We start from the raw sequence: 72089 nt of genomic DNA on the forward strand, positions 1-72089 counted from the left end.
CAGGGAATTAAAATTTCAGCACAGTTCTGTGAAGAGTTTTGCCTGATTAAAGCTTTCATGTTTCAACCAATTTTTAACAGGAACACAGGACTGGAAGGGATCACCTGTGCTACTGAAGATAGCTTCTGCAATGGGGCACTAGATGAAAGGTCCACTGCACATTTACTGGAGTTGTCCCCACACAAAGGGTCACCAGTGCCTTTCCTACAACCTAAAATAACCTCAGGACTTGCAGTAGAAACCTGAAGGCTACAGTTACAGCATATTCCTCTGAAGGGAATTTGAAGAGACTGAGGGTGCTACCAATGTCCTACAGCACTATTGTTATTTAGCAATTATTAAATAAAGAATTACTGGGTCTCAAGCTTAATGCCTGCTGTCTACCTGCTCTCATATTAATTCATCTTGCATAAGCACAGATGAACCATATGAATTGAGAAAGCAGACTACATCCTACAATGCAGAAGAGCAGGTCAAAACTAGTACCTGCCAGTCTGAGCTGCAGATTTGGGTTGCGGTCTCTTGAGCAAGTAATGGCTCCAGGAAAACTGACCAGCTATTTCTTCTTTTGCACAGAGGTTAAGGGAAGACAACTCCCCTCACACAATCTCCAGTAGTGTCTATGCATCAGCATGGAAAAATCCATCCTCCCTCCCACAAGCAACCACAAGCTCAGAAATAAGTGATTAATATAGAGTGTGCTTAAGTTACTTACTCTTGTTTCAAAGACATCAAACATCCAAGGAATCCTATCACAAACTTAATTTCCAGCCTCCTTAAATTCCCCTATTTTGATATGCAACCCCTTTCAGTAGTTTACCAAGCATCACCTTAAAATCATTTTGATTCCTTCTCCGGTTGGCTATTTGAAAGACCATTGCAGTAATTCACTCTTTCTTTCTTTTTTCCCCCCTAAACTTGCTGAAGACCGATTTTGATCTCTTCACTTCAGAACTTTTTCTCCTGTTTGATATTTGTTCTCCAAAAGTATTTGCAGAAAGTTATCCCTTTTGACACTCAGTTGGTTAGGTTAAAAAGACAAAATCTTTTAATCTGCCAAATAAGGTTTAACCGATGTCTTTCACAATGGAAAATACCTGAAGCCAAGTCAAGTCCTTGGCAGTTCATAGCCATTTTGCTAAGGCACGATCTCTTTTTTTCTTCCAATTGAGAAATCCTGGATTTATAGAAAAAAAAAAAAAAAATACTGGTTTCTGAGTGCCCAGTATTGTAATTTGAAACTCTCAATTTTCATCTCATACTTTGCATTTCAGTTGTCAGAATCATCTGATCCCCCTTGCCTTCTTTAAATGAATGGTTCCCTCTCCAACCCCCGTTTCGGCATTACATCCCAGCTTTATGCCCAGTTCTGAATCTCAGAATCACATATTTAGTTCTCTACATATGGGTCATTAATGAATACATTAAACAGTATCTGTCACAGATTGATCCCTTAAGGATACTAGCAGTAGCCTTTCTCCATCCCAGTATCCCCTTCTACACACTTCCAGCAGCTGTTCAATCCACCCCACATCCTCTATTAATTGCCATCACCTCCACCTACAGTACCAAATTCCTATGCTGCATTGCAAAAAGTGCTTTTCTGAAATCTAAAGCAATAAATCCACTGTATTACCTTATACAAGAACAAATAAAATAAAATAAAGATTATGAGCTATTCTGACCAGAAAAATTACCTTTGATAAACCTGTCCAGTAATTTATCCAATTTTCCATTTCCCTTCATTCCTTAATTATATTTTCCTTCAATATCTCTCCTAATCTTTGTCTAGTAACAGGGCTGGGTTTAGGTATAGACTTGGGAAGCAGATGCCAAGGGTAGCCACTCTTTTGATGCCTGCTCACCTTGCCCCCACTTTATCTGTGTCTTGATTCTGCTTCCCTGACAACACTGGAAGCAGGAGCCAAGAGAATGGAGAAGAAATATGCATCATCTCCAGCCCTTTCCTTCACCATCTAACCAGCTCCTGCTCTCAGTGCCATTTGAGGGGTGGAGGTAGAGGGAAGACAGGAGAATAGGAAGACTGGGAACAGGGTGAAACCTGTGAGGGTTGCTGGGTGCCTGGTGTGCAGACTGGAGCAGATCCTCCTCCTGCCATGAGGGAAAGATCAAGAAGGTTCTCAGGAACTTCTCAGAAGAAGAGCAGGAGACTGTCCTGTGCTATTAGGGCCTGGAGAATAAGAAGCTGAGCCAGAAGAAGGGCATTATAGAAATAAATCTCACCCTAGGAAAAGGGATACATGAAGGAAGGAAGGGATGCATGAAAGGGTAGAGATACAGGAGTATGATTTTTTATGAATAGGCTCTGTGGAAAAAAAGAAGCAGCTCTGGGGAGCTGAGAAGCTTGGGAGCTATACTCCTTACCTCTCACACGCAGCAAGGTAGGCTCTCTATGTCCTGAGCACATGGTCCATGCAGAGCCTGGGCCAGCATCCTTTCCGTGGGGTGAAGGCTCTCTCTGGATGAGACCAGAGATTTAATTGGCAGCGTAGGGACAGAGGGGAAAGCATCTCAGTCCAGTCTCTTCCAGTTGTCCATATTTCATCAGGGCTTTAAAAATTTCTTCAAGCTCCTTATTGCCCACTCCGTCCTCCCAAAATCATTCTCTGCTCCATCACAAAACTGAAATGTCACCTCAGACAATGAAGACAAAATAAATATCCCTGATGCTTACCCATGCAGGGGCAAAACTCAGTTTTCCTCACACAGATAAGGAGTCCTGAGCTGGCCCTGGTGAAAAGTAAGAGAGCAGAACACTGAGGGGGAGGAGGAGGAGGACTAGCTATTTTTTAAAGTATGTTACTGGTTTTGGTATTCTCTAATCATATAATCGTACTGTAACAAAAACGTCTGTTAAAAATCCTTGCTGCTGTACTTGGTATTTCCTGCAATAGTTCCTACAGTAATCTAGAACAGAGATTATCTGGATTTTGTCATGTTTAGCAATCTAAGCTTTGCTTCTTAGAGCTATGTTTTGCTGCTTCTGCTTTGCTTAGAGCTACTGCATGTAGTGCAGTTACAATGACTGATTTATAATTGTGCCAGAGATAGCGTACAATATACAAAATGAAGGGTTAACATGCTAATCTTCTTGCATTCAAACAGAAACACCCCAGCAGAGCCAGTCACTGCGATAATGAAATTATAGCTCAACAGGAAGATCCTGAGAAAGGAGTGTAATGGTTTTCATAAACAAGGGCTGCTGATGTTGGGGAGGGAGGCTTTCTAGAGTCTTAATTAATCAAGACGGCTAGGGAACACCTAAGCAACCACTGTAAATAGTGCAAGTAATTGTTCTTTATGTGAGTACTTTACCAAGCCAGGATGTAACCTCCTAATTTAGCTGTGGAATGATATAGAGAGTGCAGACTGTATACAACATCCATACATTCATAAAATCATAGGTAAGTTTTAAATCATTTAACAGAATTATTACTCTGTTGATTGGCTAGAAAATGCATCTAGGAAAGCAGAGTCTATCATCTAAATTGAGATGTCTGTTGTATCATTTCCCTGTAAGGGACTTTACAGTAAGAAACTGTTATCTGGAGGTAGCATCCAAGGCACTTTGTAATAGCTTGGACAGTGTCTGGTATGGTGTCTTTTCTTTCAAGTTTAATAATATGTGATTGTTATATCCTACAGGAGGAAGGAGTCATTCAGGCGAATACCTGGTTCAGAGCAGCATTTCTTCCATGTAGCCATGCACTCTCCATGAGAAATGCATCACTCTAACAACGCTTTTTATGACATCCCAGCATCAGCGGAACCAGCTGTCGAGGCTAATGGAAGTACACAATCTTCCTGATGATTTCTGGAATAATCCAAAGGAGAAGATGATGACAATTACCTTTGAGACACCTGCCTCTAAAATGGCACATGCTCATTTTAAGCAGCCTGTAATCTCACCTTGAGTGACTGCCAGGCTTCATTTGGATCCTTCATGTTTAATATATTATTTAGATTGCAGGGTTTTAGGCCTGAAAGGAAGCAATTTAGATTGAAATTAGCAATAGAGTGTGGAATTATACTGACAGGCTGTGGAAGTTTAGATAGTTATTTCAAAAATATCACTCTCCACTCTACATGTGCCTCTATGGCACTAAAAATGTTTAGAGAATGTTAAGACATCATAGTTAAATGCTCAGAAATAACAATTCTTAAATTAACGTGTCAGGCTCTGGGTTTGCTTCTTTCTTTGTTTCCCCGTGCATTACCAGCACTGGAATATCCCACACACCTCTGGCTGTTGCCCATGATCAAACTGGGAGAAACGCAAGGAAGGCCTGTAAGGCTGATCAAGGGGAAGGAGAACATGCTTTGTGAGAGGTAAGGGAAGGAGGGCTTGTTGGCTCGTTTGGTCTAGTCAAACGAAACTTCAGTGGGAAGAGAAAGCTGATTAGAAATATATGTTAGAGATGAGACAAAAAAAAAAGAAAGGAAGAACTGTTTAAATCTAAAGAGTAATGTTGGTATGAGAACAAAATAATATAAATCTGCCACAAATAATTTGAGACTGGAGAATGGAAGAAATGTCCTTGTAGAACAACCTCTTGATGACAGATGTAACAGCAAAAAACTTGCTAAATTTTAACTTTCTAATTGCAGTAGTCTTAACTGTAATGGTGTGAAACACTGACTGGCTTCTCATCTTAGATCACGTGAAGTGCAGCCCTAAGTTGTTTAAACTCTTCTTGATATCAGAAGAGTTGTGATGATTATCTCCTTTTAATTTTTTTTCCTTCAGACAAATGGGTCAGGAAACTTTCAGCCAAACTGGTGAAAGTTTCTGAAAGTAGAAGGTAATATCAGGAGCACTTTGACATCCAGAAATATATCTGCTAATGGTGTTCGCTATGTGTCATGATATATGGAATTGCCATTCATCTTAAACAGCAGGCAGTTATTCAAGGAAACTACAATTTGCAGACACTGACAAGCTCTCATGCATGAGTTCCAGCTTCATTTCTTTTGCTTGCTGGGGACCACATACCAAAACTAGACCCCTATAAATCAGTTACATTAGTCTAATCTTGAGGTGACACTGGCATGGGCATGCGTAGTGAGACTTGTGTAGAAAAGAAGCAGGCAGACTTGCTAGTCAACACTGGTTTTAGCTGCTTGTCTTACTCTAGCAACCTTATGTTTGTTTTATCAAAATGCTGCCAAATGGCATTTATCATTTAACCATCCATCCATGCTTTTTAGAATGGGGCTCACATTAAAATCCATGCACCAGTCTTAGTTATACCTCCCATATGTACCTTCATATTGTATAGTTAACCTCTCCATAGATTGGAGAAAAAAATTTCACTGACCAACACCTTTTTTTTTTTTTTTTTAACATACAGCAGCTTCTACAGCTTTTTCATTTTAGACAATGTGTATTTTCTTTTCAATCCAGCCAGCTTTCAGTGGCAGTGTATATTTTTAGGAAGCTGTACAGCCATCTGGAAAGGTTTTGTTTTTTTGTTATGTTTATCCTTTGCACTTTTCAGATTTCTGTCAATGTCCGTGGTAACAGCTGCTATAATACTCTCCATTCTTGTGTGGTTTGAGAGCTGCACAATCCAATGTGGTTTGCAGTCTAGACTATAAGCAACCAGCAATTTGTAAGACCAATAGTTGGGGGCTTTTTTTGCCTTTGGAGACTATTATATAGTCATTATATAGGTGTCATAGGTGTCATTTCTGTGCCCTTTTTGCTCATGGTTTATTTCAAGGGTAGTTGATCAGAAGATTATGCATTAGTCTTTCATACACATATATGCGTACATTTAATATTTTTTTTTAAATCCTGAAAATGTTGATGCACAGACAAAACATTATTCAGCCCACAGAATAAAAAAAATAAAAAGTGTTGGTATCACCTCCAAATACAGACATGGCAACTGCCCCCAAAGGTAACAGCAGTAAATAAAGCAAAATTTTAAAAACTGCTGAACCTGAGGGAGATGTTTGTGAAGGTGAATTGTATTAATCTAAGCTGAAATTCCAAGATACCTTGACTGTTAAAAGTAACAAGTGCCAAAAATTACCTAAAGATTGCAAAATATTTTGAAACAAGGTCCGTAAACATCTATGGTAATTACTGGAAGGAAAAATATTCTGATAATTTGCTAGGCTAGATTCAGGAGTTTCATGGTATGTGATCTATATTCACAGATGAACTTACTTGCCTAACTTTTCAAAGCCTGCATCCCAGACAGCATCAGTAGCACTGAGAAGGTGTCTGCAGCAGCCAGCAAGCTGAGCAAAGAGCTACCTGCATAACCAACAGCAAATACTGAGGTGGGATTTGTGCCTGAAAACATGTCTCTGGGGGCTTAGGTATTTATACCTAAATTTCTCTCATGCATCTTTAGAGGCATGCAAGGCAGATGTCTAGTCTAACCTGGAAGTTAGGCTAGAGAGTACGCAATGGAGAGTATGCTGAGTGATTCACCCTACCCCAGGACCTGAAAAGCATTTAAGAAAACTTCACTGGCAAAAAGATGTATACTTGTGGTATTATACAGAGTTCTTAATCAGACTGTCTACTTGGAATTCAGTGTTTGATTTCGATCTCCTAAAATTCAACTTTTGCACAAAGGTCTGTGGACTGGGACATTAGTCTCAGAGCTCTATCTGTCCAGCAAGGATATCAATATGTCCCTTTCTTTCACACAGCAAGTTTAGGAGGAAAAATCTACTTCTGTGAGTTATTCGGATTTTGCAGCAATGGACCATGTATGTACCTAACAGAGATACTTTATACCAAAGACAAATGGAGATTCATACTTTGAACCTGCCTTCCAGCTAACCAGCTCTTCAGTTCAGCAGTGAGTACTATACCCTTCCTTTACACAAACTAAACAGAAAAGCCAAATTGCAGCTAGCACATTTTCATGTCCCTGTTCTACCTCCATATCACAAAATCATGACAGTGCCTCTGAAAAATAGCATGGATCTACTAAGCCAGATCCTCCTTAAAACATGTAACTTTCTGCAAAGTTTGACCAGCCTTAAGGAATAACAGAGGGAGAAAAAAAGCCTGTGAATTGCTACCCAGTACAGTGTGTTGAACTGTAGGCCCAGAAACGTCAGCATATCAAGGAAAACAGCTCTAGGGAACTCTAAACATCATCCAGCAGAGAGAAATTTTGTATACAATGTAAATATTGGACTGCCTGTCTTTCCATATTGTTATTGCTAAGCTCTTTACTGTTTAACCTGTGTGGTACAGTACCTGTCAGTCTCTGTTGTACCTGAAAGTTCCTGTAAACAAACAGCATTATGATAAATCTCTTGAGTTTCCCTGAGGCATTTTTGCTGCTGCTGGAAGCTTGAGGTCACTGTGCAGTCAGTCCTGCAAATATCCCCCTTGACTATCAAGTAAGAGGGCACAAGTCTGGATGCTGTGACGCTGGAATGCTTTAATAAAAAACTCGTAATACAGAGCTTTGGGAATCAGCATCTTTAGCAAATTTGAGAGATCTTTTCATTTCTTCTAAGGATCATGGGAAAAAATCATGTCTGTCAAACTGTCAATGTGCAGAAGGAATTGTCCCTGAGCATATGCTGTTAGTGAGCAGACAGATCTAGCAGTAAGAGCCCTGCTACTTTATCGCGATCCACTGACAATTCACATGAAGGTGCTTGCTTCCTCCAAGGCTCAAGCTACAAGGAAACTAATTACCAGTTTGATTTAAACAGATAAATGAATAAAATTGGACATCATTTTTTCACTGATAGAGGCTGGAGGTCAGACTCAACCAACCTAAGGCATGCTAACACCTAAAAATGAGATGCTTAGATTTAGTGTGATGATTCAGAAAATCTGAGTTAATCATCTTAGGCTCTTGACATAAAGCTACTTCTGAAGAGCAGCCTTTATAGCCTGCACGCTGACTATGGAGCCTTCTAGGGCTGGACAGTGACTAACTAATTGTCCTGTCTAAGAGTTATATGCTAGAGATAAGATACAACTACTGTAACTTTAGACATCTAAAAGTCAGTTTTCTGTCTCTAGGCTACCTCTGTAGTCTACACAGAAAAGCAGGATGGTTAAAACACTTTTCAGGAGACCTGCTCCATGAGATGAAGTAATTCCTTAGATATGCCTACTTGTCTTCACTGGCTTAGGCTTACGCAGATAGTATCTGAATGTGCATATTTCAGAGATGAAAGTCATTATAGCTGGCTTACCCCATTTCCCATCAAGTTACATAAGTGCATACATACACGTAGTACTGCGAGAAAGATGTTACTTATTTGCACTGAGTGGACCATTAATAGGTATTACTAGTGTTACCTATATTTATTTACTTATCTGTGTCTGATTATCTTTTTTTTTTTTTTACATGAACAAAAAAGAAACAACTCGTGGTTTGCTCAGTTGCCAATGAAGTTCTTGTTTCTCAAAGTCACCCTACGAGAAATCTTGATATTCCTGAGATCACAACTCATGACAGATTTCAGACTTGAGCAGGCAAAAAATAAGTATTTGCTTATGTGAAGCACATGAATTTATCCCAGTGACACATTCAAACCAACGCTTGAATGGCTACGCTGTGTCTCTGTTTCCTTCTTCCTCTCCAAGTCACCCAAATCAAGATCTCTACTGGAAGTCAGAACACTGACTTGAAGCTTAGTTTTCAAAACTATCTTATGTCACAGAATGACTCACTTTTCCTATTTTAAATTTATGGTTATCACAAGTAATATTATGTCATACATCACTACACATATGAAAATGTGGCATGTTCTACTTACAAATCTTAACCATGAAACGTGAAAACACCATTATCCCAGTTTTCACTTCTGAGACAAGCAATAGAGAAAACCTTATTTCATATGGCCTACTTAGACCTGTATGTAAAGAAAATAATACTGTTTTATTTGCAGAAAAAATGTGAAAAGCTCCCAAGAACCTTAAGAAAAATCTTGCTTCTAGTTGCATTACATCTTATGGGAACAGGAAGACTTTGCTTATGCCATTATGAGGACATCTGCAGGATCAGTGTAAAAATGTTCCCATTTCTTTGGATGACTTAAATCAGCCAGAATACAAATTTGATGATAAGGAAGACTCATTCAGACCATGTTTGCAGGCTAGCCTGGCATAGAATGAGATATGGAATCTGCTCTGGAACTTTGAAATCTCCCAGCGTAAATCTGGGAGGATTTGCAATACTCCGTTGTCTGTCTGTCTCTGTGTCCTTGCCCCATCAGTGCAGCCTCCTCAGGCAACCACCTGGGAAGTGATGTAGAGACCTATATAAACCGGTTATATAGCCAATATTTTTTATTATGTCTGCTAATAAAAATTAACACAGACAAAGCCCTTCTCCTGTCCTCACATTTTTCCACACCTGCACGTTGCAGACCATATGGGATGCAGTTAAGCTGAATGCTATCACAAGCTGTATGATATGCGGAAAACCTTGAGATCTGTCCCAAAACATCCACAGTGTCCTTATAAACAGTATACATTTGCAGTCACTCAGGAAGTCCAAATAGGCATCTGAAGATGTCCTAGGTGCTTGCAAGAACCCCTGGCCATCTTTGCAGCCACAAGATGGAACAACCAAAAGTTTTGTAACACACTGTAGCTACCCATGACACAGACATTTGCACAATGCAAGCATCCACCATTGTTCCCCTGCCTGCAACTACATTACCCAATGGCACTTCTATCAACAGCTGACGTGGATGGGCAACTCTTACCACCCCGAAGATGCCTGCCCAGCCAAATAGCATGCAACCAAGCACCTCTCTTCAGCCATGCTCTTTGGGGTGGTCAAGTGTTTTGCATCCTCTAAGGAAGAATGAACTCACATACAAAACACTCCCTGCATGCAGAGATGCTGCTGTTCACATCTCATGCCCTAAAAACAGGTGTATCTTGTTCTTTATGATCCAAGGAGAAAAAAAAAATGCACACAAATGAAGAATATATGTATATCTCCGCAAACATAGATCAGAATATCCCTTATGTGTGAGTCAAGTTTTGCCCTGTGACATAGGAAGTAAGAGCCTTCTCAGAAAATGGTGTCATGCAGATTTCTAATATTTATTATCTCAAGTGAGATGATGAAGTTATTTTTGTTTTCCACAAAGTGGGTGCAGTGAAAATTGTGTGTGAATTGCCAGCACATTTGTGTTTTGAAGGGTTATTGATGTGAATAGCAGGTGAAGTGTAAAGAAAGGGCTCCAGCTGTTTCTTGTTTTGAATTCTTCCTTGGTGCAAGCACCAAGAGTAAATAGTGGAATGGGAAAAGTTAAACTCGTAAGTGTCCCAGTTACACTCAAAGAGAAAAAAATTAAAACGCTTTTTTGTTAGTGTGCTATGCGGTTCTGCAACATTGATTTTATCCACACATAGTGCACAGCTGTTTATTGAGTCTGACCCTTGAGGGGACACCGAAGAAACACTGGAAATGAAACCAGTCAGAAAAAGACAGTTTTCCTTTCCTGTTTACTTGATAGATGTTTCATATTAAAAAAAAAAAAAAAATCAGAACAAGAAGGAAGCATTTCTTATATAAGTGACTTGCAAATCACTGTTTGAAATATTAGCATAATTGTTTCAATACTTCTGATGTGTTCCCCATCTTATTCTCCAGAACAGTTGCTTTCACTAAAAATGAAAATAGTGGAAAAGCAACTGTTGTTATTGTTCAGGAGCCTGTAAAATAAAAGTAAGCAATGCTGTCCTTTATTAGAATGATTTAGTAACCAGACCATCTCACTGTTTTATACCGCCTTAAACGCTACTATAACCAGCCTTAAATATGTCATTCCTATTCTGTTTGATTGTTTTGTCAGAATAAGAAATATAAAATACATAATGGATTCAAATAAAGAGAGATTGAAATGCAGTGAGCACATTCAAATCCCTGCAGATCCAATTTTGTGGGTAGGGAGGATGACTGCGAAGTTGTTGCCTGAGTACTTTTAGCTAGACTCCTGCAGAACCTCCCTTACTTAATACAATTCTTCTTGAATTGAGCAGTACCATTATTGGAATATAAAAAATTAAATAAAAATATGAGCCATCATTTTGCAACTGAAACTTTTCTTTAAATTAATAATGCTGAAGACAATAAATGTACAAAAAAAATGATGCCTTCAACCCCCTTTTCTCCTTAGGTGCCTCTAACCTGCCAGTGGCAAGGCCTGCACAGCTGAAAGCAATTTCCACAGCCACCAACTCTGTATTCAGCGCTGGGAATTCATCACAACGAGAGAAAGGTAAATTCCAGCAACTTAAAATGGCAGATGTCTATACTTTGAGACTTGGGGGGGGGGGGGGGGGGGGGGGCTGTCAGATTTAAGAATTCCTTTTCCTTTAGTTTACTTTAAATTGCTATAGACTCAGTTCTAGTACATATGTCAAAAATCAAAATTCTAAGCCTTTGAGTAAAGAGACATGACTAGGCTAGTGAATGGAAAAAAGACAAATGTTCTGAAGGACAGCATGCTAAAATCATAAACTACTGTGAGGATGCTACCAGCAAAACTGGTGTTTGAACCTCTGGCAGGTTTAAAGAGCCAGGTCAAGAGGACTTGAGAAAACACAGAATCCAAGATACAACCACATGCAGAGCTGCCAAGAGCTCTGAAGGCAGTTCTCAGTGCTGCTTCAAGGAAGAGCCAGTGGAAGATCTGAATGATGAAATGACTGACCTATCAAAAAAGCAATTTCTAGATCTTTGGATTAAGAATGAATAAATGCAAAGCATTATTACACTCCAACAGGATGGCCAGTTGGCCATCACAGGAGTGGTATAAGAAACACAGATATAATTGGCACATCCAGTTCAGAGTTAGTGAGAAATGTTTCCCAGCGTGTTAACTTTCAGATTATTGCACCAAGACAAACGGGTACAGGTTTTTCTACCTTCTTTTTAAGCCATCTAGGCTGAAGGTCAAATGTTTGGATAAAAGTAAGTCTATGCAAATCTGCCTTTTGTTGTATGTAGACTATCTTTTCCTATTATATTATTCCTGAGTTTTATGTTAAAGTTATAATGCTCTTAATCTTCTCTTCTGTGATATCTACAGGAGCAAGGACAATGGTGGAAACCTTCAGCCTGAATAGTTCAGCAGCTTAGGCCAGCACATGCATTGATCAAATGCAAATAATGTCCATGACAGTCTATGTTATTCTGATTTATTTCAACAAATCTCAAAAGCTGTATTTTAAAAAATAATCTCAATAAGGGGCTTAATATTTTGCTGCAATTAATGCTCTTTGGCTTAAGCGTACTGTCCAATCATTAAATAAGCTCTAGGAACCTCACTGCCCTTTAAAGAATCTGTTGAAAGTCTTTTACTCTGAAATACACAGAAGAAAATAGTGTAAATTAAAGAAGAAAGGTAAAGAGTAAGCTACCCATTTAAACCTGCAGATTATGTAACAGTCCCCTTTTATAAATCAAATCTCAGTATTGTAGTCAAAACCTCACCCTGACGAACCATGAATTACATCATCATAGAAGGTCTAATGTAGATAAGAGGATGAACCCTACAGATGTGAGCACAAGCTTTCCCCCACTTTGTATTTCACACTAACACCAGCACCAAATGAACCACTTTTCACATACAATAGTATGAGCCACATCAAGCAATTCTGAGATCTTATTTTAAGGGCTAGATTCTCCTCCTCCTAACCATGTTGAACTATGTTTTACTGCACAAGTGGTTCACTGTAAGATATAAGATATGGTCCACTCTAAGATATATAAGAGGTTTAGACTGGATATTAGGAAAAATGCCTTCACCAAAGGGGCTGAGTCACCATCCCTGGAGGTATTTAAAAGACGTGTAGATGTGGCACTTAGAGACATGGTTTAGTGGTGGACTTGGCAGTGCTAGGTTAACAGCTGGACTTGATCTTAAAGGTCTTTTCCAACTTAAGTGATTCTATGATTCTATGATTCCATGAGTGACAAAAAATAATAAAAGCAGGAAAACTTGCCTTTAGAGTGTTACACATCACCCATGTACAAACAGCACTAAAGCACATGGTTTTATCATTAACTATGTAGCTCTCTTTTTATTTCAAAAGTCTTTTGTTATTTTTATAATGATTCATAACTAACCCCTTAGAAAGCCAAATGGCCAAACACCAAAGATCACCAACGGCTGGAAGTTAAAAGAAGAGAGAGATTCATAATAATACTAAAGATGCACAGTTCTAATGACAAATGGTCAATTAGCCATACCGAATGATGTCATGTGATAACTTCAAATTAAGATGGAATACCTTTCCAAAATTCGCTCTGTCTCTTAAGCAAAAATCAGAAGATTGATGTCAGTAATGGAGAAAAAAGTCCTTAGCCCTGTACTGAAAACTGAAAGCCCATCCAGGCATAGCTGGCCTAAGGCACTCCAGTTCTTTTTAAGAGCATGCAACAGATGAACGTGACCTAGCATCATATTTAGATGCAATAGTAACCCCAGAAGAACTCACTGGGTACCTACTAACAGCTTTATAAGTAACTGCAATTTTCATACCAAATCTAGAGCAAATCAAAATCTGTAGCAAATTCCTTAACTGCTCAGCTACCATGCACTAGAAATCTAAGTACTTGTATAAAAGTCATTTGGGATCTCTAAAACTGATTTACTGATGTTTGTTTATTTAACTTTCATTTTCCTTCTTTTGAAACAGTGCCATTTACCATTTTTCTACCTCCCATTCTACAACCCCCTCTCACTGCTACAGACAAAGATTGTGTTTGCCCCCAGGCCCAAAGCAGATTTCACTGGCCCTGGTGTGAGCCTTAACTCCATTTATTCTTTCTTTCAAATGAACGGTTTTAAAATGTGTCTGCTGATGGGATATGCCAGAAGAAGCAATAGGGTTGGCATCCCTTCTTTTGCCCAAAGCCCTTCAAAATGAACATCAGGGAATAAACTAAGCACATTAAAGTGCAGAATACTGCTGCAATCCCCATGAGACGCCCCTGATCCCCATTCCTACCACAGCCTCATTCCTCACCTGCCTGCAGCTTTCATTGCTCTGTCACCCAATACTCTCACATGCACCCTTTTAAACTATGTCTATATGGGTATTTTTTACCTATCCAAGATTACCTCATCCTCATTTTTTCGGTTAAGCTTCTGCACAAACTAAATAATCGGATTGACAGTTTCAGCCTTTCTTTCCCTTCATTCACTTATAACTCTGCACCCACATTTAGCCACTCATCATCCCTTTCCAACTAGTCTGTAACTGAAAAGTGGTATTATTGCTGATCAGAGAGGAATGAACATGTTTATGTTTCTATCCCATTGCTGAAATCCTGTGGCCAGATCAGTTACAGGGTAATTGGTCCTCACCTGTGTCCTCTTCATTGCATAAAAATGGAAAGACACATGGTGGAGCTCCAATTTAATATTGTCCTCCCTCATATTAATAAATAGCTAGCCTGGAAAACTAATTTCCTCCATAAATTTCCAGATTGTTATAGATGATGCTACCTATTAGTATTTGCATTTAGGGACTTCCACTTACAGAAAAGCATGCAATTATGTCTTTGCTATTAACTATGCTACACAGAGATAAATGTTATTTAAACCTGCTGCAAAATCTAAACGCCAAAGCATTTTTGTAACTAGGTTATTTTTAATGACAATAATTCAAGATTGGTCAATTTCCTGCCACTTAAAAAGAAGAATCAGGCACATAGAACATACTTAACTTTAGCAAATTCCATCATTTCATGATACAATTCAGCATGATGTTGCTAAATCTTACACTGTATGATTCCCTTTTTTTCAAAGAATTAAGACCTAGCCTCCTCAGATCATCTTGGGAAACTTTTCATTGCAAGAATTATCTACAAGACGACCTGAAAAATAAATGGGATTATTTTATTTTTGTGCAAATGGCTTCTTATGCTGATACCTTCTTTTGTCTTTTGTAGCTTCGGTTTAGGAAAAGTTAATGCAAAGTCTCCACCTGGTGGCAAATCCTATTTTGGTGAAATCGAAACATTTTGCTACCTGGTCAACATATTTTAATCTCTCTCCTACTTAGTCAAGCCGTTGCTTCAAATTGGTTGTTATTGTTAAATAGGGAGAGAAATAGGTTGCAGAAACAAGGTTTGTAATTTTGCACATATTAGCACACTATTTCTGTCAGCGTCTGGTTATTCAGTTTTGTTACACACCATCCTCAAGGATCCCAAGCAAGTGGAGAACGTGGGGAAGGGTTTGCCAGGATGGCATGTAATACAAACTGGCAAACTCTACAAATATCTCCAGTCAGAAATGGAAAATTTCATAGTAGATTTGAAAATAAGGAATGGAACGCCCTCTCAGCTAAAAGCAAGCGGGGGGGGGGGGGGGGGGGGGCGGGGGGGGGATGTGTGGAGTAATTAGAGGAAGACGACAGTTTGATGAAGAACAAAGTTCATTGTGGTGGGCTGACACTGTCTGGAAACCAGGTGCCCCCCGAGGCCGCTCTGTCACTGCCCCCCTAAGCCGCCCGGGAGAGAAACAGCGACCGGCCGGTAGAGCGATCGCTCAGCAATGGCTGTCACGGGCAAAACAGACTCGACATGGGGGAATCAATTTCATTTATTACCAATCAAATCACAGTAGCATAACGAGAAATAAAAACTAAACTTTAAAACACTTTCCCCCCCCCCTCCCCGGCTGTCCCCCCGCTTCCCGGCCGCTGTCCCTGCCGCTCCTGCCCCTCCGGGGGAGGCTCCTCACACCCTGCCCTGCCCCAGCGCGGGGCCCTGCCAGGGCAGGGGGCCCTCCACGGGCTGCCCCAGCCTGGGGCCCTGCCGGGCTGCAGTTCCCCACGCCCGGCCCCGCCGGGGGTCCCCCCGCGGGGCGCAGCCCCTCAGGCCCGGCCGGCCCCGGCGCGGGTCCCCGCGGGGGCACCGGCCCTGCCCGCAGCCCGGCCCCGGCCCGGGCTCCTCTCCCCGCGGGGCCACGGGCCCTGCCCGGAGCTGCTCCAGCGCGGGCTGCCCGCGGGTCACAGCCTCCCTCGGGCACCCCCTGCCCCGGCGTGGGGCCCTGCCGGGCTGCGGGGGGGAGCTGCCCCCCGGGGGCTCCGTGGGCTGGGGGCACAGCCTGCCCCGCCGGGGGCTGCGCCGCGGGCTGGGGGGAGCCTCTGCCGCGGCGCCGGGAGCCCCCCGGCCCTGTCCTGTCCTGCCCTGGCCTGGGGGCTGCAGGGCTGCGGCTCTCACATGCTCTTACGCTCCTGTCTTATGACTACTGCTGGTGTTGCAGAGGTTTGGGGGGTTTTCCCCTTCTTAAATATGTTACCCAGAGGTGCTACCACTGTTGCTGCTGGGCGGCCTTGGCCAGTGGTAGGTCCATCTTGTAGCCGGCTGGCATTGTCTCTGTTGGACATGGTGGAAGCTTCTAGCAGCTTCTCACAGAAGCCACCTCTGTAGCCCCCCTGCTACCCAAACCTTGCCATGCAAACTCAATACACTCAGAAAATTTGCCTAGCAGTATCACTGGAAGTGGCAAAATTTAATCACAATTCTAAAGAAAGCTGTTTGTGCACTTGCCATGCGCAATGGTTGAATGGTCACTTAGCAGTGTTACAGTGGATGACAATATACCATCTGGTGATGAAGATATTTTTCTATTACAGTATTGAACTTGCATAATTACTGGCCAAAAAAAAAAAACAACCCACAAACCATTCAAAGTAAAAATCTAAAAAAAATAAGAGTAGTTGTTTAAATGTACTATAAACTACAGTTTTCTTGATGTATTGCAACTATATTCTAAGGTTAATGCAAATGCTACATAAATATATTTCAAACAACTTAATTTCCCCTCTCTCTAAATCTTCCTTGAAACATTCTAGTGCATGATCCAGCTCTTCATCATTAATCTGTTTTGAGCATCTCTGGTCAGCTAAGCTCATCACTAGTACAACTGTTTATTGGTTTTGACAGGGACAAAAATAATAGCCTGCCATAATCACCAGGACAGCTTTGGATCTAATGATCCAAAATTAAATAAATGTCTACATTCCCTTTGGCATCAGCTATCAAATCGTAACTTGTTGGAGCAGATACTGTGGATTCATATTACAGAATTGTGAATTTATAGGCCATTGGCTCTTTAGTAATTGTGAGAGTTTGCATCCTGATGAATACTTCCAAAAAAATCAAATAGAATACTATAAAGACTTGCAAGATTTTTTGTTTAATACTAAATCCTTTCTAAAGACACTGTAGAAGAAACTGTCTCCTCTCATGGAAGCAAACATTACAGATAAGGAAAGCTCAGTTCATATATGCCTTATGAGTTTACAATGGAGACTAATCTAGGAAAAAAAAAAAAAGTGTGGAAGTTTCCATGTGCATAGGACGGAGAATCAGAGAATTTCAGTGGAACTGTACAGTGCTGCTCTGTCCAGAATAGCAAGTGAGAAAACCAAACAGCCATCTCAGATACGCAGTCACTAATGTAGATGCAACCCATTCTACACCCTTTTCTTTTGGAGCTATTCCTCTTTGTATGAAGGAGCTATACAGTCACTGAGGCACAGAATAACAGTGTCAAGGAATATATCTGGACTTCTACAGAGCACTTTCAAAGATAACCTCCAGCTCCCTTGTGTACCCATCAAAACTGTGGCTCAGCCCCAAAACCAGAAAGAAAAATGAAGGCATCTGAGGGGATGCTTCTACCTTTGTCAAGTTATTCCTGATGCTGTACTAAAAAAAGCTATTATTTTTACTCACACTGTGTGATATGCATCAATGCAAAAACCTATAAACTCCTGTTACAGGAAAAAAAAAAGTTCATTTTAAAAATCACACAGAAGCATTGTAGAAAGAGGAGCACCTACAAAACATTCTCATATAAGAATGAACAACTTTCCCAGATGCACCACATCACAGAACAAAATAATTCAGAAGCAAAAAAAATACCTTTGAGGTCACCTCCTTCAGCCTTACAGGAAACAGCCCAAGTTTGCTCCCTTCAGGCACTTCATCTAATCTAGTTTTAAATAAGCCACATAATGAGGCTTCTACAGCTTCCCCTGGGAACTTATTCTACAGTCTAATAGAACTCATTTTCAGGAAGTTTAAATTATTTTTAATTTCCTCCCATTACTTCTAGTTATATATATCATATTATACTTCATACAGTAAAACTTTTTTGAAATACAGTAAATAGTAATTTTTATTTGTAAAAAAGTAACCCTTACCATCATTAATAAACTTACTAATTTCAACAAGGTTTTCTTGAATAAAGACACAGAAGACATGTAAATCTGAAAGAAATAAACTAGAAAAAGGGCTTTTGCATACTGTAGTATATTGTCTGCCATTGTTAAATCACATAATGATGGTGTCCTGTTATTGCTCGTTCTGGTAAAGAATATTTATTCCTGGAGAGTGGCATGGAGGTAATCAGGTATGCCTTCATCTATGCTATATTACTGTGTATGTATGCGTGTTGCTATAAAGTAGCTAGCCTGAATATTCATATATAACATGAATAACAGTCTGGTAGCAGTCACCTAGCTGGGACCACGCTCTTAAGTTACAGAGAAACCATCTATTTCCAAAGTGAATCATCTAAAACTAGTTCGGGTACCCGTACATAATCCAAGAAAATAACAGTTATCAGAGAGTAACTAAGGTTGGAATGGACCCCTCAAGGCCAGTTGGTCCAACACCTGCTCAAAGTCTAGGGGTAACCTGTGAGGGGCAAACTGTGCTCAAAGCAGGGGTAACAACTTCAAAGCTAGGGCAGGTTGTCAAGGGTCTTGTTCCGTCAAGGCTTGGTATCTCCAAGGAATGGAAAATCCCCAGCCTCTCCAGGCAAACTGTGCCAGTGCTTAGCTAGTCTTACTGGGATTATTATTTTTGTTCTTGTATCTGACTGGAATTTCCCTTGTTGCAACTTGTGTCCATTAATCTTCTACTTTCTATTGAAAACCCCCCGAGAAGACCGGCTCTGTTTTCTCTGTACCTCCAGTTTAGGTAGTTGAAGACAATGCTTAAATACAGCCCAATATGTGGGTAGACTTACTCATCACACAGGCATACTGCTCCGTCATGTTCAACCAGCTGTCCATCAGAAGCACAAATGTGGTATCGGATACACACCTTTTTCTGTAGAGCTGCCTTCTAGCCAGCCAGTTCCTGGTTTGTACTGTGGTATGGGGTTGTTCCACTCTAGGTTCCTCCCTCGGACTCGCATGTGTCCAGTTTGCCCAAAAGTGGTCCCTAGCTCAATCTTCCTAACCCATCCTCAAATATGAAAAAGTGTCAAATTTTGGTGGAAACAAAACAAAGCATCAGCAATAAGTTTATTTAAAAAAAAATAAATTAAAATATTTCTGAAGAAAACTAACAGCATGAATTAAGGGGCATGGACTAAATTTAACAAAACTTTACAGCAAACATTAAGCAGAATTATACCATCCAGGTTCAAACTTGTTATTTAAAACACCTTGTTCAGCAGCTGCAGTGACCTGCAGTTACTAGCTGCCTCCCTGATTTCCTGATTCCCCAGGCACTGGGAACTGTGCTTCCGAGCATGCCTAGAAATACTTCAGTCTCAGCACCTCAGTGCTCATCTCCCACAGATTCCCAGTTGGAATCCAAGTGTGGCCTCTTTTCAATGAACATTCTTTAAGGTCTAAATATCCAAAAAGCAGATGTTCTTACTTTCAAGCCCCTAGGGGTCCCCAATTATGAAAAGGCTACTCTGAGAGACCACTTTATATAAATCACGGGGCAGTGCTCTCAGCCTTTTTTTTTTTTTTTTTAAAGAGTTGCCATAGAAGACAGTAGAAAACACTCTACTAATCAACAGCTTAATGGTTAAATCATTCACCTAGAAAATGAAAGATGGTGTCAGCTTAAGACTGTCCAAAACCATTCCTTCCATCACCAAACTATAATGGCATAAGGAACCTTTTCATTCCCTCCGCTTGAAACTGTTCTACTGTGGACAAAACACTGATGAGTTCACAGAAGCAAGGCTTTAGAACACATTATCTTAATCCCTCTAGTTCCATGACCGAGCAGCTAGGCTACAAAATTGTAATACCCTTTCCTCTTTTGCACAAGGAATCCCAAATGCCTTGCTGCATGGCTTTAGAAAGAAGGGAAACTGTTATTTCTCGAAACACCATACAGTCTGTAGGCACTTTCCCTGGGTTGCAGCTCTGGGTTTAGTGCAAACTTGTTCTTGGAACTCCTAATAGCTGACCAAGTGATGTAAACAGTGCACATTGTATGGAAAATTAGCATTATCTTCTTAAACAGTAGAGGTGTTTTATGAATGACTGCTCACTGCATTGTATGAGCTATTTGTAGACATAAAACTCCGGAAAAGACTGCACAGACAAAAGTTCCCTACTTACACTCCACATAAAGCACCTCGTTCTAGAAAGGAGTAAAATTTAGAATATATTTTCAACCTCATGGTTTTCTACATCCAAGATGTGATTTTTAATCCTACATGGAGAAGTCAGACTTTTTCCCCCCACACAGTCTACAGGAAGCCCTGGCATTCCCCAAAGGTTTCTGTGCCTGGGACAGGAAACCCTAAGATTAGATGTTGCCCAAGTCCTTTACTGGATCTTGTGCTGTACACATTTTTTAAGGCATTACTTCTCATTAAGCACAAAATAAGGCATACTAAGTTTCAGTCAACGTTTTAGTCTGGCTATCAGAGCAGACTCCATAGGCCACACCACAGCACAAGGCAGATTTTTCAGGGTATGTTCCAAATAACTCATGAGCCCAAAGGGAGAAATGCCTAAACCAGCCCACCAGAAACACTGAGCGTAGGCACCTGAGATGTCCTCCTCCTTTAGCCAATTTATGCTGCATGTAGGTTCTTCCATCTGCTCACTCACAGCCCTGTAGCTCCTCATAAAATTAGAAGCCTAATTTGTCTCATACCTTATGTACTTTATCCTTTAAAACACAAGAGGAGGATACACCCTATTACGAAGTAGACTGGTGCATTCAATCCAAGTGAAAAAAATGCAAAGCTAATTACTTCAGACCAAAGTTGTTGGGGTTCTTTTTCTTTCCTTTTTTTTTTTTTTTTTTTTTTTTTTTTTTGCATTTCTTCAAGGTTTGTGCCTTAATCCCAGAGCTATTAGTCATTTAATCTCTCTTGCTGAAGGTGTCCTGCTTTGCAGAAAAGGAGCCAAGATTAATCAGGGGAAATAAAGGGTGCAAAATGCAGGGAAGTCCTAGTGCCTGCTCCCAGTTGTTTCATCAATGAGTGTTTCATATAAAAATGCCTAAGAATTCCTTTGAGGAGAAATTGGAGCACAGGTTTCCCCCTGCCCAAGAAATTGTCTAGCTCCTAGACTTGACTCCTGTGGCTACAGAAAAAGAGACATATCACAGCTCTTTAATACTTTTTGTACAGTAAAACAGCTTCAAGGGGGTGAGTAGCAAGCTTATAGCTTGAAGGTGGGAAATGAGAGATGAAGGTTTGAACCCTTGGAGGCAGAAGGGGGAAAACTGGCTTAATGCAAAAGTAAGTGAAATTCCACATTATATGGAATGTCAGATTAGAGGAGATCAATGGCTCCGTGGCTTAAAAGAAAATGAACATAATTAAAGAGCTTGATCATATATTATGTGTTAAGTTCAAACTCCTATGAAATCAGGGTGATTAAACACTAAAGAATTAATCAGAATCAAAGTCTGTCAAATAGTGTTTTCTCTCTTAACACCTTGATATTCCTTTAAAGTACAAAAAAAGAATATTAAACCCATTTAAACCCTACTTTTACTCCATTTCTTTTTATTTGCAGCAAAATAATTTCACAGAAATAGGTCTAGTTACATTTCAGGGTCACCCAGCTGGATCCCTAATGTTTACTGCTCACTAAAAATTATGCTGCAATCACAGTTTTAATTCCTTCATTATGCAGATCTAGACACGGTAGTCCTAGAAACTTTCTTATTAAATCTGCAGGAATCAAGATAGCTGTCCCTAAAGTCAGTTCAGAGCTGAACAAATATATTCATGATTTTGTTTTCACTGTGTTTATTATTATGGGGAAAAAAAAAAAGATTATTGAAGAGAAAGAAATAAAAAATGAGATTTTCAAATGTGTCTAAATAATAAAGAAATAGAATGCTACTGGGCATTAATGGGAATGTGCATTTTTAAGTGCTTTTGAATATCCAGTCTGCAAATATAATACCTATGTATCTACAGAAGTCAGGAATTTGCCATCAAACGTTTTCTTACATCAAGCCTTCCCTAAAATAGCATCTCCAACCTTGTCCTCCTGCTCTTTATTCTGAGGTTTCGGCTTTTCTCAGAACAAAAGCAGAGGGAACATCACTTAAAAGGAAATTTAAGAAAGGGGTAAATACCCTGCAAACGCCTGCCAGTGCCATGCCCATATGTAACTCCTTCAGTGCAACTCACATGGGTCATCAGAAAGAGCAGCCTGCTGCACACTTACAGGAGCTCATGCCAGTGTGTCTGGCTACAAACACCTTCTGGATGAATCCTAAGAGGAGTTAAGGTAATATTGTCAACTCCTTTCACTTCAAGTGTCTCCTGCTGCCCCACACATGCTGAATGCTAAAAAGCATTCACAGCTGTAACTGGAGCAGCTTTCCCAGTCTGCTATTCCTGCTCTCAAATCAGACAGTAAGGCTTTTAACAAAGCAGAGCTGTTAATGTTTTGGGAATCCCTGCTCCCCCAGAGTACTCAAAGGGTACTTTGGCTGTGGCAGACAGCATCGGCCTCCACGTACAAACAACTCCTTGACTTCCTGAGAAGTATTTCCTCCCCTCGTCTCGTACATCCATGTATTTCTGCAGCATATACACTCTGCAATGTCTCCATTGAACCTCATATTTTATACCAGCATATAAATTGTACAACATAGGTGACAGACCTTTAATACCTATAACATGTAGTGCAACATCAGATATAACAGTGATGGATCACATTGGGTGACAAAATATTTAAGATCACTGACCCACAGCAAACTCATTAGTAAGCATTTCTGTAAGAGCCATATAAGCAAGTATCTTAAAAATTCACTAATTACCTTATGTACATAAACTGGGATATTTGCACTCCTCTAATTGAAGTCAAAGTATTTCTTATAGAAAGTCTGCAAGTCTGGGACAATGACTAGGTGAGCATACGTATTCTCAAGAATAATCATCCATTCAGATTTATACAATTAGCCACCATATAAGCACTCTATACTGTTACAAATAGTTGGTGAAAGAGCTAAATACACTGATGAGTCTACAGCAGAGGAACGTATGAAGATGCTTTTAAACGCTTTGGAGAGGGAAGGAGGGGCAGGGAATGGAAGACATGAGACAAAATGAGGCAGTTTAAGCTTCTATTCCCTAAGTCACCCCTCAAGTATCTAAAGGGACATAAACCACCTGGCAGGCTGACAGGCTTTCTGTGTACCTCAAACTGTTAGGGGCACCTCTGTCCTAACTGTCTCTTTCTATAAACACAAGCTATTTTGCAAAGGTGGCTTTTTCCTCCGTGGAAGTTTCCTACCATGGCTGGAGAAAGCCACACAAAACACCTATGTAGTCCTCATTCATTTACCATTTACACTTAAACTGGTAGTGGAGATGGCCTGAATGAAACTGGCTAAACACGTGCTAAAATGAGATTTAGGGACTTTCATGTGCTTCATTCCAGAAGCAAGGCTTTGGAAGCTACTAAGGTATGGAAAGTAGCTGCAGCAGTAACAGGATAATTCAAGTGAAAAGGGACCTCAGAGACAACTTAGTCAACCTCCTGCTTCTGAAAGGAACCTTCTGCAGGGTCAGCTATGCGGTCAGACCAGGTTTGTTGGAACTTTTATCCAGTTGGATGTTGAAAACTACCAAGGATGGAGACTGCACAATCTCTCTGAGTAACCTTCTGCAATGCTTGACCATTCCCACTCTGAAAAGGTTTTACTTTCCAGCCTGAACCTCATTTCAATTTGTGGCTACTTGTCCCTGCCACATTTCATCACACTTCTGCTGACCTGTTCTTCCAGCCTCTCGCCTAGATTGCAGCCCATGGCCCTCAAGGCGTATTAGCTGGTCCTCCCAACTCGGTATAATGTGCAAACTTGATGAGCAATGATCCATTGCCCCTTCCAGGTCATTGATAAAGATGTTTAACAGGACAGGACCCAGGATGACCTCTGCAGTACTCCATTTAACAGCCTCCAGAGAGAGAATGTCCCATTAACCACTACTGAACCAAACTATCCAAACAGCTTTTTACCCATCTGGTTCTTGACCCATCCAGAGAGTTAACATCCTACCCCAGATACAAGAATATTGTGGTAGACTGTTCAAAACCTTGTGGAAGTCAAGGTACCTGATGTCCGCTGTTCTCCCCTCAGGTCAGCCAAGACTTGACTTACCCTTGGTAAATCTGTGCCAACTATTACCGATGACCTAGTTCTCCCTCATTTGCCCAGAAACATGTCCTAAGAAGATTTGCTCCATGCTTTTCCCACGTACTGAAGTGGGACTGACCAACCTGTCATTTCCCAATTAATTTTCAGATATCTTTTGAAGATGGGCACAACGTTAATTGTTTTCCAAACATGCAGAATCTCCCCTCATCTCTATGAAAGGACATCAGCCAAGTCTCTCAGTACCTTTGGATTTAGTGTGTCAGGTCCCACGGACTTCCACAGATTGAGTTCTCTTCTTGCAGGCTTTGACATCCCTTGCAAATCTGAACTCCAGCTCTAGTTCCTCCTGATTATACCCTAGGCTGCATACATTTGTATACACATATTTGAACTAGCCTCCCTTCCACTGTTTTAGTATTCCCAAATCTCTGTTGTCATGTGTGACGCGTCCAGTCCCTCCCCCCCACACCCTCTTATTTCCACTATTTCTTCAATTAACCGTAAGTCACACTCCCTACCCTCAGTTGCTCCTGTTTTAAGGCTTTCTGTACCACAGTGGCTAGTGTGCTGGCATAGATGCTCTTTCCTCGCTTTGTCAGGTGAAAATTGTCTCTGCGCAGCAGTTTGCAATTCTCAGAGGGTCCTGCTTTCATAAAAGCAAAATTCTCATCAATACCATCAGCTGCATAACCAGGTATTAATCCACAGGACGAACTTGCTCCTCCCCAAGCCTCTTCTCTCCACCATGAGCACCAACAGTTATCACCCAGATCGCCAGGTATGATCAGAAGGTCCTGCCAGAGCACTAAGCCTCTTAATTAGCTACGGCCTTTGATGGGAACTGGGAGGGTGGTTGTATTGGGTCAGGCTGAGCCCCATAGCAGCCTCCACAGCACTGTGCTTGTAGCAGTAGCTAGAAAGGTGTTGATAACACACTGGTGTGTGGCTACTGCCCAGCAGCGCTTGCACAGCACCAAGGCTGTCTCTCCAGCCTTCCCCCACCCTCACCCATAGGCTGGGGGTGGGCAAGGTCTTGGGAGGGGACAGAGCCAGGGCAGCTGACCCAAAGTGAATGAAGGGATATTCCATACCATACACCAGCTCAGATATAAAAGTTAAGAGGGAAGAGGCATGGGTGTGTGTATGCGTGTGTGTATGTGAATAACAAATGTTGTGTGCCGCACATTTCTCTTCCAGAGCAACTGCTATGCATACCGAAGCCCTGCTTCCCGTGAAGTGGCCAAACATCACCTGCTGACGGGAAGTAGAGAATAACATATTTTGTTTTCCTTTACTTCCACATGCATGACTTCTGCTGTTGCTCATTAAACTGCCTTCATCAAGGTTTTTTGCATCTTATTTTCTCCCACTCTGTTCTGCTGAGGAGGAGAGTGATAAGAGTGGCTTGGTGAACACCTGGTGTCCAGCCAAGGTCAACCCACCACAGTGGTAAAAACTATTCAGGGATGGAGATACCATATGAGCACAAACCAGATTACTCTATTGCTCTGCTGATGAAAAAAATGCACGTAAGAAACTGTGCTTAGTTACATCGAAGAGCACAGACCACATCAGTTAATTTTATCTAGTAAGCATATAAAATAAATGAAATTTAATCAGCATGAAGCAAATAATCAGAAGGCAGTCTTGGGGTAGCTGTATAGTAATACCACATAGGTTCCAAACTGCTTGGGTAACACGTGACAGAAATACCAAATCCATGTAAGGATGTAAGACCAATGAAGAAAAAAAACATTTGGTAAAGGTTGTTTGTTTGGGAGAAGTATAGGTAAAGACAAGGCGGCACAGGGGCAGCAAAAAGGTAGACTGGGGGGCAGGAAAGTATATTATACCTTGTTCAAGCACCATTCCTACTGTGAAAGTGTGTCTGTCTATGGACAGTGGTGAAGCTGAACTCCAGATATTGGTCTGCCCCTAACAAAGCACACCCAAGCACACACATACAATCCTCTGTGGACACTAAAGGTAATTAAAAGCAACATCAGAGGCTCTTTTGATCCTTAAGTTTGCTTTTATGGAATAGATGATAATTTTTTAATTTCTTCATGTTCTGCATTCACGTTTAATTTCCTGTCTTTTTATGGCAAACTTTAAAAATCTTCACACATTAGGTTAGCACTGAAACCTGAACTTCTGCCTGAATGCCTAAACTTCTATGCTTCCTGGCCAACAAAAACATTCAATAACGAGTCAAGTTAGTTCAAAACTCCTGATTCACCCATCTTGTATCTCCAGGCAAACCTTTTCTTTCTCTACCTCTCTTCCTACATGAATCCTTAAGGATCTCAAATCTGCTTTTCTCAGGCCCACTCTGTCTGCTGGCTGAGCTCTGAACACCTTCTGGAGGTAGTACAAGGTAATTCCTAAGCCAGCCAGAATGGATCAGCAACATCAGCAAGAGGTATTCTTCTAGCAAGTAACATTGTGTGGTAAGCTACTAGAACTCAGGCATCTTATTGTACAGTTACACTACTTAAAGCTCCCTTGGGAAAACAAAATAGAAAAAAAGTTACACACACACACACACATCCTTCCCTCCCTCCAAGTTATCATGTAAACTTTATGGAACATTATAGAACACTTAGAAACATAAAAACACCTACATAATCTTTTCCACACAGTTTAAATATTCAACAATGCACATCTTTAAATAACAGAACATGTTTCTCAAAGTAACTGCATACCAATCCAAAAAAAAAATTTTAAGTAATGGCATTGCCTATCTGGCATGTAAGGCCTGGCTACCTATAGAGAGCACGCCAGTTAACTACCTCTGACCAGCACAAGGCATGTGAAGGTCAAGCACACCGTGCATCTCATCGAGAAAGCTGTGCGGGCAGAAAGGTGGTGCTGTTTGTACAACATTCAAAAACCGACCTGGATTCAGTGCAGGAAAGATAGAACCTACTCCACAGCTGCTGGCCTAGAAGGCAAGGGTGACACCATCCCACTGAGGAACATGATTATTTAGCTTCAGATTTTTTCCAAAGCATTCACTAACCACAAAGGTCACAGAAAGGTTCAAAATTTTCGGAGTGACTTAGGCAAGAGAAGTTACACACAGAAGATAAGCATTTTATTATTCATAACAAAAAGGCAGAATACTGAATACATGAGTATACATGGGAACACTTTTAATTCCAAACAAATGCAACCAGTTCTCTTATCACTTTCATGGATTAAAAAATAAATAATCAAATAATCAATGGCACAGTATAAACAAATACAGAAATACAACCAAATGACAAACAGTAGTTCTCAATTGAATTGTACCAAATTAAAGTATGTTTTGCTCACAATTATCCTTTCCCAAAACCGCACACCTAAACTTTCAAATCCTAAATAGATGACAATTTCTTTCCACTACATTACAAGAAAAATATAATTACAGCCAAGGCTGGGCACAGTGGAAGTACACCAAAGACTACTAGGAATAAAATCCATAACCAGGCATCCCAGCAGCTTAAATCTAACAATCATAACATAACCTTGTAATGCACTTCTAAAAATCCGTATCAACAGTGCAACAAAAGACATTCTCTATACTTACAGGTGCAGCATAATCCTGAAAACACTTTCCATTATCTTGTTTTTACCTTAAGCACTTTGGGTATCAAACCATCAGAAAAGGAATTACTATCAGAAGCTAGGCTCATAATGAGTTGAAAATAAAACACACATTCATGCAAATAAGTCTAACATTTGCAATTTGCAGAACATAAAAAAGTACACACACAGCTGTTTATCTTTTCTTAATCATCTGTCATTTCTAGGCTCCATTTTGTAACATTAGGTAAGCAGTGCTCTACCACTACACACAAGTTAAAGCACAATATACCTTCAGTAGCAAAAAAAATAATTAAAATACGCAACTTCTGTATTAATATTACACCAACAGGACTAGCATTTAGGGTAGCCAGAGGATCTTTAAAAAGACAGACACCCAAGCACCGGCTGATCCAACTGAATGACAGCCAAAAGTCTGAGTCCGAGTTAGTTAACCCTTAAATGTCAGTGCCTCTACATAAAAATTAAGTATTACTTCGCACTACAATGAATGCAGCCCAGTCTTAAAGTTACCACTCAACATGAGTAATGTTGCACAGTAACAACCACTGCATGTTATCGTAACAGCAAGCAGTATGTCAAACTATTGACAAAGAACATGCCAGGTAAGCTTGTAATTTTAACTAGGAAAAACTTCAAATTCTGCAAAATAAAATGGTGCAATAAACTGTTAACATTCACAAATGTTTACAAGAAAAACTCCATTTATTCATTAATGTGTTAAGAAATTTTTATCTTCTGCATTTTCTGATTTGTTACTAATGGGCAACTTTCACTTGTACATAGAAAATATTTGCATGCTTTATGAATAATTCACTAGCAGAACTAACCTTGTACAGAACAGCTTGCATTGTCTTATCTCTTCTTTATTCAGATTTCCCGGACACGTGTGTCTCATTTACGAAAAAATAAATTCTGTTTTCCAGATAAAGCTTTCAGGTTTTCAAAGGAATTAAATATGATATGTGGGGGTGGGGGGGTGGGGGGTGGTGTTCTTGGACCTTATTTGAATACAGAGATGCATTAGATGTATTATCTATCATTAGAGTTGTATTTATTTTTTCATTTAAATTCAATCACAGGACACATAGAGAAACCCCCCCACTCACTTCAGGCTTCATCATGCTTTATCTTATGTCCAAACAACTGAGGAAGGAGGCAGGGGGGAAAGTCAGTCAGAAAAACATCTGAATGTTTCCCTTCAAGATACAAAATGCATGGAGAAAAGTTCCTTTCTTCATTTTGACAGATGGGTGGGGCGGACAGAAGAGAGAAATCATGTACACTCAACAGAGGAAAAACCCCCAATTGTGATGCAACTTGGATACAAGGATAACCTTGAGACAGGTCGCTAGCAACTTTACACCATGAGCTAACTGCAAACAACTTAGTGGCTGTCTCTCCCATAAATGCAAATTCAAGTTTTTGGCTTATTGTTAGCCAACTTCTTCCTAACAAGAGAAAAGATACACAAGAACTTTGGAATTTGAAGCACAGAGAATATGCTTGGTATCTTTGTTTTCTTAGCATCCAAACCAAGGAGGAGGCAACACCACCGTAAACCAAATGCTACTGCAAATGAAGTTTTATATAAATACATACATAAGTTATACAAGCACCCTGACAAAAAGATTTGCCAAAAACACGATTGTCTAAATAAATACAACAAGCAGTCCTGGAGGGAAAAACACTGAGAGCAGTATCTGTATGTTTGGGGTTTTTTTAATGCATTGAAGTACCTTCCTAACTGCAGTCTACTTATTACTCAAATAACTCTTCTGATAGTATCTTCATGCTGTTTAGACTATGAAACCGCAGAATCACAAGCCTGAACCAGTGCTTCTGGTAGCAGATTTACTCTGTACTAAGTAAATTTTACTTTTCTTATCATCACAATGCTGAGAAAAACGAACTTTTTCACAGAATTGTCCACCTTTTGCAGTTTTTCTTTTCTGTCACTGTTATATGAATTCAGATCCTTTGGTCAACAATATTCCAGCACCCACTTCGATAAGTCTACCCACTGGTAGACTTCCTTATTTGAAACTTTCATCACAGACAGTCCTACACTTTGGATACTTTCTTTGTTTCACTTCTGTCACCAAAATAACAAGTTTTTGTCATAATCTGGTTCACAAAAGGAACAACAGTAACTACAATTTGGACACTGAGGCTACAAATGTTTTTTCTGATTTAATTCTGTCAACTGGGATGAGGCAGAGTACTTCTAGAGTAGACTGTATGGCCAGCAGCAATTAAGGCATGAGCTAGATTGTTCTTGCACAGAACATTCACGTCTAATTTCATTTCAGGGCCATAGCATCTAAAAATGGAAGATCAGATCTGGTTTACTAAGAAGCTTCTGAAACAGAAGTTCAGCTTCATCACTCCAGTATTCCCCCTTGGCAGGAACTATTATCATGTAAAGAGCAAGAGTGTGCCAAGTGCGGTAAAACAGTCACACTTTCTGGAGTAAGTTTAAGTTTATGAATATCAAGAGTAAGGGATGCTCTTAAGAAAGTCATAATCAATAAATGCAAGAACAACAGACTGACTTGTTAATTCATTAATTTCTGCCCTGTTCCACTGTGCTTCCAGTCCAAACCTGATCAAGCAGATAGCACCAGGAGCCACAAGTTCTTTTGGCAAAGCTGCCAAGTTGTCAGGAAGGTCAGACAGCAGCAAGGACAAGTTTTGCATGCAATCAAATAAGACTTCAAACTGCATGCAGAAGTTTGAAGGATCAGTAACTGCAGTTGCAAACCCAGGATAACCTTCTGCCACTCTGCAGTGCCCATGTGATTGAATTTACCTTGAATGATATATCAGACTCCTTACAGTCTTTATTACTGCATTTTTCTGGTCCAACAATGACTTAAGAGGTGGTTAGAATACTCCTAAAGCAGAACTTTTCCTATTAAAATATCTAATTCCCAGATTTGGGAGGATTCCAAATACCTTAAAAACAAGATCCTTATTTCATGATTCAGGAGTGCATTTACTACATGGGCAAATAGAGTTTTCTTCACTTTTTTAAACCAAACACACTTACAAAACACAGCTTGTTTAGGAATACTTTTAATCTTGTCACTGAGCACCTTTGCTTTGTTTAAGGGCACCATCTCACACCTGCCATAATACATGAAAAAAACGAGCATTAACTTCTCCCTGACTAACTTCTTTATCACTTTTGATCGATACCACCTAAAAGTTCTTTTCGGATTTTGTCATGCAGTCCAATCCTTCTTCAATGTCATCCACTCTAAGCAAATCACTTCTTTGTGCTTCTTTGGCAAGCATTACATTTAACTCATGTAATATTTGCAAATTTCTAAGTAACTGCACGTGACATTCTCCACTCTCTGAAATATTAATTACTTCTACTCCTTCTACCTGTCCAGAAATTAGATCTTGAGAAAGGACATTTAAGGATGTTTTGGAAGTATTTTTCATCCTAACAGACTTAGTTTGACTTAAACCATTCCTAGCCTTTCTATCTCAAGGATTACCATTATTAACCAGAACATGTTTTGGCCTATTTTCCTGACTACGCATTCTGTTTTGCCACCTTGTACTGTCTTTTCTCTGCAGAAGGCCATTAGACAACTTCCCATCACAATTTACTTCTATTTCCCATTGCTCTCCATGTTGCTTTAAGAACTTGCAAGCAACTGGCTTGTTAGCTCTTTTCTTTACAAAATTGGTTAGTCCAGCTTTCACCAGGAACACTTTTTACTCTAAGGAAACAATGAACACTGAGCCTTGGCAAAGTTAAGAACTTTTTTCTGAATCCTGTAGATTTCTGAAGGACCTACAACTGCCACATTACCATAGTCAATAAGGTCTACCCCAAAGGAGTTTCCTGATTTCAGAGTTTTAATAACTGCTCTATAGTAAAAACAATCGGTGTCATGCTCTCCAACGAGATCTCCTACCATGAGCTCATCTAAGCAATTTTCATGACCTATATTCACCATGCTTTCACTTAATTCTTTTGCTAGTTGTATTATTAAGTTTTCATCCTCTGCAAGCTGAACATAGAAACCTGATGAACTATTCACATGAGAAATATACCCTGCTACTTCAGAATTCACCTGAATATCACGTTGAGGAAGACTGATTAATTTAGGTGTATTTTCATTACGCCTTTCCTGCTGACCCATATAATTTAGACTTTCATTATGAGATTCAGGGAGAGCATTTACAGTTACTTCCTTTGAATCTAAAGCAGGATGACAGAGTTAGTGAGAAGCAGACTCTCCACCCAGAGGTTCCTCCCTGTACTCCAGAACAGCACTGACAGCATTTCTAAAACCTGGTCCTTCACTGTCCTGTAAAGTTTCAGTGTTTCAATTAAGCTGACAATAGAATTCTGAAGGACTATATGCGAGTTATACAAACCTCCTCCTCACTTCCAATTTTAATATTAAAAGATGAGTAGCAAAAGCTGTACAGAGAACCCAAAGATGCAAGGCTTCTCAGACCAATACATTCAGACTGGGTGACACCATGTTCTCTGAGGAATTCCTCTGCACTAATCAATGGAGTCTGTAAGTCAACTATATTGCATAAACAGTTGAGGCTTACAAGAACAAGAGCATAAATTATGCAAGTCAGTGGTCCTCCAGAAGCAGAATTGAAGTCTTTAAAACGCCTACACATTTCTTCAGACCAATTAAGCGAGTCAAATCGTAAAGGTACATTTTTAAGTCTACACCTAAATGCTTGACTTTCCAGAGTTAGAAAATCTGGAAGTACAGCCTGAAGGTCTTTAAGTAAAACTCTTTCCCAATAACCACAGTCTACAAAAATCACATCAACTTCGTCTGTGGATACCTGCTGCACAACCATTTCTCTGTACCACTTCCCATCTTTGGAGCATTTAACAATCTGTCCTGTTTTGTAAGGACTGGTATGTTCTTTATAGCAAGTCTGAATTTGTTCCATTAAGTTATTTAGCTTTGGTAGTTTGCTTTGCAACTGACATGAAAAGTCTGCTGGGGAAACCATGCAAGAACACACTACTTCAAAAACAGCTCCTGATTTAAACACAAGTTCTTTATAAAACAAATTCTCCTCACATACCAATTTACATGTTTTAGAGAGAGCACCTTTTCCAAAACAGGGCAGCACAACAGATTTTCTCAGCGATAAAGGCACACTTAATGATTTTTTCTTCTGAAATCCTTCTCCATTTCCAGATACCTTACTTCTACCAAAATTACAGATGCTCTGTGCGTTTACTTTTTTTTTTTTTCTTATATTTGCAGATATTTAGGTCTTTACCTTTTTTTGCCACATTTAGAACAGAATCTTGTATCTTTTCCCAGTACTCGGCATATCCAGCTTGAACCATACATGTGGCCACATTCCTTTGCTTCAAACCATCCTTATACTGTGCCTGAACAATGTATGTGTTGTTTTGCCTTCCAATGACATGAAGCAGCAGTAATTTGTTAAATACAATTTCTCTGAAGAAATCAATTTCCTTTTTAACCCACACCTCATCCACAGGAAACGTGCAAGCAAGTTTACAACACATAGCTAAAGCTGGTAAATCAGAGAACTGAGGAAGCAATGTTTTCACATCGTAACAGGGTACTGTATCTGTATTTCCAAAATCCAGAAAATAAATAGTAATGTTTACACGAAGCACTTCAGTGACAACACCCCGATAATACTGCATATCTTTGCTATACCGGGCACAGCACAGCAGTCCAGGTTCTGGGTTTTTAAGGACCATTTCATCAACTCCACACTGGTTATATGTGTCTGCAATATCTTTCATCAAGGCTTGAAATTCATTCTGATATTCACATGTTTGAATCCAGAAGTCAGATGGATTTATGACATATACCACAAAAGCAGTATGAAAAGAATTCATTTGCATTTCTACTCTTCTGCAGTGGCTTGACAAAGAAATATTCCTTTCAGGTAAGCAGCTTTTTGTATGTTTATTTCCCGTACAATTCTTAAATGAATTGTACCTCTCATGACATGGTTTGTCGTTTACAGCAATACTTGTGATGTTTGTTTCCGGAAGTGAGACACACGATGCAGCTGCCTCATTCTTTTTTTCTGGATGCTTAGTATTGATTCCCTGATTTAGATTTTGCAGCGTAATATAATACAAGCCTTTAATGTTATCGAATAAATCAACAAGGACACACACAGAAGTCTGTCCTATCAAGGCCTGTGTAAGTTCTTTCAGCTGAATTTTTTTTACTGTTTCATCCTGACTACCAAAACAAGACAGCGCACATGGAAATGAAATCATTGGTAATGCCATGAACTCTACTTTAAGTTTCTGAACACAACTAGATGGCACAGCTTCAATATTGCCAAAATCCATAAACCAGACTTCCACGCAGCCAGAGAGAACCTCTTTTATCACTCCCCTATGCCACTGTCCATTTTGCCTTTTGGCAGCACAGAGCAGCCCTAAACTTTCAGAAGAGTTATTTTCTCTACTGATAGCTTCATAGTACAAATGCATAGCTCCTGTCAAACCTTCCAGTTCTTTCTGCCATTTCTGCATCTGACAGTAAAATTTATTCGGGCTTACTGCAACAGTTATTTTTACAATTTCTTTACTGCCGACAGGTAGATGTGGAAAAAGATCACCCGGAACTGGCCAAAAAACTGTTGGTTTCTCAGAATCACTCAAAGTAAGCGACTCCTTAACTGGATACTTCTGTTGCAACAATTGTGGCACTCTCTTACAAAGCATTACTTGGGGAAATGCTCTTAACATTTCTACAATAAAACAAAATGAATCTCCATCAATAAATTTTCCTAACTGCAGTTCAAGAACATCACTAATGATCTTTGGCACTTCTAGAATAAACAGCTGGCATGGCGTAACAGCTTTCACATGACCTGTAATCTGTACTCCTACCAGAGATGAAAAATAGTTAACAGCTTTTGGACCCCATTTTTCTCCAAAAGGAAGTATGTTTGCAAAAACACCTGAAACCACCTTTGGAGGCAGCTCAAACAATTCATCACAAGCACATGCAAGATGTGTTTCTCCAACAACTAGCACCTGCCCAGTGTCTATAAGAAAAGCCTTGCAGTTATTCTCTCTCTTTTCCAGAACTCTTCCCCTATGCCATCTTCCTTCTGTGTCTTCCACCAAACAAGACCCACCAACATAAACATTATCTCTTACTTTGAATACACGCTGTATTTCATTTTGAAGTATGTAATAGTCAAGCTCACATCCTGCCTTGTATTGTTGACCCTGGAACACTATAACCAAGCATTCGGAGTGGCATTCTACTTGAGTGATTGTCAGATTCACATCTTCTATGTTTGTTGAAGGCGTCAGAGAGACCATCCTGTCTGCAAAGAGAAGGCATAAGATCAGCCTAGCCTGGTAATTTTCCTTTTTATTTTTGTCAAGTAATTATTTACATGAAAGTTGTTTTCAAAATGCTTTAATACATTGTTACACTTCTGGTTAAAACACATACTAAACATTTAACAACCTCATGTTCTTGCGCAACTGCGATACCCTTGACACAATTTTCTTTAGAAGGACTTTTTCAGATAACACCTGAACATTAGAATTCCTCTTGTGGCTACAGACAAATTTCACCACTTGAGAATAATTTGTAATCAGAAACTTGTCCTCAGAGTAAGACAGAGTTAAAGATTATAGAGAAAATGGGGGGGGGGGGGGGGGGGGGCAGTGGCGGCAGACAGACACACAGGGATGTGGAAAAGGACAGGACAGATGACCAAGATAACTGTATTTCTCAAAGAAAACAAAAGAGCAGAAAGCCATTAACGCCATTTATACAATCTCAGTTCATCTCACAAATGTTACTTACATGCAGTAAATTTAACTGCAGATCTCTCCAAAGGAGATCCAACTCAGTGTTTCATTGCACTGAACTTGCAGTTACAAGGAGAGTTTTACCTGCAAAAGTACTTTCAGCCTGGTTTTCTCTTTCTTTTTAATATGCAAATGACAAAGGTCTCCTCCCCTACCACCCTGCTTTTTCTGCATAAATCACTTCTTCAAATCAGTAACATCTTGTAGCTGTTGTGCTTTACTGTTTACCTAATCTGGCTATCTACACACTACCAAGTATAGCTGTAGCATATTTTAAGTTTTCATAATTGCAAGGACATACAGAACACATTATTTATGTCCAACACTTCTGCACTGGTGCATTTTGTACTGTCTCAACACTCCCAGCTCTGACAGTTTAAGTATCCTTGAACCCTTCAGATATTTCTCTGACCTTCATCTCTAATCTAGTCTTCAAGATCAGCTTCCAGTTCCATTTAAATTTGTCAATGGATCTGTTACCGCACATTGTTTGAAAAGGCTATGCATGCCATAATTTAACCAAGTAATTCCATGAAATGAACTGCTGTCCTAACAAAGAAATTAGGCTAGACAACACCTATCAAATGTGCAGACAGTAGATAAATACACAAGGCTAAACTCGACAAAGCATATGCTTGATTTATGATTATTTTTTTTTAAAGCTGAAAGTGAATATTTCAGTTTCAACTACAAGTTATTATGGCAAGCCCTTCCTCAGCCTGCAAAAAATCTTCAACAGAACTGCCAGGATAGTTTTTTCACAAGCATACATGAACTAGCTGGGGATCATACAATCTGTCTTCAGAATAAATATTGATCCCTATCATTTCAGTTCCACAGAAAATAAAAATGAATAAGTAAATGAGTACTCCTACTGTAAATCTTACCAGAACATCTTAGGCAGGAAGAGGAAGGATACAGGACTTCTCTAAAACAAACAAACAAAAAACCACCCACAAAACCAGAAATGACAACTGAAACTACTAAACACTCAAAAACCTCCCAGTAAAAGCAGTACCAAATCTAGATCTGCAAACACCTGCTTAAAAGAAGCCCCTCTGTTTTTCACTTTTCCCTGGAATAAAATAGAAGCCTAAATTCTGGGTTTTTTTAATAGAAGAAAACAGCTTTCAGGGAAGGCTTCTGTCTGCCTGGAAGAAGCATCTGATCATCACTTTTAAAGGTCACCACTAATGCTATGGGCACCTTTTCTTTTTTTCCTCTTTTTAATTGAAACAAAGCCCTAGTTGCAGGAGGAACACATAACAAATCAACTTGTGCATCAACATCTGCCTGCCCATTGTCACAGCCTACAGCATCACACAAATAGCCACATATCTACAGTTTACAAAATAGCCTTTTTTTACTCACCTATACACGGTTCAGACTTTTCATTCAAAACACACCTTCAGAAACCTCAGCCCTCTTGTTAAGAGCTCTGCAACTCTACAAGGAAAGCTGACAGAAAAAAATCATTAGAAAAAAGTAAACTAAGTTATTGTACTGTTACAGATTTGCTAATAAGTTAATTGACTTGATTTTATAAAATCATTTTTTAATACAAATATAGAAAGATAAGAAATATATTTTAATGAAACTTGTAGCTGCATAGTAAAAGCTGCTATGAAATCCTTTGTACAGTCCTGTACCAAGGCCAGAAGAATGGGCTAGATAGAATCATTGTTTATAACTTCGGTAACAAATTTGGGGTTTACAGATTCTTTGTATTTGACTAGTCTTCTGTCTATAGAAAGTGTATTGAAATGTCAGAATATAGAATTAATGGGAACTGGGGAGAGTTGACTGGAACAACTTGTAGTTACCTGCCAAGAAACCGTGAACTTTAGTAAAAGGTAATTCTGGCAGGGGGAGATCGCGACCACCGACTCATATACCACCTACCCAAATCGTACCCCAGACCCATTTCTAGACTTTTCCAACCTTTACTGCTCAGAATCGGACATGGGAGGAGTGTATGTTAATGATTTTCAGGAAATATTATTATGCATACATGTTTAATGAATATGTATGAATAAGTTCTATATATGGTGTATGACTCTGAAGCTCGGTGTGCGTTGATCGTGAGAGGACTCACTCACGCACCCGGCCGTCAATAAAGAAGTATCTGCTCATCTACATCACATTGGTGTCGCTAAGTTCTTCATTCCGAGATTTCAGTGCCAGTACTACTTTTAAATCATCCTCCTGCCCATCGAATGCACCCTGGAAGTTTTCCACATGCCGTTTAATTATGTTCAAGATTTAAAAAAAATAATTACAAAACTGAATCCACCTTCCTAAAACCATGATAAGGCCATTCTTCTTTCACTGCAGCTCAAAAAAGCCATCAGTCAGAACACTACACAGATAACCTACCACCTACTTTCTAGGCAAGAACAGCAATACATTTATCTTTGTTTGCAATGCTTCAACTATCAAAATCTATACTCTCTCACTCTACTATACAAACTTACAGCACAACAACAGAGCTTTTAAATACAATCAAATGCAAGACACAAGCGACAGCTTAAGGTACCTTTACCACCCCCCCAAAGCAGCAGCTCTGACCGGGGCTGTTTGACACCCCAAGCCGCGATCGCCTGCGAGGAGCTGGGCTCCACCCGGCAGCGCTCGGATCACCGGATGGAGGCTGCCACCGCCAGGCGAGACCCCAAAGCGAAGGCAGCCATCCTTCCGCGGCAGCAGCAGCTTCCTCACCACTCACAAGCGCGAAAGCGACATGCGAGAGCCACAAACACCACAGCAGACTACTTCACACCACCGCAACACCGAGCCCAACAGCCTACCAGCGCTACCAATGCTCACCCATCGCTGGCAAAATGGCGGCGCGAAAGCACGCTCTCGCACGCCGTGCAGCAGCACGCCCGCGCTCTGGCGCCACTGGAGGCGTAGAGGCCCTCAGTGTGGGGGCGGGGCTTAAGGTTGATTGGCGGGAGCGCGCGGGCCGCACCCAGCCAATCGGCACGGCTCAGGGGTGGAGGTGCCGCCCACACCGGGGGCTGAGGGCGGGAGGGCGATGTGGTTGGGCTGGGGCCGCGGCCGCGGTCCTGCCCGTCGGGGTGCGGGCGGCCTGGGCGGGCCAGGGCTGGCCCGGGGCGGGTTTCTTTCGTGCTGTGATTTCTTTCATTTGACTGTTTGGGGGTGGGGGCGTGTGTTCCTTTGTGTTTGTATTTTGTAGCCGTCTGTTATTTATAAGGTAGCCTCTAACCTTTGTATAAACTGTGGGTCACTGAATCTTTGGAGCTACTTAAAGGTGGTTTGAGAACTCGTACTCTTTCCCGTTATTAGGAAGAAATTATCCGTGCTGGGAGGATTACATCTTTACAGGGTGCAAAATGCTGCCCTAATTGCTTTTGGTTTTTTTTTTTTGTGGGGTTTTTTGTTTGGTTTATTTTTTGTATGATGGGTGTGCAGGGAGCAGGGTTGGTTGGTTTTGAGTTTTTTTGTGGTTTTTTTGCTAAGAATATAATCTTGGTGAGGTGGTCACAATCAGAAAACTTGGTATAAAGTATAGTTCTACAAATATCAGCATATTCTGGTATATCTATAACTGATTTTGCTCTTTAGCATGAGTTCAGGTGTGTATAATAATTTATAAGGGCTCACTTCGAATTTTTACTTTTTTTTTTTCCCCTCTGGTCAGGATTGCCATATCATAGTTACGCTTTGCAAAGTTGGGAGTGATAAAAACTGCTTTTGCAATTCTTGGAGATAGTAGTAATCTATTATGTTGAAGTCTGCATAATACACATTTAAAGGGGTATTATAGCTACTTGAATTAACTCTAAAATTTACAAGAGCTCATTTGATTTTGTAGGTAAGCAGTCATGTTTGTCACAGTCAAGATTTTTGTAAGAGCTACTCAGAACAAAGGTTGTGCTGATATACCTTTACCTTTGTATTTCTGTACAAAATGCCTGGTTTATTCTTGCATTCATCTGTTGGCCAACATAATTCCAGTATTGGCAGATTACCTCGGAAAACTGAGTTTTGCCTGGTCCGTTTACTTCTTTAATGGAAAATAACAGTGTACCTATTCATTCTGAACTGTCAAGTTGTTTACTTTCTTCCATAATGTAATGCAGTAATGTCCTGTGTACTCCCTCTATACCCTTGCCTTTCCTTTTTGGACTCGGACCTTCTCAGCTTTTTTGTTTTTTTCCCTCCTCCCTAGGTAACAGTAGTATGCATAAGGCTCTAGACATACATACTTCTCTTTAAACAACTCCTCCAGCAGGCCTTTTCACAGAAAGCATCTCACCCTCAACAAGTACTTCTTACAGAAGGTACAAACTTCAGGAAACTTCTCAAGTCTTAGTCTGTAACATAAGAAGTCTGGGATGGCAAGTAATTGATCAGCTTAGTATATGCCACACTTTTTTTCTTTTTATATGAATTTTTACCTGAGATGCTGTATCTTCTGTTGGCATACCGCCTGGGCTTAAATGGGCTCTCTTTTATTAAAAGAGTATTTTCTAAATTTACATTTCCTTGAGCATGATCGTATTACGAGAGAGCTGTTCTAAAGAGATGGACATCTAGTGTATCTAAACATTTTGGAGAACCCTACAAAACACCTGAGCATACTTGTGTCACTTCTAATAAAAAGATAGGATACTGCTATATTTAGCATTAGTAATAGATGGATGAAAACCTCGTTATACTGAAATTTTCCCTTCCCCAAGCTGTTTTGAAGCTCTGACTAATTTTGTATTTGTAGTTTTACTTTGTGGTGGGTGATCAGATTTCACATTCATAGAAACTCCATTAGTCTAATTAGGTAGAGTTATGTAAGAATGGACTTCATCAGTGCCGTATTTATAGCAAGGAAAGATAATATCAAATATTCTAAAGAACTTGCATTCTTGCAAGATTAAAAACCGCAGACAAATCTAGAACCCAAGGTAGGTGTCTTGGCATCCTTTACAGTGTGAAGGGAGAGGGCTGCCTCAGAATGGCAATTCAGAAGACTCAGGTACTACATAAGGGGCACTCTTTAATAGGAGTACTAGATACTACAAAGGGATGTGGGGTGTGGCAATGTTTTTCTCTGTAATTTAGGCTGAACTCAATCCTGTTCTGACTACATCCCAAAACTTATTCCTGAACTGCTTTTTTAAAGGCAGCAAGACCTACATTTTTTTCCTACTGAAATTGCAGCGGTGATGGCAGCTGCAATATAATAATCTTATGGTTAGAGCAGTCAGATTCTTGCAGCGTGAGTGAGTTTAGAATGTGTACCACTTCTCTGCACTGTGCATTAACCTTGGGCAGTGACGTGTGGTGGAATACAGTATGTCCCTCTTGGTTTAAGTTGTGCTACAGTGGGGTAGGGGAAAGGAAAAAAGAAGGCATGACCAGGCAATCTGTCAGGGCCCATCGGATGCTCAAGCTTTCTCACCTTTTTCTGGAAGGAAAGAAGAGGGTTTTTTGCTGGTTATGCCTTTGTAACAGAATTTCTTTGCAATGTATATCACTTCAGCCAGTGAAGATATGTCTTTTCTGACATTTTGTGGGGGGTTTGGTACATCTTTGGTTTACTCCAGAGCTGTACGATTTTGGGTTTTTTTTATTCCCCACCCCCTACTCCCCAGGGTTAATACCTAACTGGAAGGTACGCATAAAGCACTGCCAGATCTCAGAAGCAAGCTTCTCCAACAACATTTGAGATATGAGAAGTCACTATAGGTCATTGTAAGTATTCAGGAAGCACATAACAGCCGAAAGGAGAAATAGCAGTGTTGTGATATCCCAGAACATCCCTTTAATGTACTTCAGCAAACTTGTAAAACCTGTTCAGTATTTATATTTGAATTGCAAATGTTTTAAAATATTGGTGAAACTACATGTTGCACATTGATTAATACTAAATCTCAAGAGATTTTCCTAGCTTTGTTTACTGTGAGTTTTCATCTTTTCCACTTTATTGATCCTTACCAATTTTGTTTTGCTGTTATTCCCACAAAAAGCTATGTTTTCCTTCCTTGTCATTACTGTGAGGAAGCCATTAAATATTTTTGCCATTTTATCCAGTATGGAAGATTAACAAACTCTAGTAAGTTTATTTATATTCCATTGACAGACATAAAATACAATTGAAAAAGTGTTTTGATGTGTGAGGCTTTATTCTCTTCACGCATCTAGCTCCTAAATGAGCCTCAAGTTGTTCTTTGTCTGTATCAAGCTTATGAACAAGGTGGTACTTCATCTGTTCCAAAATATGTCTCTCTATGTCCACTCAGGATTTTTTTTTCATCAGGAAGATTTTGCTATGACTCTTTTATAGGCCTTAAAAATAGTTAATGAAAACTTAAAACTTTTCACTAAACAAGGCTTCTGTGCCCATGGGATGAAGTAGCTGTTTATCTCCTTTTTTATTCTGTAAGAGGTGATGGTCTGTTTCCAAGTTTGACTGCTTTCAGTACACTTCCATGTCAAATTTATTGTGAAGGAATGGGTACTAGTTTTCCGTATAGATTCCAGTGTAGTATAAAGAAAGTGAAAGTATTCTCCTGCTACAGTTTATCAGAACACCATAAATGAAGCTCTACTGCCAGCTGCCTGCCAGGAGGTAGAATATAGCACTGTGTGAGTGAGCACCTGTGTTGAAACCAGATAATGAGGAAATAATCACAGTTCTAGCTAACTTCCAACACTTATGAAAATTGATTTTGAGGGAGGGAGCACAAGACAACACTATCCTTTGTTGTAAAAATTAAGGGGGATACTGAAACATATTTCCCAAAGGATGGCTTTTGGATAACATGGTTGTTCATCTCCCTGTCTAGACACTAACAGTAGTCTGAAGCCTTCTTAAAGTATTCTTGGCAGGTGGTAAATATGTATTTGCTTGGATTTGAGCAGTGGAAGAAAAAAAAATTTGCAAAACATTGTAATCGGTAAGATACCATGTGAAAAAAAGGAGAGGAATTATCAGCATCTTGTCTTCAGTTTCGGTTTTAAAAGAGAAGTGGGACTCAGTAAATTCCTTGGGCGGGAAAAAATAATAATTGGGTAACCACGTACCTCCAAGGAAGGTTCAGATTACAAGAGGATGGAAGTATCTCCCCAGTGGAAGAACAGTGAAGGGTTTAAGACTTAATCTTCTCCTTAACGTTTCCTTCCTGGGTGACTAGATAGCAGAATGCTCATGATACCAATAAGCACTGTATGCTGACTGGAATGAATCCCATTCTGAAGCGCCTGACTTTCACGAAGAATTATGTAGAGATCATAAATGCTTTGATTCCACATGGGGAGAGAATGACGATTCAACAAAGCGTATCCTACTTTTAATCCCCAACACTGTTATGGGATCTGCCCTTAGCATTGCTAAGATTGTTTCTGAATACTGATATAAAACTGTTACTAATATAGGTAAGTCTTACACTTTTTCATTTCTAAGAAGGTCACACTGTCATAACGAAGTACTTTGAAATTGTCTCCTATGGGGTTTGATTAGTCATGGCATGCTGAAGTGTAACGGGCATAGGAATTTATGCTCTGTGGCTTAGTTCCACCCCTCTCCAGTTTGTCTTGGGCAAACCTGAAAATACATGATTAAAAATGTATGATTTTTGATTGCCAGAAATGTTTTTATTGCATGTAATGAAATTGTTTTTCTAAAAGATAGCACAGCATTCCTTCTAAGAGCATTTGTTTGTCTTTTAAATAAATAGCTTTGAAAGGAAAGATGCGTGTAACACAGAAGTACAAGTGAGTGGCAACAGCAGAAACACAGGATTTCTCAAAGTTCTAAAAATGAAGAGTGAAAGCACCTCTACCTAAGATAAAACTTACAATAAATGGCTTATCTTTTCCAGCTGAGGTGAGCCTAGATCTATTGTTTGAATGAAAACAATTACATTAGAGATAGTAGAATGATGTGATTATTTTCATATCCACTACCTTTTCCTGGAAAAAAAATCAGTCTCTTCAGAACCTTCCACACTGCAAAGATCTGTATGACACTTATAATGCTTTTTTTTTTTCTCCTGAAGTCAGTCCAAAAGGTTTGTTGGCTTTTGTAGTAGTCGGCAAACTTGAAAAACAACGAGACTCAAAATAGTCCTCTCAAAACCAAAGATAGTGCACTTTTTCCTATTTTGTCTGTCGAAGTGTGTTCCGAACGTCGCCTTAGTGTTTCTGTGAAGGCGAGCGGCAGCCGCTAGGTGGCAGGAACAACCACAAGTTCAGCTGGGTGCTGGGAAATGCGCCCGTGTTACTTCAGTAGAAGGAAGGAGCGCAGGAGTGATTAATTCACAGGAGTGATTAATGCAGTCTGACCTGTAATGAAATATGAGGGTGGGTATGCTGTGGAGTTTCACTAGAAGGGTCGTCACATTTATCACACTGTCTGAAACCACTGTAATTGGCTGACCTGAATTAAGTCTTGAAATATTTTCAGTCTATTTACACTACCTATTTACTCAATATGCGGTCAAAATTTCATTTCAAATGTTTTACTAGATCCTCTGTCAATCTTACCACAACTATATTTTAATTGTGTTAATATCATCACTTATATGAAATTAGTCATTAACTTGGCAGCTTACATATAAAAAAGAAGAGGGTAGAAACAGCTTTTACAAAATACTTTCAACAGTAGACAATAGTTATTATTGCTTCTTAAAATACACATTGCCCATTTCAGTGGCAATAGGTGTTAGAGCAGAGAGAAGATATGCCCCTTGCATCAGAAGATATGCCCGTTTTATAGGTGAAAGAACAAACTGATACTTGTTATTAAACAGTGGGACAAAGCAGAAGGTAGAATTTCTGTTAATAGGGGCCTCCCAAAATACGTGAGTTTTGCTATGTGGACTACACCATGCCAGTAGAGCTGGGGAGAAAGAGACCCAATATTAGCGGTGAGGTTATTTCTCTGCTCTGCAGTTTGTATGGTGCTGTGTGGTAAGGTCACACCACTATGTCATCTTCGACATCAATTAGGCCCATAATGCAGAGCTGTGCATAAGAAGATCCTGCACTGCAGTTTTAACCTGGATGCCTGCATCTGCTGTGTGGGACGAGAGAAAGTCAGGGTCCATCTACATTAGCAGTTCCTGTGGCACAATCAGAGTACGTCTGTAAATTTGAATGGCTGTTGCTGGTGACCCTATATCCAAGTCACAGAACCACAGAGTCACGGAATGGTCAGGGTTGGAAGGCACCTCTGGAAATTACCTAGTCCAACCCCCTGCTAAAGCAGGTTCACCTACAGCAAGTTGCATAGAGTCATGCCCAGGAAAGTTTTCTCCAAAAAAGGTCTCCAGAGAAGGAGACTCCACAGCCTCTCTGGGCAGCCTGTCCCAGAGCTCTGTCACCCTCAAGGGAAAGAAGTTCTTCCTCACATTCAGGTGGAGCTGCCTGTGCTGCAGTCTGTGCCCGTTGCCCCTTGTCCTGTCCCTGGGCACCACTGAAGAGAGCCTGGCCCCGTCCTCTTGGCACTTACCCTTAGGATATTGGTAGACATTGATAAGGTCCCCTCTCAGTCTTTTCTCCAGGCTAAACAGGCCCGGCACTCAGCCTTTCCTCATCAGGGACATGCTCCAGCCCCCTCATCAACTTTGTAGCCCTCTGCTGGACCATTTCCAGCAGTTCCCTGTCTCTCTTGAACAAGGCAGCACAGCACTGGACACAGCACTCCAGATGCAGCCTCAGCATGGCAGAGCAGAGGGGAAGGATCACCTCCCTGGACCTGCTGGCCACGCTCCTCCTCATGCCCCCCAGGATGCCATTTGCCTTGCTGGCCCCCAGGGCACACTGCTGGCTGATGGGCAACTTGCTGTGCACAAGGGCTCCCAGGTCCTTCTCCACAGAGCTGCCTCCCAGCAGGTCAGCCCCAGCCTGTGCTGGTGCATGGGGCTGTTCTTCCTCCATCGCAGGACCCTACACTTGCCTTTGTTGAAATTCATTATGTTCCTCTCCACCCTGCCCAGCTCTCACTGAATGGCAGTGATGTCTTCTGATGTATCAAACAGGTCAAAAGGTTTTTGAGGGAGGGAGGATTATTTAAGACTAGCTCTAGTGTCGTTACATGGAATGAATGTCTGCTAGCATTTGAAAAGCATTTTTTGAGTTAGGTTCATTCCAAAGAATTCATTTACGCACTGTGGAATAGGTCTGCAGTGCTGATCAAAGCAGGGTAAGTGGTAATAGTAGGGAGAGTCACCTCCCGTTCTGAACTAAAACTAACGTGAAAGCACACAGAGAGTAGCTAGACTTAGGCACTCTGTGGGTAAATTCTCAATTCTTCAGCATAGCGCTGGAAGAGTAGGGCTAATGGAGAGGTTGAATGACCATACAGGAAAAGGAGTTAACTATCTTCAGAACAGAATTTTAATAATTTCAATTCTTTAGATTCAAATAGTTCCATTTTTTATAGCAAATACCATATGTTTAAAGATCTATTAAAAAAGTTTGGTTTTGTTCATGTTTTTTTGGTTTTGAGATTAGTTTATTCTGACAGGGAAAAGGAAGTTGCATATGCAGTGGCAATTCTGTCATTAGAAATATTGTATAGTGTTTCCAATGAGTGGTAGAATGAACTATTGCATGTAGTGATAGTGAGTGAGCTAACTGAATTGTGAGTCATGAAATCACAGGAACTGAGAGGTGGAAAAAGACCTTTTAAGTCATCTAGTTCTCTCTGAAGAGGCAAACTGAATGATCTAATAGGTTTTTAACATTATTCGTTTCTATGGCTCATATCAATTAATTAAGTTCTGGACCCAACAGTAGAAGGTTGTATGTGAAGAAAGAGCGACAGCCCCTTCCAGAGTTTAATGAACACTGTGGATGTGTACTGCAGAGGTACACGTTTTTGATTATGCAGATCTGATGACACTTGTGTGATCTTAATTCATACTCACATAAAATATTAGCAAACCTGTTTGTGAATTTTACACATTCAAGTAAAAATCAGACTTCCTACACTCTGAACAAAAGACTGTTTTTGGTTCAGACACTGTCTATGCATGTGTCCACTGGATAGATACATAGTGTTAAGGAACATAGTCTTACCTTGAATGTCTAGGCACAGTTTTCATTTAAATGTAAGAACATCAGAAAAGGAAAAGGGGTTTGGTTGCTAAAGTTTCCCCATCTCATAGTTCAGGTTTATAATCTGTAAAAGGACTTTTTATTTAGGAATGTTGAACATCTTAATTTCCCACTGTAGCAGTGCTCAGCATCTTATTGAAGCTGATGTCTGTGGTGTGAAGCTAGTCCCATGTTTGTTTGGTTTTTTATTAAAAGCCTTACAATGTTAGACTTCAGTGTTAATCATTATATCCATCTTGTTAAATATTTTACATCTTGTCTCTGTTTACAAACAGAATGACTTCTCTAAAAATCTTTTCTGGCACTTGTCGTTGACCATTTGTATGAAATTTGAAATAACAGTGCGAACAATAGCAATGTTCCTTACAACATATGCTTGCTTTTCATACTTTCAGCACAACTTGTTCGTTCATGCTAGCACTCTCAGATGTTCATGTGTATGTGTGTGGCCTTTAGCACTAGTTCTCTTTTTAATGAATGACCAAATCCTACCCTCAGATAGGTAGAGGAAGTTTGCTGTGTACTGAGATATCTGCATACATAATTTCATCCATTTAGAGATTAGTTTAGAAATAGGTTTTCAGTTAAAATACCTTAAAACTACTTTTTCTGGTAAATTGTAGCTATACAGCACAAAGCAAAAATATTTCTGTGCTATGGTCTTTCAGACAATATACTGGAAAAGTATGATATACTACAGCAATTTTAATTGCTGCAGGGTGCTGATCCATCCTTGCAATTGAAGTACAGAGTTTTGTCATCACATGTATTAAAGGGGCAAAGACATGCTGAAAATCACACCAGCACTGGGATAAAATTTTGTACTTCTTGAAGTTAATGGCAAAACTCCCATTGAATTCATTGGAGCAAGGATTTCACTCCATATATTTCAGCAGGAAAAGTATTACACATCTTATTAATACTGTGTGGAAAGTAAAAAACAGAAAGATTTTCAGTATCCATTTGACTTTTCATTGTTTGTGCTGCAGATTGGTTTTGATTCTCAAGTCCCCTACAGCAAAAATGATATATAGGTAGTTTTCACTTTAAAGACCTGCTTTCACAGACTTGCACAAGCGCCTCTATGTGCCTGTCAGTGTTTCATTGATTTTTTTATCCATGAATTTGATTGTAGGATCAAGACTCCAAAGATGACAGTACCACAAATGAAGGAGAGAATGTACTCAGTAGCACGATTTTTCATCTGAAATTCACTCCCGCTTGACCCAGAGCTTGGCCACATTCAGGAAATTATGTAAGTCACACCTCCCGATCCAGACTTCGTGCTAAGCTCTTTTCCCAGCATTTAGTCTACTCTTAAGTTTTCCCTTTTCTGTCATCTAAAGTGGTATTTCTGGGCAGGTGGAGATTTCTGCTTCATATACTTTGCTTTTACTTGCAGCCTAAGCCATATAAAACACATTCAGACCTTGTACATAGTAGGTTTTTGGTACCCCCTCAACTGCCTTAGTGCAAAACCTAGTCCCCTTACACTCTACACAGATGTGCTGTGAGGTTTACCAGTGTGCATTGTACCTTGGTTTCAAAACAGCAACATCTAAACCAGTGGCTAAAAAGGCTGAAAAAACACAGTTCCAAATACTGCCCTATGGGTTTCCATATAAATTGTTATAACAATACTTTTTTTCTGTATAATTTCTTTATATGGTAACAGGGAGTGTTCTAAACTAAGTCATAAGCCATTACTGGGTGTTTTTAACTGTTTCACTTGTATCTTAAGAATAGATGCCAAATACTGAGACAGCTAGTCATCTTCAAAATGAGTGCATTTCCAAGGGGCAGTTATGCACAGCTCATGTACAACCCATGTGTGCACAAAATAAAATTAACTCTCTAATTCCCACATACTGCTGAACATATATATCACCAAAGTGCTTGTACTCATGTTTTGTGTGCTTGAAATACTTAATGTGGTGAGACCAGCATTTAAGATAACCAGTATACTCTTGAGTAATACATAATGGTGACTTGCTGAGATTGCTACTGGTCTGTCTACAACATACAGAGGTAAATATACGGTCGATAAAAGAAACCTCACATACAAATTACATTTATACTCTGTAGAGAGGGTTTTTTTTTTATTTCTTCTTGTATTAAGATAATACAGTACTGATAATTAGTGTTAAAACTGAATGCTTTCAAAAACAGGTGCATGTCATAGAAAGGGATCTCCTGATCTGTGAAATCTAGTCTGTTTGCCAGCTGTCTTACCTGTGACTCAGTTTACAGGCTTCATGTTTAATTTTTTTGGCATGAGGACTTGGTTTTCCTTCTGCTGTCCTTGTTGAAATGTTCAGATGCAAAGTTTTTTGGTGAGAAATAAAATATCTTTACCCTACTTGATATTTGCATGAATCAAACAATGAAATTCTTTATTTAAAACATAGCAAATAATGTCAACTTAAAAATATAGTTACAATTACTTATCAATTAAAGGAAACCCACTTTCATTACAAACCATACCTCTATCACAGAGAAAATATGATAGTATTTAGAATTCTAGTATACCTTATTTGTCTGGATTTTAGGTGAGGTTTGTGAGAAGGAAATTGTCCTTTCCTGTTTGATTGCAATCAACTTTATTAAGAACTAATAGTGAACAGAAGCTACATGATGTTGTTCTTTTGGTCAATGCATTTGTAAATTAGCACACAACTTAATGATATTTAATCTGTGTAGGAAAATCAGGACTGTTTTATTACAAGTGCAGATTTTCACATCTAACTCCTTCAAATTATCCTTGGTGTGACATTTTCCATTTTTGAGGGTGAATGTCACATTACAATGTTCATACAGAAACTTTGTTAACATCACAAATTACAAATATTTTAATGAGAACCTTCTTAATAACTAAGTACAATAATCTTGAGTCTTTCCTGTATATCTTATTTACCAAAGAATGCTACTGTGAAACTGAAGTTCATGCTTCAGACAGTTCTTGTAGGTGAAAAAGTTAATAAATGATTTAACTAAGATAAAATAAAAATAAAAATTAAGTTGAGCTCTAAAGCTCTTTAACCAAATGTTAGTGTTTGTGGAGGAGGTTGTTAAATTCTTAGTAGATTTGCAATATGTGAGTCACAATTGAATCCTGACGGTCTCCATAGAATGATACCTGTTAATTCATGCATCAAGCTCCATAATCTATGGATAGAATTTTGTCAGTTAAAAATAAGATGTCAACAGAAGGAATACCTCATTACCTCTACCATGTTTTAATATTAAGTAGTTACCTCAAGGCTAAATTTAGATAATATTTTATGATATTTGCACATATGTTATTTTCAATATAAAGAGGAAAGTCAGTGACAGGAGTCAGTGACAGATTTACCATTGATTTTGGAAAAGTGTAGATTTTTTTTAGTGGCAGGTCTGGCTATTTTAGGTAAGACTCGAGCAAAAGGGAGACAAATCATATGTATAGAGTACTTCCTGACATGGTTTTGTCATGAGCCAACACTCTTTCAAAAAATTCCTGGCATGATTATAGACTCAGCTTGGGACAGGGACTATTTTACAGTAAGTTTGGATGCTAACAAGTTTTACGTTGTTTTGGAGAGTAAGGAAGATTAGTGATGAGGGTGGAAATGGTTTACACCAGTTCAGTGAAAGGGCAGAGAATCCTGTTTGGCACACCTGGGGCACAGATATAACCTCTATGTGTGGATTTCTAAGAACCTGACTTCATTCCCCCTGAAAAGGGTACACAGTGACTTTTCTAGATATTTCATTGGGAAAACTACATTGTCACTTCCCTAATGTAAAATAAGGAGTTTTAAAAGTAGAAATTACTCAGTCGCCTCTGCTTCTGCAGAGAGCACATTCCTGTTAGAAGAAAGCAAGCAATTTCCATTTTGTCGAAACAAAATTGATTTGAATTTTAGCTGACAGGTTGTGACTGCAATTTTCTTTGTTACATGGGATAATGCAGGGGACTGGAAAAGGTAGGAGGAGCTTGAGAGTTGCCTCCATTCAAATGGTCATAGTGGTTCATGGAAGTGATTCCTTTTCATGTGTTCTATGTCAGGGCGATCTTTCAGCTGAACAGGTCAATGTGGTCTGAATTGAGGATTATCAGTTGATCTGAGCCCTAAAGCATTTGCTTTGCATAATTCTTATCATCCCCCCCACCCCCCCGCTGAAGAATTGCACAATGTGCAATACCTCTAAAAGGTCTTATCAGGAATATTTTGTACAAGAATAGTCAAACTTTAAAAGGTAAAAATATAAGTAATTGACAACTATAAAATTATTCAAGAACTATATATCACTGGGAGTACACATCCAGCAAAATAAAAAGCAGAATGTAAATATGTATTGAATACAAGCAAGTTTATAAACAGTAGCTTTGAACTGGCTACCATGGGCAAACAGCAGGAAAGAGGTGATTGCACAGACTTTGCTATGGATTGTGCAATGTCATTAGGGACCTTAGGAATATACTTTAGTTGCTGTCCTGCTCTGACATCCAGAGTCTTCTGATAATGTATTTGTGGCTTCTTAAACCATTCTCCACTGCAGTCACACCTTCAGCTGCAGTGTCATCATACATCAAAGGAAAGTTGCTGTGAATTCTCACAAAATAGCTAGACAAAGTCAAACTATGTACTAGGTTCTTTGAGTGTCAATATTCACAAATGTGTAAAAAAACCCTAAAAATATTTTTTTTTTTACAAAAGATGGATCCAAAGATTATTTCAGTGAGAAATATTTTTTTGAAGATCTATTTTTTTCTTAACAGTCTTGGCATATTTGGGACTCCCTACCTGCCCTGCCCCTCCCTCCCCCCCCCCCCCCCCAAAAAAAAAAAAAAAACAACCCAAAAAACAAAACAAAAAAACCAAACCCAGAAATATGAAAAATAACTCTTCATTAAAATCCAGAAACTTGCTAAGAGCTTTAACTGGTGGGGATATTTTTCTGTTAAACATAAGAAAAAAGCCTTAGTAGGATTTTTGTTCCAGTTTTAAATTTTCCATGAATACCAGTTAATATGTTTCTATCATATTAGTGATGAACTTCTGAGACTCATTCAGATCTCTGTCTTGATCTGCCTTTGACCTTGGCTTTGATGCTGACAGTGAGACCAGGAAACTGCAGAACCAAAATATATGTAATGCACTGATACAGATTTTGAAGTTGCATAAAACTTCATAACTTAATGGGTGTTGAGATTGTTTAGACTTTCTAGATTTCTCTCTTAAGCAAATAAATCCTTCCTATTTTTCATTTTAAATGCCAAACTGTCTTCATGGTATCTTAGTTATTTTTAAGCAGACTAATGTATTGTCTCTTTACCAGTGCCACATCAAACTTCTACCACATTTCTTGCCTTAGAATAAGAGCCTTCACATGGATGCCTTTGAAATCACAGGTGTGGAGGCAGCCCGTCCTGATAAATTTATTTTCATTTAGAGTTTTAATAAATATCAAAACCTCTAATCATACCTGGAGTTGAATTGGGAAGCTGACTTAATTGCTAAATGGGGGGTAAGGCAGTGCTGTGTTATGGTAACGGTTCTCTTAAAATCAGTTCTCGACAAGGCTTCCACCTTTATAATCTGAGTTGAAACTGTGTATCATGTTTCACCTTGGATAGGAAAAAATCCTGTAGAATTAACCACCAGCAATACTTAGTGGTACCATGTAAAGCGGTGACTGTCATTTTCTATTAAATTAAAAGCAATCTTGGCATGAGCAGATCAAACTCTTCATCTTTGTTTCCAGCTACTTCAGAATTGAAGATAACTTGAAAATTTACATTTCTTATGTCTGTTCTAGAAAAGTCTCAGTGCATAAGAAGTTCATAGCTGCTTCTGAAGTGAGTATTTATTTGATTCTTTTATTTTTCCCTCATAGGAGATGGTAAAACTTACTGTGAGCTAATTAAGTCTGTTTGCCCAGATGGACTAAGGCCACACTTCAAGAATGATCTAACACCTGATAAAACAGTGACTTGAGGAAAGAGTCCTTGCAAACAAAACTGAAAGGTAAGGATGTATTGATAATTTTCAAGAAAAAAAAAAATTTGCAGACAACCTTCACAAACAATTCTACAGAAAATAGGCTGAAGGGTAATGGTGCAATTGTATGTGACTTCTCACATGAACCGTTTCTTGGCATCCATAAATTAGGTCAGAGTCATGGTAATTTCAGAGAGTAAAGCACTGAAGATAAACAGTATACCTGACCTAATGATAAAGCAGAATAAATGAAGATTGTTTAATCTGCAGAACAGCACCTTAAAATCTGGAAGACTGTCCCTTGAATTTGGTAAGCACGTACACTGTTACTGTGTGAGCTAACTCACACTAGAAACTGTGCGTATGTAGAAATTGCAAATCATCAGTTTATCTTGAAGATTACTGTGTTGCTATTGTTTGTAGATTATTACCATGTAATTACTGATGCATTCATTACCTTCCTTGGCCTTGATAACCACTAATTTGCATTTCTCTTTTTGCAGGTCAGATATAGATACTGCCTTTTTGTCACTCATTTAATTTGATTTTTTGCTCTTTGCTTACCAAGAGCACCGGTCCAAGTCTCAGACTACTAAATTCTATTAAGTACGATACAGTGTTTCTGTTTTGTCACAGCTGGGTATCATAGAGCTAAAAATCAGACGTTGCCTTAAAAAATTTACACTCTGATATCATGACCTGGTCTTTACATATGTGGGTACTCTTTGTTCATGCAGTTTATCCTACTGATGCCAGGTTTCTTGGCCTAAATATATTTAGTTGCCAGTATTAATTGCAGGAGAGAGTCAGCATCAGGGAAGGTACTGAACTTAATCAGTTGATGTTACAGAAACTTCGGAAGGTTAGTGTTAGTGGGTTGTTATTCTTTGGACCATGGACAACATTAGACAACAAAAAAAGGGAGCAGCATTTTGTATATAAAGTAATAACTATCTCTGTAATAACTAACTCTGTCGCAAGTGACAATGAATGCTTGCAGATGTCTCTTCTGGTTGTGTAGTAACTAAATGTCATGATCAGATACTTCTTCCACCAATGTCCCCAGCTATATGGGGGGTGGGGGGGTGGTGTTCTGTCACATGATCAGAGGTACTGCAAACACAGAAGACCAATGCATGTCCAGTGTATTTCTGCGTGCTTGTCTGAAGCAACAGATTTTTGATGAATTGCATAGCATTCTATAGCACAGGCACATACTCATTGTCCATAATCTACTCCTGGCTATGCCAGAAGAGCAACTTAGAATGATGGTAACTTGGGAGTAGAAGGCTTCCCTCAGCTTAGTTGAAAATCTGGGTAAAGACAGGCAGAAGTCTGCATGACCTGTTCAGATGACAGCATTTTTGTCCCTCACTTTCAGTTGCTAGTGTCAGTACCTCACTAATCATCAGAATACCTACATGCCAATTCCATGACTAGAAAGAGAACTTCAACCATTTCCAATAAACAGGAGACAAAAGCTGGCCAATACTACAGACACATCTAGCCTACTGCCTCTGTGAGACCTTCAAGAAGCTGAGACAGTAGAAGCAGACCAGATAAATAGTCACATAAGGATGTTACAGCCCTTTGTCCTCAACATAAACTGTCTTCATGTAACCATGACGGTGACTATAGCTGCCATCTACAAAATTTCTACCGTCAGTGGAGCTTAAAAGAATAGCCCATCTATTTCTCTTCTTTACATTGCTTAAGGAGAAGAAAGCAAGCTGTCCTTTTATGGGACTTCAATATGAGCAAAATACTGCAGACATCATTCCACCAGTATTAAAGCATCCTCATAACATCATAAAATTAGGGAACAATCATGAACCAATTAATTATAAATTTAGATAGAGGGGTGTTAGTGGTAACCGACATTATTTCGCTAGCATACTAGGTCCTGGAGAACCAAAATACAGCCATACGGGACTGAAAATATAAGGGGGAAAAATACAGTGGGATCAAATATGCAGAAATGGCAAACTCACAGGAATGGATTTAACTGAGAGGTTAGACAGTGAAGAAAAGTTGTAAGGAAAGTAAAAAGACATGAAGAGAAAACCATGTTTGGAAGATTTAAATGGAAGTTTAGAAGTTTTAACAGTATCAGGAATAAAAGGATTCCTATTAATGATTTTTTGTCTGTTTCTATGAATGCAAATATATGCTGCCAATAATCATGCAGCATAGGAAGAAGTCTTCTAGATATACTGTTATTTTCATTTTTGGAAAACATACTGGGTGACTTTATAGTAAGGTCATGCCCAAACATTTTCCACTCCAACAATAACTAATGAAAATATCAGATGTCATCCATTATAATGCATACTTTAAAATAAGCATATAGGGATAACTTGCATCCAAAAGTGTTTTGGTTGGTTGTTTTTTTTTTTAAAGCTGCCATAGGTGGCTTCTGTACTTTTAATATTAATTTTAGTAAGTCTTCAGATGCTTCTTAAGAACTGGAAGAAAACTAGCATTTTTGTCAAGGTGCCTAGTGCTTATGTAGACTGTTGCAAGGCTTCAAAATAGTGTTTCATAGCATATGGAAAGCAAACTGAGGAGGTGTGTACCAGGTAAAGTGGGACTAGACTGGCCTAGAAGACAGGCAGACTGCAGTGCTTCAGAGAGTAACAGTCACTGGTTAGAAGTCTAACTGATAGTTGGTGACTAGGGACTTTCCTTGGGGTCAATACCCGGCCTGAAACTGTTCAGCATCTTATTAACCTGGATAACTGGAGAGAAGGCACTCTTATCAAGAACATGGGTGACAACAAATAGAGGGGAGGTGATAGATATGCTGAGGGCAGGGATGCTACTGAGAAGGACTTTGACAGGCTAGTGAAGTAGACTGACAGGAACCTTTTGAAGTTCTGTAAGCTAAGTACAAGGGTTTGTATCTCGAGTAGAGTAAGACCACAGAACAGGCTGGAGACCGACTTGATAAAAAAGAGCCTTGCAGAATGGGAACTAGTAGGCAAGCTGAATACAAGTCTGCAGTATGCCCCTGCAGATATGAAGGCCTACCTCTATATAAGAAGCTGTGTTAGCAAAAAAGTAGCTAGAAGGGCTAGAGAAGTGATTACTCCTTTATATTGAGCACTCTTAAAACTGCATCTGGGATAAGGTGTCCAACAAACGTTCCGAAAAGGAACATTAAAAACTCAACCTCACAATTAATACAGAATCCCTCAAAAATATGAAGGAAATGTAAAGTTAATGGCACAAATTCACATGACATTTAATCTAAGTTTAAATCAAATATAAGAAAGAAGTATCATGTATTTGGGTGGTCCAAATATGAAAGATGCAGCTTTTGAAAACATTCTTCATCTGTCTCAATTGAATGCTTTGAAATTCCTGTAATGTCACGGAATTGCCTCTGTATTATGAAAACATTTTAAAAATGTTTTGTTTCAGAACAAAAGGATATAGTTCAGTCTTGAAAATACCTTCTCACCTTAAGTAGCAGTAATTCCAGTACTGCTAACAGTATTGTCATTAACATTGGTGTTTTTTAACAAGAATATTGTATGTAACATTTATAGTGTATCTTTATTAAAACTCCTAAGTGCTTCAGGCATCATTTGTTCTTAACTTCCATTTCTACTTAGAAATGATAAATATCTGCTTGTCATAGGAACAGGTTCTTAAAGAGAAGGTAATTTGCTTTTGGCCCTTTTCGATAGCAGACTATTGCCCGATCCTTTGGTAAGGTGGAGCCAAGGTTTTGTTACTGTTTTTTTTCTTATTTCCTTCCCACCGGAGTAGGAAAGAAATGAACATGCACTGAGCCTGTCTTTGTGTAATGCTAGCAAACTGGTAGTGGGGCAGAAACAAAACTGAAATTCAGTTAGGCTTTGTCATAGTCATACATCAGCACATATCTAAGCCATGAAACAGTGCTGGGCAGAACCACCACTGTGTCACCAGCTGTCATAAAAAATGAAAAGAAACCTATTCATTGGAAGTAGAAAGACTTCAGTACCAGTTACATGTAGTGTACGGTGGTCTTGCAGGTAATTAACTAGCCTCACAGTGACAGGTCTGAAAATTAATAAATGGACACAAAAATAATGAAATTTCTAATTAATTTGTACTTTTTCCTGGTAACACTAAGACCATTATCTGGAAGTGGAACATAAGTCAGTTGTTTTCTGTACTTAGTCAGGAGTGTGTGTGTTTAAACAGTTGTCGATGAGTGTATACTTGCTCACTTGTTTATCTCGCTTTTTTGGCTAGTTTTTATAATCCCTTCTGTGAAATTTTTTCCTCTTCATAGTTTTGTCATCAAGTGGAGAATGAGGTGAGAGGAGTATGTATGATTTCTTGTTAATGGTAGAATGATGTAACTGTTCTAGGCATAATGATTCAGATTCAGTTTCACTGAAAAGACTACCACACTATCTCCTAGTCTACTCTATGGACTTGGAGGAGCTCAGATAGGTTAGATTCTGTATCTGTAGATGCAAGTACAGTATGGTACGTTCTTATCCAAAACAACTTTGACAGGCACCCTTGTGAATTTTTTCAGCTACGAGATCTATGCAGTATTTGTACAGGGAGAAGGAGTCTTATCAATAGTGCTGACTCTACCACTGTTATCAGTATTGTGCATGTAGGTTAAAACTGGTGTCACTGAGTGAATGAACTCAAGCCTGAAACCAGTGTCTGCCGTACCTCCTGTTTACCCCGGTCCTTATCAGAGAAGTTATAAAGAAGCTGCTCTATCTGAACCCATTTGGATTATAGAGAAGCAACAAGAAATACCATGCTTTAATTACTAAGATCCCAGATACCTGGACTTTGCACATAAATAATCTCTGTTGGCTGCAACCTTTGCACAGCACAATAAATATGTCGGCTGCGTGGCAGTGAGCTCATTGAGTTAGTAACAGAAAAACAAAGGAATGGTTTGAAGGTAGTCATGTAAAAATAAATGCAGGAGGAACCACTGCTTTACAGCAAATGTATGCTCTAATTTATTTGAATGAAGAAATTACCTTAATAGAGGAAAAAAGTCTTTGTTTTTCAGTACTTCTAATTAGTCATAGTTTTATAGCAATATTTGAATTTTACTCAGACACAGAAGTCAGATATAAACAAACAAAACAAAGGTACCTTTCAGCTAGAAAAACAATTTAGTATGTGCCAACTGTAATGCCAGTTGTACTCTGATACCCTTTTCAGAAAACTAAAACCAGATAAATAATTCAACTTGTATTGTATTTGTTTTCACGTAAACTTCCCCCCACACTCCCTCCCCCCGAGAAAAGCACAGAAAATACACGTGATAATTTGATAAATTTCCCCTTTTAATTTTTCAGCCAAGTAAATAGACCTATAGTTATAGTGATAAGAGTTGAAATTTTTCAGGGAACTGAGCATGGAAGAGAATTTCCTAAAGGGTTCAGGCAGTGAAGTGCAAGTGACATAAATGGGATTGCTTGTATTAGTAGCATAAATGGGAAACTTAAACTGGTATTCCCATTAGGTGCCTTTATGCGTCACAAGGTTCTTAAATGCTTTTGGAAAGCTGGCTCTAGCCAGTACTTTATTTTCTTTAGGTTTAATTGTTTTAGATTAGAAAGAGAAATGCAAGCTATTTGCAAATCACTTTTTTTCTTTAATAAAGCAATCCACGTGTCAAGTTTAGAATTACTCATATTTTATTAATTCCCAGTGTTCAAATTTACCTGGTTATTTTTAACACGTATGTTTTACACGGGGATAGTGTAAAATAGTCTGCATAGAAGTACATTGGGCTAACACAAAGCCTGAATTTCATCCATTTGCTTTCAAAGGGCAAGGTAAAAAAAGACCTTTGGGCATATGAAATTCAATGCAGTTAGGATTTTAAGCAAATGAGTTCATTAGAGTTGTTTATATAAGTCTTATTTGGGCACCTAAGGTTTTGTGGGTTCTTACTGTTTTTGTGAAAACTTAATTTGGTGCCAAAATGTTTCATGTTCCCTGAAGCATCACCATCTTGGCTTCTGAGGGCAGCGCTCTCCTTTAAGGCTGTTTATGATTTACAAACAAGGCATTTCAACATCAGCTCCTTTGGGAGGCCAGTTCAATCAGTCATCTCTTGGCATCTCCAACACACATGAACAACATTTATTTCAACACGAAGTACGACAGTCACAGACAGTTGCATCCAAAAGTACAGCTGGAGGAAGCATCAGACTTGCATATAACAGTTCAGAGAGTTAAAGCAATTGTCCAGGAAATGGAAGTCAGTGTTTCCAGACTCTCCTTGGTCTATACATGTTCTTTCTGACTTCGCTCAACTTTCAGGTGACTGCTCTATCCCTGAGCTGGTAGACAAAAATGCAATGAGAACCAGTCACCAGTCCTCTTACTACACAGTTTAGTAAGTAAATTTGAAGAACATTTTATTTTTACTTTTACTCAGGTATTTTTTTATCTGTGTAGCTCAGGCCAGCATTTCATGCTCACTCAAAATTCCTACCTAGATAAGAAGTCCTGAGCAAGCAAAGAATACAAGGCTAAGCCCTGTTTATTACAAAGGTAACATTGACAAGCTAGCCCCATCTTTTTAATTTGTAGAGAGATTATAATAATAGTGATAACATACTGATTCCTTGGATTAACCTTAGCTTAAAATACCACTTCCTGAGAAGTGATGCTTAATCTTACATGTTCTTTAGTGGAAGAGACACTGTAATCCTTTTGCTTTCCAAAGTACACAAAATAAAAGCAAAGATATGAAAAAGAAGCAACCAAAAGAAATGCAAAAAGGAGCAACCAAATCATTGCACAGTCAAGGAAGCAGAGAAACAGCTAAACTTTCCCAGTGACAGCTGACAGTCTTGCACAGGTAAAAGGAGATAAAAGACACTCCTTTATGTTACTATTCTAGCTATCTCTAGTATGAGAAAGAGACAGGGGCATGAGAATTAGGTTGTGATGCAGGTAGAAACTGAAAAAAGGAGTAATCACTTCAGATGGTCTGAAGATGCAACTATGGTTCACTTCTTAATCTGGGTCCAGCGTGTACTCCTGAAGCAAACCTCCTCCTTACTCTGCTTTGATTCACATTACGGAGCTGTCTTGGAGTTCACAGACAGGAATCCTTTCAAATGAGATTAAATCAGGTGTGCATCTTAATCTCTCCAGTCCTAATCTGTATTGTCTGAGGGACCAGATCAAAACTAGTCTGAAGTCCACAAAAAGTGCATACTATGGCTGCTAGGTCCTCAACATGAACGGTTTTGATCTGCGTGTCCTGTCCTTTGAATCTGCAGTACTTGCTCATAAAGAATGCCCAGTAAGAAAGTACATCTTTCAACTGACTATAGGTGAATCTGGAAAGATTTCTCAGGTTAGTGCCTAAGAAAAGGTGGCTGAATAAGTTTAGTGAATCTCATTATTTTTTTTCTGGTTTTGCCATTAGTCACCACATAAGCCTCCAGTTCCTTCTTGTCTATGTGTGGCAAAGCCAAAGTTCAGTTCCAAAAGATTACCATAGTCAAGAATTATTTGAAAATTGGCATGAAGTTGTTTCTTTCTTCAGTATTCATTGTGCACTTGCATCACTTTTTTCCTGGTAGGAATGTGTTGACCATTCATTACCACTTTCATGGTTTCCTCAGAATCCATCCTGCCTGCGTCAGTGCAAAGAGCAAGAAGCAGTATTGAGCTCTCTCACAGTTTTCATGTGAACCCCCAAAGACTAATCAGAAGACAAGATATGCAGAGGATAATGCAAAAGTGGACAAAATGTGCCACCTCAAAAAAATAACCTCATGTGACAAGATAGAAGACCAGTGTTAGATAACTGCTGACTGTGGGCAAGGTAGGAAAAAGCAAGCTCTGTAAGAGATGCTTCAAGCAATGCCAGAGAGAACTGACGAGGCAATTTTTAATGGAAATTTTAAATATACGAGCCAGACACATTTCTGTAATCAGCATACCCTGTAACTTAGAAAAAGAAAGCTAAAATATATAGACAGAGCTTTGGACTATACCAGGAGTCCAAAAAGATTAAAATTTATGTAGCTTTGAGGAATAGTAGATGTAAAGTGCAGACAGATTATAAGGATTGTAACCAAATGCTGGTCCATTTCAAACATCCATGAGCAAAGTACTATATTTATAAAAATAGAAGTAAATAAAAACTAAATGTTAATGTTCAATTTTCAACTCAGATATAAGCTAAATTTGTTGTGGCTTCAGAAATTATTTCATGTCAGCTAAACTGATCTAACTGTTGCTATACATATGCTTAACCATAAGGAGATGTGAACTTAACCTGACACTGAGTTTCAGTGAGCTAGGAGTGAGCACATGGAGAATTACTCTGCTAACTTGGCTGTTGGACTAAACCTTTTTTCTATTTCTAGTGAATAAGTATACATCCATATAAAAAAAAAAAATACAGCCTTGTACCCTGTATATTATTATTTCTTTGGGGTAATAGGGATCGATGTGTTTTATAATTCACAATAAAGCAGTGGGAACGTTCATGACCTAAATTATATTGAGCTTCAAAACCCCAGATTTTGAACCATGAAGACTAGTTCTGCAATTTATCTTTAACAAACAATACTTCCTTACACCTCTTCGTAGATGAATAACATGGCACTTCCTGGCATTCAGAGAAACAAATGGTTAACGGTGAGGATAGCAAACTAATCTTTGTAGAAACAGTGGCCACCAAATAAATGTTTAACTAAAATAAATTTGCCCTAGATTTCTTTGGCAAAATAACCAGGACACTGAAAAGTACACACAAGTTTTCCCAGCACTTTTCATTCTCTTTTCATGGAAAACAATGCTTTAAATTTAAAGAAAAAGAACTCCATTCTCAAAATACTTTGCTTTCTATTAGAATTTCTTCATGAGAAATTCTACTTAAATCTGTTGAGGTTTTTCTAGGAAAAGTTTTTTGTCTTTAAAAGGCATTTTAAAAACTCACAAAATACATGATGAATCTCAGTTTAAAAGATCCAAGTTCCATGGTTTTCCTTTTTCTTATTTTTTTTTTTTTTTATGATGCATCTTTAGCTATAAATATTTGTGGCTTCCACATAGGGTTGGGGGGAAGCAGAAGTGCAAACCCAGCACCGGGAGGGTCTGTGGGAACATGGCACATGACTGCTTTCAGCAAGAGGTATGTAATAGAGCTGTGAACCCAGTAGACTCTGACTGTAACTTTGGGGCAAAACTTTTATATTTCAATAGCCTTTACCTGCTGTCACCCATTTTGTGAGCAATTTGACAGTCTCAGTCTGAGCATGTTCTGCGCCAACCCTTGTCCAAATCAGAGATCTATGAGTATGCTGATAATATACAGACAAAGCAACCAGGATTTTTTAGCTTAACCTCTTCCCTTAGCAGATTTTTTTAATGGATAAGTAATGAAGGCTTACAGGACTGAAATATTTTTGAAGAGCCTGCCTAAGGCAAGTCTATTCCTCTCTGTGAATAAAAACTCAAAGGATGAAATCCTGGCTCGCTTGTAGTTGATGGCAAAACTCCCATTGACTTCAATGAGGATAGGATTTCTTCCAAAGTGCACGGAGTATTCCCAAGTCCAAATGTAAGCACACTGGCTTATTAATAAATGCACAATAACACAGCAAGCCAAAGGCAGTATGCATACTTAGACAGAGTGTGATTCAGTTTAAATGCCAATAGCAGACTTACATTTGGAATCTGTGAAGGATCCAGATGCCACAGCTAAGATCTGTCAGGTTCAGACATCTGGATTCACTGATTGCTATTCAAAAGGAAATAATTAATAAAGAAAAAGTGGCAGACTGGTGCTATATATCTAATGGCACAGGACTTTATAGTGATTATGAGCTATTTTTTAATGTTTAAGTAAGTGAGAGCTGGATTCTATTTGTGCAGTCCTTATTCCACCTTTTTCCAAGAGAAAGTGAAAAATAACAACTGGAGTTAGAGTTAACAGGGTGCATATGAATGTGTCAGGAAATTTTGAAATTGAAATTTAAAAACATGAAAGAAAATTAAGATTTTAATTAATTTGCTTTCCATTTTATAGCTTTCTCTACAAATTAGTTGGCATTTGTGTATATGTTTGAGTTAGAGATGAATATCCCACTATTGACTGCTTTCTACAAAAAATAAAGTAATATATGTTTTGTAGATTTGATTTAGTACGAGGACCTCTTTCCTGTATGGAGCATAACTGTGGCTGAGTGCAGTGGTCTGTTCATTTGCTCTGTGCTGGAAAGGAGCACCTCTGCTAATTAACTTGATGCAAACGAGAAAATTATGTTATATAACAGTTGAATTTACATGTTACTTTTCAGTATCTCTTATTGAAGAGGAGCCTTGAAATGATTCTTCCTGCCTGTGAGTGCCACAGAAAAGATGCTTCACGACTTAAAAAAGAGAGAGAGGGAGAGGACAGAGAGACGGGTCTTTTATGTAAGTGTTTTTTTCTGGTTTTATTTAATCCTATCTCTGGAGGACTGGTGACCCTAACCAGAGGTTGCAGCAACAAACTTTTAACAGAGGTCTGATAAGCCCGTGCAGTAATCACGTTTTGTCTAATCATTTCCACCGCTATGTCTTATACTGGAAGCATTTGCAAGTGAGGGAGGGAGGTAGTCTGCTAAAAAATTTTCTTTGCACTCATTAATATATGATTTTTATTTAAGAAAACTATTTTACCCAGTTTTTACAATTGTAAGAACACCTATCATACATATATATATAAAAGACTTCCACTTGGAATTCACACATCTGCTTGTGACGCTGAGCTTAGAGCAGTGCTCATTTCTATACTTTAGGTATCAAACATGAGCAAATACTAACATCTTCTCCATTATAATTTTTGTTAAGAGGACCAATCTTCACACGTGGACTGAGTAGTTGTCTACAGTGAATTCATTGTCCTGGATACAAGCAGTGCAATTTACCTTCCACTGCTTTCCTGATGGAATGAGTAAAGGATCCTATTTCAAATTATAAAAGGCAATTTGTATTTAGTCAGTCTCCCAAGTAGTAAATATTTTATTATTGGTTTAGAAAGAACTGGGAATGGTGACATAAACATAGAAAGTACATACAAAAACAACTTAAATATTGATGGAGCAGTAACTTAATCTCATATTTCATAGCTTTTCTTGTTAGGAGGAAGAGTAATAAAAGTTTAGACCAGTGAAGAACACCCAGAGGGTGAAATTCAGCTCAGCTTATGTAACTGTAAACACACAATCATTAGGCATCTATTTTAAGTGATATATCAAAGTTAAACTCTGTTAGATGCACAGAGTTAGATGAAATAATTCCTAGGCAATTAAGGTATTTATAATCTTGTTTAATTTCAGCAAGATTTAAGACTCCTGAAGGAAGCATTGTAAAAATTCTTAGACATGAAAATGATAAAATAAGCACTTTCTGAGATTTTATTAAATTGCTTTATACTTTGGAATTTAGGAGAGTGCATCTTATAAATATTTATTGTGTAAAATTAAAATCTGAACCAGCTGTCCAAGATGGTTTAATATTCAGTGGAAAGAAGCAGGCATGCATAGCACAAATCATCTGCTCTATTTTAGATTTAACTTTAGGAGGAGGTCAGTTATGCCTAGAGACCCCTTTTTCTCCCATTAGGTATGGGAAGAACCTAGGTTCTAGATGAAATGCATCTACTTGTATTATAAATGTTTGGTCAGATTAATCTAGATGGACAATTTAAGGATGGACAATTTAAGACTATAGATACCTAAAATGAAGTGAAAATATTCACACATTAATTCCATACCTGTAGGTAACTAAATGCCATTACAATGTTTCCAGAGGATGTAAATCAAGATAAAACAAAACCAACAGCAAAGTGGAGATGTTTTAACATAAAGCACTTTGCTATAATGTGGAATCTTCTGGTGTAGGCCATCCCTTTACAAGACTAGAAAGTTTCACATAGCTGAAAGTAAAATACTCATGCTTCAGTAGGAAAATACCGTCCCAGGTTAAACAGGAGTAGATATCATAGAAAAGGACAAAATTAACTATCTAGTGTATACCTGAATGTTTTTGGAATTAGGTCGATAAATCAGTAATTTCCCACAGAATTTTTTCTATGGTTTGCTTTTCTCCTTTTTCTATTTGTAACACTGTGCTTACAGCATCTGCTTGGTTTGTTGGAAACAAACATTCAGGTCCCTTCTCTGCATATGAAAGGATAAAAAATCATACCAGTACTTATCAGAGGAACCAACAGGCTTATACAGTACATCTTTTACATTTTAACCCTTTCATTTGCACCTCTCCCATTTTGTGTGCTCATCATGAGGAAGAGAGTAATTTAAAAATGTAAATCTTCTTTTTATTCTTTCTGTCTGAAGTTCTAAAATACTCAGCATTTTCTCTGGCCATAAGGTGTGTAATGGAACTGGTCTGCCAGTAACTGCTTATCTGTGGATGAACTCTGGCCATAGTTGGAACACTGGGAGAAATCTGTTTTTACCCTACCTAGAAGAACACAAGGACTCATGGTGCTGCTGAAACTGAGGAAATATAACTTTAAAAGTGAGAAAACAATAAAAAAGAAAGCAAAAAGAATGGAAATTTGATGTAACACAGCTTGAAAACCTTATGCTAATGGAAGAGGTGTGGTATGGAAATCTTGCATAGGTTTTACTGAACCAAAAAATTAAGAATATCTTGGCTTTATGTCAGGTTATTTCGATATGGGCCAAGTGCAGCCCCCCTACTCACACATACGTCAGAAAACCAGGGTAATAATCTTCTGTGAATTTTTGTGCACCTGTCCTCATTTATCAAGATGCTGAACATGCTTTCCTCAAATGACTATTTGCTTACTCCTCAGCTCTGGAAACATCATCTGCTGTCTCCAGCTGGGGTACCAAAGAAAGAATCAGCATGGAAGCAGCGGTCACGTTTGTTGGCTTTGATTTGACTGTGTCCTCAGGTTATGCTTTTGTCAAATGACAACCCTAGAATTCAGAAAGCCGACAATGTCCAGAGACTTCAGTAATGCTTACAGCACATTTGACTAAAATTAGTGTAAGGAAAACAATAAGGTATTTAGTTATCAAGTTTTTTTAGGACACAAAACATCCTCGTCTACTTCCATAGAACATAGTGGTGGTGCCACATAGGGGTGATGAGACCATGGCAGCTGTAATGCAGCCTGCCTTAATACCCCTTGAAGTTCTTTGCATCAGGTCTGGCTCTTTTTTATCTAGTAAAATAGAACGTCTATCAACCATATTGTGGCAAATTACCTTATATAAATATATTGTTTATTTAGTTTCTTCTTTTTTAAATGCCTTTGTTATCTGTTAGGTTAACAAGTTTATGCTGTTTCTTTACTTTGATCTTTCTTCTTTTTATTCCATGCTCTTTGGTCCTTGACCCTTTCCTCAGTTAGACTGAGCTCAGCTTGAAATATATCTGTGTAGTAAGGACTGCAGTGCATGGAGTTGATCATGAACTTGGTAGTAGTAGTTCTGCCCTCAAGCAGAGCCAGATCCGATCAGAGCTCAGTACAAATCGCTGCCCAGTCATTCACCCAGCTTCTAAGGTGGGTTTTGCTGCTTTCTCTCAGCTTTGTTACCAAGACTGATAACACTCTCAAATTGCCCTTCCCTCTATTTTACTGTTAAAAAACAAAATTGATACTTGGATTCTAGCAAGACACTACAAAATTGATATCTTAACAGATTTACTGATGCAGAAGTAATTGATGCTGTGCGTTTTTTTAACATCTGTAATTGCAGAAATACACTGTACTAAAATGAATGCAAATTCAAAGGCAAAGCATTTTTGATGGCACTGCTTACTTTCTTGGAGATATTCCATGGAAGCAGCTACTGCTCTGTCCAAGAAGCAATTGTTCTGAGCCTGTACCTCTCTCCAGGGTTTCACATGAATTCCCAGTCAATACAGGGCACACATTTCATGTACAGTGAAGTGGTATGTCAAGAATTATTACCTTTAAGCAATTGCAGGTACTTGAGGAAATTTCACTGTTGTGGGCAGGAACTCTGAGAACTAATTTACACCAGTTTTCCAAGTACATTAGTGAACACAAAGCATCTCACTAGTGCCTTTAAAAATCCAGCATAAAAAAGAATGAAAGGTACCACTGAATGGCAATAAGTCATTAGTGTAACCAGGCCAACTGTTTTTAAAAAGTTAGGCTCCCAAGTCTGTATTTAGTATTGGAAACTAGTAGCCTGATTTTCATTGCAACTAACTTTTTAATCAACTTTTTAAAATTTAATGTAGGTTACCAGATTCTGAAAAAATCTCCACGTTGTTGTTTAATTGCTTAAATATGCACTCATATTTAGCACAGTTAGCAGCCTCATTTTATTTATCACCATTTTTCAAAATCTTGGCTCAGATCTTTTACATCATTAACTTTTATGACTCTGTCTATATCAAACACCAATAAATATGTAACTTCAGATCATCTCTCTTTTAACTATGTTCATGACATCATGAGTTTTTCACTGTTGAATTTATGCCTGTTCTAGTGAAACACAGTGTACATGGTATCCCCCCACATGACTTGGAAATAATTCCTTGGCTGACATAAGTAGCTAACTGTAAGCCAATGGAAAGACATATTTAAATATTCACAAGAATTATCACGTCTAATGACAACATAATAGATTAATAAACTCCCCCTGCAAATACCAGAGTAGTTGCTACTTTCTACCAGTAAAGTGTCAACATTACAACATTAAGTGCCTTATGAAGCTCTGTGCATGGCCGTCACATTGCCCAAATTCTAACAGAAAGACAAATTAAAGTTCAAAGAGAGTTTGATGAGTTCTGCTCTCATTTAGCAGTTCATTGAAATGTCTTCTATTCCTCATTTTTTTTTCTTGCCACAGAATAGTACAAATTATCAAGCATATTCTAATAAACTGCAATCTGAAAAATTGTTTCTCTTAATAAAAAAATCCACTGTAGGAAAAAAATTTTGCAAATGTTTTGGGAGAAAAGCCAATGAAGAACAAAATAGGACCCAGCAAGGTGTGACTGTCAATAGAGGTGGCTAACCCTCCTGCTGAAGAAAGTTGGGATGAGGCATCGGTGGCTTCTTACAGTGTTGAAATCTACATGTGTGGGAATGACTGTCTTAAATCCTGTTCATCACTTCAGAACTTATTACATAGTTTAGAGGAAATTATTTTAAATATCTTTCCTCTACATTAATACTGTAGAGTGTTTAATAAAAACAGTGGTTTATATAGGCAGAGTTCTTGGGAGTAGGCTGACTAACTTGGATTTATCAAATACTTCAGAAGAATAACATTGTCACATTAAACTAGATACCTCCTTGAAAACTGATGTTTTCTACCAGTTCCAGTCATTGTGGAAAAACAGGTCTGTTTTAATATTCTTTTGCATTATAAAAGCATGGATTTTTGTCTGAGGTGCAATGAGGCCAATTTCTTTAGTCAAGGCAAAAATTTGACAAAAGATTTTAAGGCAAAGAATCTCTCAGAGAAAGAATGTATCCAATTGTACAGCAAAACTCCTAGATTTATTACTAAGATTGCATGTACTTTTGCGTATTCTGGTAGCCCTGTGTACATCATTAATAGCAGAAGTTATGAAGTCTATACACAAAAGGGTAATACCCCTCTAGGCACCTAAATTCCATCGATAAACTGTTCTTGGTGCCTTTGAAAATCTTGCTTTTTGTCTTCCTCTCTGTTTATGCATTCCCTGACATAATCATGCATCTAATAAGAGAACATAGAACATGCAGGACTGGGCCTGAGTATTTCTATGTAACAACAGTTTAATAATCTGTGTTTTTCTGCATGGTTGCCAGCTGTTCACACCAGACACGGTTCTTATTTTAGAAATAAAAATCTTGAAATCTTTGGTGTAGGTTTTAAGTGGGATTTTTGGTCTTATTGTCTTTTTTAAATCTATTAATGTTTGAGGAAAAATACCATCTGATGTCGCAATGAGGGGCTTCACCTTTCAAGGTAATGTTTAACTTTAGGTGTAAATGTACGCAAACAGAATTTTTTCTGTAAGAACTCTGTAGAGTTAGTCTACTGATCTTGTCAAAGAAGTAACCACTGTGTGTTTTCATTGTTCTCTTAATTCATTTTGCTTAGCAAAGTTCTGCAGCATTTCTGAATGAAAGGAATCTGGAAAGGACTACTGAAATCCTTAGGACCAGACTCCTGCCTGCTATCACATGCAACTGTGTTTTCTTATGCCAGTCAGAAATGTATTAAAGTAGGCTCTAAAAATGTTTCATTTTGGCCCCTCAGATACCACCATTCCTTTGCAAAGGCTTGTAGACTGTTGCATAATTTCCAGCTTTCAGCCTTGATGTACCTTTGACTGCTTTATTTTAGGCCTGTAAAAACACCACCCTTAAGCTTCTGTGGCTCTTCTCTCTTCCTGTGGATTTACAGGGATCAGTCATAACCCTCTGACTTTTCTAGGACAGAAGTGTCAGGCTGCTTTGTCCCCTTTTGGAAAAACACTTTTTGTTTCCGCATTGATTCAAATAGTCCTTCCACTCCCATCTAGTTTGGATTCATGTTTGCTGAATATGAGTAGATTAGAATGTTCTACCTGAACTCTCAGCAGTACCAGGGAAAATAATCAGTAATTACTGTTATGTTCTAATGAGTAATAAGTAGTATATCCCTATCATTAGTACAAATACTTTCACTGATAAAAGACTAAGATGGCAGCTGCTCTCCCCTTATGTCACAGCACACTATTCAGTTATCCTGTCCATAAAGAATATATACAAATCCTTCCCTTCCTCTCTTTTCCCCCAATATACAAGTTTCTAGCTTAAAGCAGAAGTTCCTCCTTTCTGTTCTTAAATGAATGACCTTTCTCTTTGTACTACAAAAATTCATGCTGTTCCTAATGTTCTAGTTCTTAACATCATTTAGTTCCTTCCTGGGTGACTTTCTAATCTTTTTTGTGTTGACTATAGGCTAAATCCACAGAAAGTTCTAGTAGGATTCAATAAAATGTTTAAATTTTCTGGTTTTGTTGAGTAGCTCACCATCTCCGATGGCATTGTCATTGCTAAGTACCTCTCTGTATCACCAGAAAGTACCAGAGCAATTCTGTTCCTGCATGTGCCCCAGACTTTGATAGTGAGAACTAAGAGTGATGTTAATTTACTTTTCAGACCAAGCTTAACAGTATTTTTCTATCAACTCCTTTCTTCCTATCCTTCTTTTCCTTTCTTTTTTTACAGCACTCATACTTTCCCTCTGGAGTTTTGGCAGTTCTCCCTTAACCCTTCCAAGATGTAACGTTTTTGCTGATCTGCTCCTTTTTCTTATTCATTGTTAATGTTCTGCTTATTTTAATAGTATTTTCTGACATAGTTATTAATTCAGTTAGGCTTTGAGTTCTTCTTTTCAAGTGTTTTCATCTTGTTTAACATGGAAATTTCAAAGTGGTATTGCAGTAAAGAAGTTACATTTTTCTTTCACATACTTAAGATCATGCTCTTCATCGGAATTTTTTCCCTGAGAACAGTTTTCTTTCCAGAAATGCTTGCTGATGGCTGAACATTTCTGTTTCTTAGGAATAATAACCAATAACCTACCTTTTTTCCTTCCCTTGTCAAATCTTTATTCTCCTCCTTTGGAAAAAAAAATCTCTGCAATTCCACTAGAAGAATCACTGGAAATAACACCATTTTCCTGAATGTTTTCCCTAAACTGTCATAATCTAGACCTGTTCCAGTATGAAACCAGCAGAATCATTGCTCTCCAGTGTACCTGAAAATGAATAGACAGTTTTTCAGGCTTCCCCAGATCCATCTCTCATATCCCTAATTTTGGCAAACGTTGCATACTTTTGTTCACTGCACACACTTTGATGACAAGATATAATAGCTTTGATGGCTTATTCAATATTTCTTGGTAAGATGCTACCCAGCGTTTTAGACCTGACATTTCCTGGAGTTGAGAGGAATCTCAGCATTTTTCCTTCCTGCTTTTCTTCTGTCCTCAGGTCATGGCATTCCATTTAATCATGCAGTTCTTTGTATATTATCTTCATGTCTCCTTGGACTCTATACTCCCAGACTACACTTAAACTAGTAAACTAAACGGAACTATGGCAGTTGGGCCTTACTTTTTCTCACAGCTAAATAGCACAGTCAACAGCATGTTTTTAGCCCAGTGCAACAAACACTTGCCTAAATAACACCCAGGCACAGCTTCAGACTACTCTCAAGTCAGGAGCCATTCCCAATACACATGTTGCATGTGAGCACCCTGTTTGGTGACATGAGAGAATTTAACTTGATGGACATGGACTGTGCCACAATCCTTGGACTCACACCCAGAAAGCGATCCTTGGCCCATTTCATTTTTTAGTACAAACCAACCCAATTATCCTCATTACCCTTTTCCTCAGGAACTAGTTTCATTTCTGTTCTTTGCAGACATTTTCTGTTTATGTCTCTTTCTTATTCTCCATCACAGCAAATCTGTTTGTCAAATCAGTCTTTCTCTAATAAGGGGTGTTTTAATTTCTCTTTATGAAAGTTGCTATCTACATCTCTGAGCATCTCTAGGTGTGTGGATTTTTGAGCAGCCCATTCACTCACCCAACTTCTTAGTTCCATCCCTATTTGAACACCACCTTTCCATTCACCAGACTTTTTTCCCTTTACATTCTATTTTTTAAAAAATATATAGCTTCATTCAGGTCCCTATCCAAAGATAATATATTTTCTAGCTTTCTGGACCTTCTCTCTCGTAAATATCATCATCTTCTCTCTCTGGACCCTAACTTTAAAGAAATAGGGAAAAATTCCCATCCAAAGTAGCCTATTTATGGTCTGTTTGACTGTCGACCATTTGGTGTTTCAATCTAATCCTGCTTCTGTGCTGTGGCTGAGTTACACGTCCATCAGCAGTGATTAAAGGCAGAATGCTTCCAGCACAGACTCAGCTAAGAGCTGACATGGAAATGTAAAGCCCATGTGTAATTTCATTTCAAAATAATTTTTTACCAAAGTGTAAAGTAATGGGAAAATTTTAACCACTTTCCTAACATAAACATCAAATAACTTAAATTCAACATTAGGCTTGATACTAATCCCATGAAACTGTATAATAAAAATGCTAGCATCTGAACTTTTAAGCACAACTTCCATTTCAAAAAACTGGAGAATTTTTACATTTTCAGCTTTAC

The 72089-nt window shown here is 38.8% G+C and overlaps 1 protein-coding gene across 1 annotated transcript; it reads right to left on the bottom strand.

Annotated features, from left to right (window-relative positions):
• Positions 1-29082: 29082 nt before the first annotated feature.
• On the bottom strand, positions 29083-38738 carry TDRD15 (tudor domain containing 15). Its single transcript, XM_055810544.1, is given in 14 exon segments — positions 29083-30314; positions 30316-30402; positions 30404-30481; positions 30483-30758; positions 30760-30835; positions 30837-31204; positions 31206-31686; positions 31688-31770; positions 31772-32225; positions 32346-32372; positions 32374-33236; positions 33238-35330; positions 37198-37284; positions 38653-38738. Coding segments are annotated over 12 exon segments (5007 nt in total). The 5' UTR covers positions 35326-35330; positions 37198-37284; positions 38653-38738; the 3' UTR covers positions 29083-30188.
• Positions 38739-72089: the final 33351 nt, after the last annotated feature.

The sequence above is a fragment of the Falco peregrinus genome, chromosome 7 (assembly GCF_023634155.1).
Source record: "Falco peregrinus isolate bFalPer1 chromosome 7, bFalPer1.pri, whole genome shotgun sequence".
Taxonomy (NCBI): domain Eukaryota; kingdom Metazoa; phylum Chordata; class Aves; order Falconiformes; family Falconidae; genus Falco; species Falco peregrinus.